Source organism: Haliotis cracherodii, unplaced genomic scaffold, assembly GCF_022045235.1.
Source record: "Haliotis cracherodii isolate W230 unplaced genomic scaffold, xgHalCrac1.p SCAF_2, whole genome shotgun sequence".
NCBI classification, from domain to species: domain Eukaryota; kingdom Metazoa; phylum Mollusca; class Gastropoda; order Lepetellida; family Haliotidae; genus Haliotis; species Haliotis cracherodii.
Genome location: NW_027266275.1, coordinates 4,692,537 through 4,759,529, shown reverse-complemented (window position 1 = coordinate 4,759,529; position 66,993 = coordinate 4,692,537). Strand labels below are relative to the sequence as shown.

Sequence of the window (66,993 nt, the reverse complement as noted above, 5' to 3'; positions counted from 1 at the left end):
ACTGACTGACTGAGACTGACTGACTGAATAGTTCCATCTCCTGACTGACTGACTGACTGACTGAATAGTTCCATCTCCTGACTGACTGAATAGTTCCATCTCCTGACTGACTGACTGACTGACTTAGTGAGTGAGTGACTGAGACTGACTGACTGACTGAATAATTCCATCAGTTGACTGACTGACTGACCCCAGTGCACCATTAGTGTAACTCTATCCAGGACGTGCCCGTGAGTAAAGCAATGATTCAGTAGAATAATCACCAGCTGTTCATGTAAACTTGAAACCTGCAGATAATGCATGTTGTCAGCTGTCCTAGGTCAGCTTGTGTGTGTATCTCGATGTACACCAGGAGATGGAACTATTCAGTCAGCCAGTCAGTCAGTCAGTCAGTCAGTCAGGAGATGGAACTATTCAGTCAGTCAGTCAGTCAGTCAGTCAGGAGATGGAACTATTCAGTCAGTCAGTCAGTCAGTCAGTCACTCAAGGACAGTGTTGGTGGGACACCTGTCTACGTATCACACGATGTTGTCACACAAGTACACCGAGGACAGTGTTGGTGGGACACCTGTCTACGTATCACACGGTGTTGTCACACAAGTAGACCAAGGACAGTGTTGGTGGGACACCTGTCTACGTATCACACGATGTTGTCACACATGTACACCGAGGACAGTGTTGGTGGGACACCTGTCTACGTATCACACGATGTTGTCACATAAGTAGACCAAGGACAGTGTTGGTGGGACACCTGTCTACGTATCACACGATGTTGTCACACAAGTACACCGAGGACAGTGTTGGTGGGACACCTGTCTACGTATCACACGATGTTGTCACACAAGTACACCGAGGACAGTGTTGGTGGGACACCTGTCTACGTATCACACGATGTTGTCACACAAGTACACCGAGGACAGTGTTGGTGGGACACCTGTCTACGTATCACACGATGTTGTCACACAAGTAGACCAAGGGCAGTGTTGGTGGGACACCTGTCTACGTATCACACGATGTTGTCACACAAGTAGACCATGGACAGTGTTGGTGGGACACCTGTCTACGTATCCCACGGTGCAATGAGACCAAGGACAGTGTTGGTGGGACACCTGTGTCTACGCATCCTACGGTGCAATGAGACCAAGGACAGTGTAGGCGGGACACCTGTCTACGCATCCCACGGTGTGATGAGACCAAGGACAGTGTTGGCGGGACACCTGTCTACGCATTCCACGGTGTGATTAGACCAAGGACAGTGTTGGTGGGACACCTGTGTCTACGCATCCCACGGTGCAATGAGACCAAGGACAGTGTAGGCGGGACACCTGTCTATGCATCCCACGGTGTGATGAGACCAAGGACAGTGTTGGCGGGACACCTGTCTACGCATCCCACGGTGTGATTAGACCAAGGTCAGTGTTGGTGGCCCACCTGTCAACGCATCCCACGGTGTGATGAGGCCAAGGACAGTGTTGGCGGGACACCTGTCTATGCATCTCACGGTACGATGAGACCAAGGACAGTGTTGGCGGGACACCTGTCTATACATCACACGTTACGATGAGACCAAGGACAGTGTAGGCGGGACACCTGTCAACGCGCACACGGTACGATGAGGCCAAGGACAGTGTTGGCGGGACACCTGTCTATGCATCACACGGTGCGATGAGACCAAGGACAGTGTTGGCGGGACACGTGTATATACATCACACGGTGCGATGAGACCAAGGACAGTGTTGGTGGGACACCTGTCTATACATCACACGGTGCGATGAGACCAAGGACAGTGTTGGCGGGACACCTGTCAACGCGACACACGGTGCGATGAGACCAAGGACAGTGTTGGCGGGACACGTGTATATACATCACACGGTGCGATGAGACCAAGGACAGTGTTGGTGGGACACCTGTCTATACATCACACGGTGCGAAGAGACCAAGGACAGTGTTGGCGGGACACCTGTCAACGCGACACACGGTGCGATGAGACCAAGGACAGTGTTGGCGGGACACCTGTCAACGCGACACACGCGACACACGATGGTTACCACTAACCCCGCACTTTAACTTGACGGCTTATTGACCATGGATTAATGAGGATCGGGGGGACACAATGTGGACAGGGATGCTTAGTGTCACCGTACCTCCACGTCGCTGATTGGTGCTCATGCTGTCATGCACCAATGTTTTCTCTTGCACATATGTGCGATTATCTACCGGTTACGTGATGTAGCTGCCATAAATAGCTAACAGCTGTAAAACATAAAACAGCATCAACGCACTCTTAACCGTGCATCATTACGTGTGTGTAATTAATAGGAATGTTTATGTAGTGCAAAATACATTCCGTACACCTGTGGAAATTATTTACTCAACCATAACGTTGTAATTACTATATATTGCAAAACGTGATTATTGAATTAATAACAGATCATTAACTTATGATTATTGATTATCTAATATCTATCTATCTATCTATCTTTCTATCTACGTCAAAAGTGATTATTGAATTAATAACAGTCGGCTAATGACAGCATACATATATTATTATATATTATTTCAAGCTTGTAATATACGTTTGGATGAGCCTGCCACTTAGCCCAGTCAGCAGAAATGAAATGATATTGTATATCAGAGACTCTGTACTGATGTCCCACTTTATTTAGCACAGTTGTTTTCGCTACAAAAGTGTACAAAAGCTTTTAGCACAGCACAGGCTTGAAGGGAAGTTGTTTTGAGCAGGAACTTGTAATTGGTCAGTAAAAAAATATATATACCCCCCTATATGTAAATTCGCTACTTAAATATAGGGGGTATATATTTTTATTTACTGACCAATAACAAGTTTCTGTGGTGCAGACATGACATCGAGCCAAATACAAAAGTTCCGACAACTTTCATATATATACATGTATTGTCATCAGACAGGTACAGTACTAGCAGAGAAACACTCCCCGTCGGCCGAGCATGCGTATAGAGCACACAGACAAAGGGTGCAAATGTTGGCCAGTAACAGCCCTTGCTCTGAGACCGCCTTCACCCTCGTACGCCTATATAGGTCAACCACCTGTTTGAGGTATAAGCTGTGAGCTCACCTACAAAGGTCACGCCTACAAAGACTTACCCACTAAGTATGCTGTTTTCTCGTGAGTGTTCTCACGCAATAAGTCTTCTCAGCCTCTTACGGTCATGTGTTCAGATATACTGCCGACAAAAAAATAAGGGAACTTATATACTCTGCAGTTTGGGAAGTTGAGAAACAATATAAGCACAACATACGTGATTCTATCACGTTTATCACAAACACATTTTCTTCAGGATACAAAACTGTACAACATTTTACATTTGTGCAATTTCCACTGCCTGTGTCCCTGAAATTTTTCATGGTAAATGTGGAATTAGACCTTATATTTACACACAAAAATAACGCCATTTTGCAAAAGGAGCCTCAGTGAACCTGAGGAAAATCTAGACTTGCTTCATTTTAGCTTTCGCGTTATAGAAAGTGCAGAAAAGAAAATAATATGGTTAAAGGACTGTAAAACAGACTACGATGCTAGCATCAATGCTTCAATCACGCATGGATTATCCGTTAGTGATGATAGGTTTCGGCTGTTTGGTGTAACATGGTAACAATGTGAGACCAACTGAGTCATCCTGGACGTCCCGACTATCGGACGATTGCTCATGCTATCAACCACTGGACAAATGGTTTGATTGGTCAGGATTTTTTATTATTTCCCAGCCTTTGTGGTATAGCTGTTATATTGCTGACTGCGACGGTGAACAATATTCGCTCACTCATCGACACAAGTTGTTTGTTAGCCAGCTCAGTTCTAAATGGGGCGGTGGGGTGGCCTAGTGGTTAAAGTGTTCCACGTCAAGCCGAAGGCCCGGGTTCTATTCCCCTCAAGGGAACAAAGAGTGAACGTATTTCTTGTATTCCCCACCGTGATGTTATAGTAGTATGGATAATAGCGGCATGAAATCACACTCACTCACTCACTCACTCACTCACTCACTCACCCCAGGGATATAAGACCTGGGTCCCGTTCCACAAAGCATTCTTGGCGCTACAACTATGGTAAGCCAATGTTAAGTTATGGGAGTTCCGTCATATTACGAGCTAAGATCGCTTTGTGGAGCGGTGCCTGGCTCCCACTGTAACCACAACTTTCACAGCCCAAGCTACATGACCGGCTTCACTTTAAGAAATTGTTTGTTTCTTTGTTGTTAAACGTCTCACTCTGCAATATTCTATAGCTATTTGACGACAGTATAAATAATCGAGTCTACATCAGACAAGCCAGTGGTTGACATCATAAGCATCGATCTACGCAATTGGGATACGATGACATGCATCGGCCAAGTTTGCGATACTGACCACCCGATCCCATTAGTCGCCCCATACGACAAGCATGGGTTGCTGCAGATCAATTCTAACCCGCATCTTCACAAGTACATACAACAATGCAAAATGACAAAACGAATTAGTGATTGTGGAATGTTTGTTGTTTAACGCCGCACTCAGCAATATTCCAGCTTATGGCGGCGGTCTGTAAATAATCGAGTCTGGACCAGAGAATCCAGGGATTGATATCATGAGTATTGATCCATGCAATTGGGATACGATGCCATGCATCAACCAAGCGAGTCTGGGTTGCTGAAGACCTATTCTGCCCCATATCTTCACGGGTTGACAAAACGAATTAAGGTACACTACAATACACAATTGGATTATGATAAAATGTCCATTAACAACAATGTAATCTTTAGAAATAAATGTTGGAATTATATGGTTCTCAACATCATAAAAATAGGCGCTATATAGGTCATAAACATACCAATTTTTACATACTGATACACTCTCGCGTCATGCCACACGATCCGGGAATAAAGGGTGAAATCGACCACAGGAATAACGGACGTATTCTCTCTTTATCGATGAACGAGAAGCCGGTTTTGTGTATAAGCTTCGTGCGTTGGCACAAGTCGGGAGTGAAGCTATTTATTCAAGTTGAGGTACAAGGCCAAGGCCCCAGTCGGAATGATAACCGATTCCACACATGCCGCACGTGCGCTGGGGTTACTGTTGAACGCCCTGTTGCACATACGAGCATCATCCACAAGCAGTAACTCACTGCTGTGGCTTTGTTTAGATGCATACATTATTAAATTAATATGCAAACTAAGTTGAGTCAGCCCACGTACAACCACCTGTGGGAAGTGTAAGCTGTGAGCTCACCTACATAAGTCGGACTAAACCACAAGCATACCTCGAAATGGGCTTTGAAGCTCTGGTACATGTATATAAAGAGGCGGTCAGTTTCTGTTTGGCTTGACTTTGCGTGAAAAATTTCACATGGCAGACTTTGTCGACTGTACTGTGATGTATAATGATAAACATCCACCTCCAACATCCACCAACAACGCCTGTCGTCAACGCCTGTCGTCTGTATCTACTGTACTGTGATATATAATGATTAACATCCAACTCAACACCCACCAAAACCGCCTGTCGTCTGTATCTACTGTACTGTGATATATAATGATTTACATCCACCTCCAACATCCACCAACGCCGCCTGTCGTCTGTATCTACTGCACTGTGATATATAATGATTAACATCCAACTCGAACATCCACCAACAACGCCTGTCGTCTGTATCTACTGTACTGTGATATATAATGATTAACATCCACCTCCTACATCCACCAACACCGCCTGTCGTCTGTATCTACTGTACTGTGATATATAATGATTAACATCCAACTCGAACATCCACCAACACCGCCTGTCGTCTGTATCTACTGTACTGTGATATATAATGATTAACATCCACCTCCAACATCCACCAACACCGCCTGTCGTCTGTATCTACTGTACTGTGATATATAATGATTAACATCCAACTCGAACACCCACCAAAACCGCCTGTCGTCTGTATCTACTGTACTGTGATATATAATGATTTACATCCACCTCCAACATCCACCAACGCCGCCTGTCGTCTGTATCTACTGTACTGTGATATATAAAGATTTACATCCAACTCGAACATCCACCAACACCGCCTGTCGTCTGTATCTACTGTACTGTGATATATAATGATTAACATCCACCTCCAACATCCACCAACAACGCCTGTCGTCTGTATCTACTGTACTGTGATATATAATGATTAACATCCAACTCGAACACCCACCAAAACCGCCTGTCGTCTGTATCTACTGTACTGTGATATATAATGATTTACATCCACCTCCAACATCCACCAACGCCGCCTGTCGTCTGTATCTACTGTACTGTGATATATAAAGATTTACATCCACCTCCAACATCCACCAACACCGCCTGTCGTCTGTATCTACTGTACTGTTATATATAATGATTTACATCCATCTCCAACATCCAGCAACACCGCCTGTCGTCTGTATCTACTGTACTGCTGTACTGTGATATGTAATGGTTAACATCCACCCCCAACATCCATGATATATATTCGTAGAATGTAAGCCCCAAGGTTATATAAACGAAATCATCTTAATAAATCTTTGCTTGACTCTGAGAATACAAAATGAGCCACCCAAAGCCTTGAAATTCGTCCTCGCTCTCATTAATATTTTACACATCGGAACGTAACCATTTCCAAGTGCTGTAACGAAAAAATAAAATTAGACCAGATGTGTCTGCCTAGTTTTAAACAGTTTTCTCATCTGGGGTCGGTCGGACGGCCAAGAGTACTCATCAACGCTTTGTCTTCTGTGGATGTGTAGACACCTTAACACTCAAATGAACAGTGTCTGAATGGTTTCACCGCCCCACCCCAACACCCAGTTGGGGGAATTCTCACTGTGTGACAGAACTCCGACAGAGATTGCAGACTGTGAGACACAATTCTGACAGAGATTGGAGACTGTGTGACAGAACTCTAACAGAGATTTGAGATTGTGTGGCAGAACTCCGACAGAGATTGGAGACTGTGTGACAGCAGTATAACAGAGATTGGGGATTGGGTGACAGAACTCTGACAGAGATTGGAGACTGGGTGACAGAACTCTGACAGAGATTGGAGACTGGATGACAGAGCTCTGACAGAGATTGGAGACTGTGTGACAATTTCTGACAGAGATTGGAGACTGTTTGAGAGAACGCTGACATAGATTGGAGACTGACAGATTTCTAACAGAAATGAGGGACTGTGTGACGGAATTCCGACCTGCAGAGATGTGACATTATATTATCTTTGCCATTGTTTATAATGCTATTTTGGTATTCACCATACAATGGCTCTTTCATTTGGTTTTCCCGATCCTGACCTAGATCCTGAATACCCAGTCACACGGCAAGTGCGGGTGTACGCAAACATCCTGCTCCTTCACATCCTGTTAGCCCTGTGTCTCCCCAGAAACACGGCAAGTGCGGTGTACACCAACATCCTGCTCCTTCACATCCTGTTAGCCCTGTGTCTCCCCAGAAACACGGCAAGTGCGGTGTACACAAACATCCTGCTCCTTCACATCCTGTTAGCCCTGTGTCTCCCCAGGTTGTGCTCCAGTGTCAATGGTGAGCTAACCATTGCATATCATGCCTTACAAATAAATCTATGCTGGTGCGTTTGTATGTGAACATACAATCTAAACAAAATGCTCATTTACAAAGTTACTTATACGTATATACACATCGAATAAGGTTAGGCACACCTTACGAACCCGAAATATTGTATACGTGACATTGATACACCGATACTTGATGGGATTCGGTATGGGAACAGTGTGTTTCTGTCCGAGTACCGAGTTATATCATGTAATGCAAATAGAAATACATAAAACGTCAAGGCCAGTCAGTAACCAGCCTCGATTACCAGCCGAAACAGATTCCACTGGGGCATAAGGGTGAAAATGGCGGTATAGGTATATGAATGGATCACTGTAAATCAGTGATGAAGAGGAGGAAGCAGATGGAAGGGAAGTCAAAGAACTGCTGCACTGGAACAATTACAAACCATAAAAGCGACAAAACAATTTCAATGATCATAAGGAGTCACTGATACCACAGCGTCCTTTGGACGATTTCGTTTTCACGGGTTTTATTAAAAGAATGTATATCAAGTTCATCTGACCTCTCATTTTCCCTTAGGGTATTCTTTTTGCTGGACCTTTTCCATTTTTGATAGAGGCGCCTGGAGTGTCTCTTTTCTGTTTTATAAGAGATGCGCAAATCTGAGTTTTCGTCCCTTGGTTTACCGTTTTTTAGCCATGCGGGTCGAGCAACCCTCATACGGTAATGTGCATCATTTAGTCCATTAGGTTTCCAAAATGGTTAAAGAAAAGGTTTATATTCACGTTTAGGGACCTACTGTACTGTGATATATCATGGTTAAAAGCCACCTACAACATCCACCAACACCGCCTGTCGTCTGAATCTACTGTACTGTGATATATAATGGTTAACATCCACCTCTAACACCCACCAACACCGACTGTCGTCTGTACCTACTGTACTGTGATATATAATGATTTACATCCACCTCCAACATCCAGCAACACCGCCTGTCGTCTGTATCTACTGTACTGTGATATATAATGATTTACATCCACCTCCAACATCCACCAATACCGCCTGTCGTCTGTATCTACTGTACTGTGATATATAATGATTAACATCCACCTCTAACACCCACCAAAACCGCCTGTCGTCTGTATCTACTGTACTGTGATATATAATGATTAACATCCACCTCCAACATCCACCTCCAACACCAACCAACACCGCCTGTCGTCTGTATCTACTGTACTGTGATATATAATGATTAACATCCACCTTCAACATCCACCAATACCGCCTGTCGTCTGTATCTACTGTACTGTGATATATAATGATTAACATCCACCTCCTACATCCACCTCCAACACCCACCAACACCGCCTGTCGTCTGTATCTACTGTACTGTGATATATAATGATTAACATCCACCTCCTACATCCACCAACACCGCCTGTCGTCTGTATCTACTGTACTGTGATATATAATGATTAACATCCACCTCCTACATCCACCAACACCGCCTGTCGTCTGTACCTACTGTACTGTGATATATAATGGTTAACATCCACCTCCAACATCCAGCAACACCGCCTGTCGTCTGTATCTACTGTACTGTGATATATAATGATTAACATCCACCTCCTACATCCACCAACACCGCCTGTCGTCTGTATCTACTGTACTGTGATATATAATGGCTAACATCCACCTCCAACACCCACCAACAACGCCTGTCGTCTGTATCTACTGTACTGTGATTATCTACTGTACTGTGATATATAATGATTAACATCCACCTCTAACGCCCACCAACACCGCCTGTCGTCTGTATCTACTGTACTGTGATATATAATGATTAACATCCACCTCCAACATCCACCAACAACGCCTGTCGTCTGTATCTACTGTACTGTGATATATAATGATTAACATCCACCTTCAACATCCACCTCCAACACCCACCAACACCGCCTGTCGTCTGTATCTACTGTACTGTGATATATAATGATTAACATCCACCTCCAACATCCACCAACAACGCCTGTCGTCTGTATCTACTGTACTGTGATATATAATGATTAACATCCACCTTCAACATCCACCTCCAACACCCACCAACACCGCCTGTCGTCTGTATCTACTGTACTGTGATATATAATGATTAACATCCAACTCCTACATCTACCTCCAACACCCACCAACAACGCCTGTCGTCTGTATCTACTGTACTGTGATTATCTACTGTACTGTGATATATAATGATTAACATCCACCTCTAACGCCCACCAACACCGCCTGTCGTCTGTATCTACTGTACTGTGATATATAATGATTAACATCCACCTCCAACATCCACCAACACCGCCTGTCGTCTGTATCTACTGTACTGTGATATATAATGATTAACATCCACCTCCAACATCCACCAACAACGCCTGTCGTCTGTATCTACTGTACTGTGATATATAATGATTAACATCCACCTTCAACATCCACCTCCAACACCCACCAACACCGCCTGTCGTCTGTATCTACTGTACTGTGATATATAATGATTAACATCCAACTCCTACATCTACCAACACCGCCTGTCGTCTGTATCTACTGTACTGTGATATATAATGATTTACATCCACCTCCAACATCCACCTCCAACACCCACCAACAACGCCTGTCGTCTGTATCTACTGTACTGTGATATATAATGATTAACATCCACCTTCAACATCCACCTCCAACACCCACCAACACCGCCTGTCGTCTGTATCTACTGTACTGTGATATATAATGATTAACATCCACCTCCAACATCCACCTCCAACATCCACCAACACCGCCTGTCGTCTGTATCTACTGTACTGTGATATATAATGATTAACATCCACCTCCAACATCCACCAACACCGCCTGTCGTCTGTATCTACTGTACTGTGATATATAATGATTAACATCCACCTCCAACATCCACCAACACCGCCTGTCGTCTGTATCTACTGTACTGTGATATATAATGATTAACATCCACCTCCAACATCCACCAACAACGCCTGTCGTCTGTATCTACTGTACTGTGATATATAATGATTAACATCCACCTTCAACATCCACCTCCAACACCCACCAACACCGCCTGTCGTCTGTATCTACTGTACTGTGATATATAATGATTAACATCCAACTCCTACATCTACCAACACCGCCTGTCGTCTGTATCTACTGTACTGTGATATATAATGATTTACATCCACCTCCAACATCCACCTCCAACACCCACCAACAACGCCTGTCGTCTGTATCTACTGTACTGTGATATATAATGATTAACATCCACCTTCAACATCCACCTCCAACACCCACCAACACCGCCTGTCGTCTGTATCTACTGTACTGTGATATATAATGATTAACATCCACCTCCTACATCCACCAACACCGCCTGTCGTCTGTATCTACTGTACTGTGATATATAATGATTAACATCCACCTCCTACATCCACCAACACCGCCTGTCGTCTGTACCTACTGTACTGTGATATATAATGGTTAACATCCACCTCCAACATCCAGCAACACCGCCTGTCGTCTGTATCTACTGTACTGTGATATATAATGATTAACATCCACCTCCTACATCCACCAACACCGCCTGTCGTCTGTATCTACTGTACTGTGATATATAATGGCTAACATCCACCTCCAACACCCACCAACAACGCCTGTCGTCTGTATCTACTGTACTGTGATTATCTACTGTACTGTGATATATAATGATTAACATCCACCTCTAACGCCCACCAACACCGCCTGTCGTCTGTATCTACTGTACTGTGATATATAATGATTAACATCCACCTCCAACATCCACCAACAACGCCTGTCGTCTGTATCTACTGTACTGTGATATATAATGATTAACATCCACCTTCAACATCCACCTCCAACACCCACCAACACCGCCTGTCGTCTGTATCTACTGTACTGTGATATATAATGATTAACATCCACCTCCAACATCCACCAACAACGCCTGTCGTCTGTATCTACTGTACTGTGATATATAATGATTAACATCCACCTTCAACATCCACCTCCAACACCCACCAACACCGCCTGTCGTCTGTATCTACTGTACTGTGATATATAATGATTAACATCCAACTCCTACATCTACCTCCAACACCCACCAACAACGCCTGTCGTCTGTATCTACTGTACTGTGATTATCTACTGTACTGTGATATATAATGATTAACATCCACCTCTAACGCCCACCAACACCGCCTGTCGTCTGTATCTACTGTACTGTGATATATAATGATTAACATCCACCTCCAACATCCACCAACACCGCCTGTCGTCTGTATCTACTGTACTGTGATATATAATGATTAACATCCACCTCCAACATCCACCAACAACGCCTGTCGTCTGTATCTACTGTACTGTGATATATAATGATTAACATCCACCTTCAACATCCACCTCCAACACCCACCAACACCGCCTGTCGTCTGTATCTACTGTACTGTGATATATAATGATTAACATCCAACTCCTACATCTACCAACACCGCCTGTCGTCTGTATCTACTGTACTGTGATATATAATGATTTACATCCACCTCCAACATCCACCTCCAACACCCACCAACAACGCCTGTCGTCTGTATCTACTGTACTGTGATATATAATGATTAACATCCACCTTCAACATCCACCTCCAACACCCACCAACACCGCCTGTCGTCTGTATCTACTGTACTGTGATATATAATGATTAACATCCACCTCCAACATCCACCTCCAACATCCACCAACACCGCCTGTCGTCTGTATCTACTGTACTGTGATATATAATGATTAACATCCACCTCCAACATCCACCAACACCGCCTGTCGTCTGTATCTACTGTACTGTGATATATAATGATTAACATCCACCTCCAACATCCACCAACACCGCCTGTCGTCTGTATCTACTGTACTGTGATATATAATGATTAACATCCACCTCCAACATCCACCAACAACGCCTGTCGTCTGTATCTACTGTACTGTGATATATAATGATTAACATCCACCTTCAACATCCACCTCCAACACCCACCAACACCGCCTGTCGTCTGTATCTACTGTACTGTGATATATAATGATTAACATCCAACTCCTACATCTACCAACACCGCCTGTCGTCTGTATCTACTGTACTGTGATATATAATGATTTACATCCACCTCCAACATCCACCTCCAACACCCACCAACAACGCCTGTCGTCTGTATCTACTGTACTGTGATATATAATGATTAACATCCACCTTCAACATCCACCTCCAACACCCACCAACACCGCCTGTCGTCTGTATCTACTGTACTGTGATATATAATGATTAACATCCACCTTCAACATCCACCTCCAACACCCACCAACAACGCCTGTCGTCTGTATCTACTGTACTGTGATATATAATGATTAACATCCACCTCCAACATCCACCTCCAACATCCACCAACACCGCCTGTTGTCTGTATCTACTGTACTGTGATATATAATGATTAACATCCATCTCCAACATCCACCAACACCGCCTGTCGTCTGTACCTACTGTACTGTGATATATTATGATTAACATGCACCTCCTACATCTACCAACGCCGCCTGTCGTCTGTATCTACTGTACTGTGATATATAATGATTAACATCCACCTCCTACATCCACCAACAACGCCTGTCGTCTGTATCTACTGTACTGTGATATATAATGATTAACATCCACCTCCTACATCTACCAACACCGCCTGTCGTCTGTACCTGCCGTACTGTGATATATAATGGTTAACATTCACCTCCTTTAGGGATACATTTGGAACTTGCAAGTAAAAGGCATTTACTTATATGGTCGCTGTATGTGTCAACATCTTCAGGCTGACAAGACAGATTTGCAGTCGTGATATGTAATTGTTAACATTCACCTCCTTTAGGGATACATTTGGAACTTGCAAGTAAAAGGCATTTACTTATATGGTCGCTGTATGTGTCAACATCTTCAGGCTGACAAGACAAATTACAGTCGTGAAAGAGTTAAGATATGCATGACATTCACATTGGTACATGAGTATATCATCTTGACTTGCTTTGTTCCGTTTTGGAATAGGGGAGTTAATATTGAGATTATTTCGACCAAAGGCTCTCAATGACATAGATAATAAACATGGGAGGTGATCTGACACCGCATAAGGGCATGTATCTACAACATGGTATTTGATATCTGAAGCTTAAGTTAAACATCTTGGCCAAATTACCTTTCTTTGACTTTACCAATCCCAGTAGAAATTCTGATTCATAAAGAACCAGATCAGCAGAAAGGGACACAATTGGTGCTCATGTGGACCCCTAAGTGTCCTATCCCCTAATTTCACATAGATGTTGTCCACGAGAAGTCGATATATTGTTTTCTCGTCAAACCTGTTTTGCTTCCAGTGTTGATACACTGCCCTGAACCTTTGAAGATTGGGATGTAAAGTTATCTGGGTTCACACCGTTTAGTGACCAATGACCCGTGGATCAAGGGATGAACATATCGTGTGAGTTAGTGTTCTTCAAAGGTTGTTATTGTCAACAATATAGAAAAAAATCAAATGTTTTGACAAAATTGAATTTTTGTTCTTCTGAGATTGCTAAAATAAATCACCAAGCATATCCTTTTATATTTTGAGAATCCACATTAATTTCACCATCTTCCCGCGCCAACGGCGGTAATTGACCAGTTGGGACTTTTATAGTCAGTTGACGTCCTTGCCTCGCGAAGATGTAATTTCACTTGACTCAGATGTGTTCTATGTTATATATAGAAAGCCCTTCCTTGATAATATCAAGAATAATCCGTGAGATAGGGATTTGGTGGTACATTTGCTGGACCCTACACTGTCTCTCTTTGTATGACTTTTATAGACCTTTGGAATCCAGTACAAAAGAGGAATGGACATGTCTTCCGGTTTTAGACACAAGTCAAACGTTGATTGTACTGATGCGTGGTTGGCAGATATTTTCCTTAAAACAGACTTTTTCCAGGCCTTAAATGTGTCATTTCATGTGTTAGTAATACCAAGTTCTTTGATCAAACAATTAATATGGTTATGCCTACATGGTTATGCTATTTGAGTCCTTGTCTGTAGGAACAACTGCACGTTTCATGCAGGCAGCAAGACTTTGGATAACAGCTGGCTGGAACAGAATAGTTTTTTTTCCAATTTCTTCGACAGTTTCTATAATGATTTTGAAGTTGTGATTCCAATTGGTCGCGATATTTTGGTCAACATCTGAATAACTGTCAAAGGTTGTTATTGTCAACAATATAGAGAAGCCACCTGTTATTATGTGAGCTACGGGGGGTAGGGGGTATGACAAGACACAAGTCGAAGACAAAACGTGTCATTATAATTGTCTTCGGTTTCTGTATTCCAGTAAGTGAGAATGTCACTTTATAAACTTTGTTTCGACAAAACATGAGAGAGAAAACGAAATATTGCATGTCCATCTTATGAGGAAATATATAGTAAGCTATGGCTGACAGTGTCCAGGTGTATACATAATTGCACCTAACCATGTCTATTGATTAATTGTAAGATATTGTAAGTGTTCAGGCCCCGCACGCTTGTCTCAATAAGTTCACTTCTTATAAAAATATGTTGACAGATCAAGCTGATCACGCTTTGACCCCAATAAGTCTCTGACATGTGAATACTTTATTATAGAAAGAGGCCCGTAGAATCTCTTCATCTTCTCCTGAAACAGAAGACATCTTGACTATAGGCATGCTTGTTTTTTCCAGGTATTTTTTTCCTGCAGGCGAGACTTACGTCTAGGCCCTAGCTTCCTTTATCGTGGAGATGTTTTCAAAAGTGGCATTATGAGAGGGCCGTTTTATTAATCAGATGGTAGAGGCTTCTCTTTACTTCCATTATTCATTCTTGAGGGGTGTGGCAGAACGTTAGTCGATTTCTACGACAAGCATGGTTTGCTAAAGACCCATTCTAACCCGGATCTTCACAGGTAGTACATCTTGAAGTTCGGATTATATATAAAGGAGTCTTGTTCAAACGCTTTTCCAGGTGTAGAAATAATCCGTAACCAACAAAATCTATAACTGATGCGACAACGTAGTCGTGATCCTCCAGTTTCATCACGAGCTCAGTAGCATTATCAATTATGCCGCGTCAATTATAAAAGAAATGTTTGGGCCAAGACATTGAAACTGCCTCCAACTTTGTTGCAAAAGTATATTTCATAACGTTTCTTTTTACTCTTACGGAGTAGATGTAATTCCAAATTTATATATCGTTTTGAGTTTTGACAAAATCAGTAAATGCGTTGTGGCGTCACTGGATTGTCTCGTCAGGACTCGATTGTTTACAGACCGTCGTATGGGTGGAAACCGGTGTGCGGCGCTTGCCAACAAACTCAGATCGCCCTCGTCTCAAGCTATAACCAGTCCTTAAAGTTGAAGTAAGAATAATGTAGATACAGATGACGTAGAGCAACTTGTGCGTTCCAAAGTTTGAGTGATTTGGATAGCTCTGCCCTGCTCTGCCCTGCCCTGCCCTTCCCTTCTATTACCCAAACTGTTGATGGTGTAGAACGCACAGTTTGCTCTGATTGGTCAACGGTATCGTTATTGCTTAATATTTAAGGCCAACTTCGAATTGGCATATACTTTCTTTTCATGTGTTGTTTCTGAATTAAACAATGCTCAAAGAGTTAATTTTATAAATCTATATTGGAAGGCGACTTGAATTCATTTAAACAATAAATTCATGAAGGCGGCCATACAGAATGACCACTCCAGCTGCATGATAGACTTGGCTTTTGTATTGAGTTCCCCCGAGGCGTTGTTATTTCAACAGTGATTCTGATTGTGAACTTAGGCAAAGCTGTGTAACAATTTGAAAAATAGAAAATAGAAATAGCCCAAAAACGTTTAGCATATTTACATATATTTTATAAATTATCAAAAATAAATTTTATGGAATACCAGAGCAAACGCCGCACAAAACAAACATTTTTTTATTGCAAATTGTGTGAGTTCCGGGTGCTAAAGGAAGGGCATAAATACTTACCCTTTCTGGGAACACATGGTGTCATCACCATTTCATTTATTTCATTGTCACCCCTATATGACCTTTTAAGCCCTGGCGTTGACGTTTTATACCATACCACCCTATGAATAACTGTGTACATATGGTACGTTTTGATCACTGTGGATTATTCCCTAGCGGTGACGTTTTATACCATACCACTATATGAATAACTGTGTACATATGGCACGTTTTGATAACTGTGGATTATTCCCTGGCGTTGACGTTTTATACCATACCACTATATGAATAACTGTGTACATATGGCACGTTTTGATAACTGTGGATTATTCCCTGGCGTTGACGTTGTATACCATACCACTATATGAATAACTGTGTACATATGGCACGTTTTGATAACTGTGGATTATTCCCTGGCGTTGACGTTGTATACCATACCACTATATGAATAACTGTGTACATATGGAACGTTTTGATCACTGTGGATGATTAAACATATGGTCAGTTTGGCAAGAAAATGGGTCGTTTTAACCAAATCAGCAGGAATACGTTTCGGTCACCGGATGACTTAAACAGGGACTGTTATGACCTGAAATTGACCTTGACCTACTCCTTCCTGGAACTGCTGTTGAACGCGCGTTTGATGAAGGGCCTTATGAACATCATTTCAAACCAATCGTTTCACAAACAATCGAACGCCTGGCTCCACATCTGGTGCTAATACTGCCCCAGTTGACACCACTGGACAGCCGACCTGGCTGTATGGGTCATGAACATTATTACTAAATATTAATGCATAACATGAAATAAAGATAATTCGACTTACATATATATTACACATTACATTACTATACATGCATATCACCATACCCATGGAGATTCGAGTGAGAATTGGTGCCCAGCAACCTATGTTTGTTGTAAGAGAAGACTATAACGGGATCGGGTGGACAGGCTCGGTTACTTGGTTGAATGCATGGGATTGGATCGATGCTCATGATGTTGTTCACTCCATTATTTACAGACCGTCGCCATACAGCTGGAATATTGCGGCGTAGCATTAAATAAAAAAAACCCATACATATATACTCAACAACAAAAGTTCCTGTGACACCAATATTTTAGTGTATATTTCAAACAAGTGAAGTTTGGTTTCCAATATTGTAGTACATGTATGGAATCAAGTCACAAAAACGCAACTGCAACAGAAAAGCATGCATTCCATGCAAAAGGTGATTTTTATGCAAGCCCAATGCATTTCACTACCGAAGAATGGGTATAAAAACATGTACGTTAACGGGATTCCATATGCATTGTTTAGCATCGTGCTGACAACAACCACTCAGAAAAACAACAAAATGACGTAATTATTCAACATTACGAAATGCCAGGCCTGTTCGAAAATGAGCATCTGCGAGCCATTGCTATGCTTGAAGCAGGATCGAGTCAACGTGATGTTGCAAGACAATTTAACGTCCACAGAAACACCATTCGGTATTTATGGCATGGTTTCGGTGTAGGTTCTGACACTTTTATCAAGCAAGTGAAGTACAGAGTATGGTTGACAAGAATATATAGTGTTTATACAGTTGAGCAGGTTTAAGATCAGTTACACTGTTGTATTTGTAATGAGTTGTGTTTCTGAAAGAAGTTAGTCAGTGAATGCAACAACTGTGTCGATAACCCTTTTGGAGGAACATACACACAAGCAATGCAGAACTTACCAACTCGAAAAATAGTTTAAAAATCCCAAACAATCACAAGGCACCAGTTCACCACTAGACCTATCTATGTGCGAAGTTTGATGAAGAAATATAAGTACGGTTTTCAAGATCTGCTCCGGAAACGAGGACTACCGCCATTTTCAGCCTAAATCAAAGTTGCTGCCATGGAAACTCGAAAAATATTTTTTTTTTAAATCCCAAACTATCAAAAGGCACCAGTTCACCACTAGATCTATCTATGTGCGAAGTTTGATGAAGAAATATGGTACGGTTTTCAAGATCTGCTCCGGAAACGAGGACTACCGCCATTTTCAGTCTAAATCAAAGTCGTTGCCATGGAAACTCAAAGATTAATTTTTTTAATCCCTAACTATCAAATGGCACCAGTTCACCACTAGACCTATCTATGTGCCAAGTTTGGTGAAGAAATGTGGTACGGTTTTCAAGATCTGCTCCGGAAACGAAATGTGACGGACGGACGGACGGCACCCATTCCATTATCCCCCTTCCACTTCGTTGCCGTGGATAATAATCGACAAGATACAAGAAGCATCCCTGGCCTTCGACGAATATCTTCACAAACCGTACGTCGTCGCCTCAGATGTGCAGGGATTAACGCCAGAAGACCCGCCAGACGTCCCATTTTGACAGGAAACCACCGTCAAGCACGTCTACAGTGGTGCAGACAGTACTGACGAGTCTCGTTTTCACCTCAGCCACTGAGACGGACGGATTCAAGTGTACCGGCGTCAAAGTGAACGTTACGTCGTTTCATGGAAGACGATCGGTCCGGGGGCGGCAGCGTTATGGTATGGGGTGGGATTACTGCAAAACAGAGGACCCGTCTGATAGTTGTAGAGGGAAATCTCAATGGACAGCGTTACCGCGACGAGATCATCGGCCCTGTTCTACCGTTTTTGCGTCGTCATGGCCCAGACATTACCTTTCAACATGACAACGCCCGGCCTAATATTGCTCGACTTGTTCAGGATTCTCTTCAACAAAACAACATGAATGTCATCCCCTGGCCGGCTCCAGGAACTTCGAAACATGCTCCAGCAGATATGGACAGATATCCCACAGGATTTTGTGCGACGCCTAGTCCATTCCATGAGACGAAAATGTGTTGCTTGCATCGCAACCAGAGGTGGACTCACACGTTCTTGATTTGTAAATTGACATTTAGGCATGTTCATGTGTTTTATGAAATCACGCATTTTGTGAAGTCAGTATGGCAAATTAAACCATTTGAACACTTACAGGAGTCTTCTATCTGTTGCAAACTGAAATTGTTTCAGATTTTGTAAAAAAAAACATAACTGCATTAAATCTTATTCAATGTCACAGGAACTTTTGCTGTTCAGTACTAGCTCTTATTAGGTCTGTTATTAAGTTTACGTGAACACATGCTTTTGTTTGTTTGTTTGTTGTTTAAGATCGCACTCGGCAATATTCCAGGCATATGACAGCGGTCTGTAAATAATCGAGTCTGGACCAGATATATCCAGTGATTGACATGAGCATCGATCTATGCAAGTTGGATACAATAACATGCATCAACCAAGTCAGCGAGCCTGACCACCCGATTCCATTTGTCCAGAAGACTGGGACACCTTAAAGGAGGAAGAAAGTAACTTTGGCTAAATCCAAGCATGGGTATGGTGCCAGCAAACCAAGTATCATCATCAGCAGTAGTCTTGGATTTGAGCCCTAAAGGACCCTCCACAGGGAATTGTTGCACACTGCCATCAATTAGAGTGAGTGAGTGAGTGAGTATGGTTTTACGCCGCTTTTAGCAATATTCCAGCAATATCACGGCGGGGGACACCAGAAATGGGCTTCACACATTGTACCCATGTCAGGAATCGAACCCAGGTCTTCAGCATGACGAGCGAAAGCTTTAACCACTAGGCTACCCGACCGCCCCTCCATCAATAAGAAGTTATGTTACTTCATGTCATATTTTCACACAAACCACATTATGATTTAGAACGTATGAATCTTCACAAAAATCACCACCCTTTCAAATTTCCATCAATGAAGAAGAGCAAGAAAATGTAGAAGAAAGTTTATTCAGCAGATCCTCTCTAGTAATGAACATCTAACAAACAATGTGTGATAAATTGAAGTGGAAAAAAATATTGCAGTAGTTGACACAACCAAATACAAGTAACAACCAATTGCAAACCAGGTTAGGAAAGAACTGAATCTATTTCTCCAGAGATTCAACTCTACATTGGGCTGCGATCTGCACAGAGGACAAAACAGAATACATGACACAGGCATCAGTAGCCTAGCTACATCATCGGATGAATGGTGACCCTAGGATTATCCTTTCAAACACCTTAGCAAGGCAAAGGATTATTATCACTGAATCATATTTTGGAGTTTTAATCCAGCTCTTTCATGCCAATGTATCAGTGGACTAAAGCTTCAGGTAAACAAAGGATGAACTGTTCAAAACATAATATAAGGGCATCACAAACAATTCCTCAAATCATATTGCAAGTTTTCAAGCAAATTATATCTCTGTTTGGGAAGCTAAAACTAATTGTGCGTTTTGTTCCCTTTGAGAGAAAAAGATACTAATATCAAATCCATTCCACCGATACTACTATATTTTATATGTGAGTAAATTTATAGTTTGAATACTTTAATTAATAGAAGCAGCATGAAGCTTAGCGACCAAACATTCAAGATTTTCTGCAAATATTTATTTTTTTCAATAATATCCCAGCTCCCAAAGTGGTCAGTCCCTTAACACAAAATATCAGCACCAAATTGCACTCAAAGAGCACTGTTCACCTTTGTCAAGCCATAAGAAGCCAAGTGGTTGAGTTTCACTTCAGCCCATGAGAAATCATTTTTTTTTTTATTAAATCATTTCCCTCTGAGTTCAATAATTTAGTTTTTTTGTGTTCCAGAGAGTTGGTGTAATTAAGAAAATGTTTCTTCTGTAAATAAACATGTTAATCCACAAACAAATAGGACAACGACTGCCCAAGTGTGCCTGTGTCACCTTCCTGATGCAAGGACTACCAACACAACACATGGTTACACAGCTCTGTATGGAAAGAAAACAAAACATCGAGACACATTACATGCAGCTATGTACACTTCATTCTCTATCATCATAATACTTTAGATATTTGTATGTGGGTTGTATTGTGAATGTAAAATATATAAAAAAGGACATTAAATTGATTTGATGCAAGTTTAAAGGGTTATATAACCTGCATATGATTTCTATCATACACACTGATAATTGTAGTGACAATATTCTGGGATGTAAACACTGATTAATAAAGGACTAATATTTCACCTTGGTGTAAGATATAGGGTACATCAAATGGTTAAAACTGACCTCTGATAACAGTTCTTATTGTCTTTTGTAAAAATCTATCATTGCCTTATCAACATAAACTGAATTTTCTTTGAAAACTTATTTTGCCACTGTAGCTTTTTTAGCTTCAGGAAAATACATAAGCTGACCTTTTCATTTGTCAATGTCAGAAAGTTGACAAACAACTTGGTATCTTTTGTGGATAAGAAATAAATAAATGACAACCATTACTCCTTAAAGAATCTAGCTATCAAATTGGTCAGTCACCGTCTTGTTCAGAACCATACACCATGGCTGGCCTGTCTGTACATATGTCCCAATGACATAATGTTACGTCCCTTGCTTGTCACAGTTGACCCTGTTAGTGCTTCGAGTCACCATGCCGAAAGTCTGAGGCTAAGATAGATATAATTATCACACACAAAGATTTTACCGAAAGAAAGTCTTGTAACTCGTGAATTCATAATGATAAATGTTATATGTCACAATCACTAGCGTGAAGTACAGGAGTTTTACAAGCCAAACAATCGTGTACATCCCTCAACCTATGGTTTTGTGGCGTGCAAGCTGAGTCAGCTCGTAAAGTCCTGTACACCCACAAGTGACACATGCACAACATAACACATGGTCTGTACATACATAGTTAAACATGCCAACATTCAAACCAAGGCTTTCATTTGAGCAAATCCCTCTGAAACCATCGCAAGTTGTTCAAGAAAACTACAACTTACAATTCAGCCATATGTAGCAGTGACTTTTGATTCTCTCATCGGAGCTGTAACAAACAAGACTCCAGCAATCAGTTGTGACCATAGCAACAAAAGTCTGCCCTAAACAACAGTAACAGGAGGTCATAGACTATCAACCAACAGTAAACAATTGTCTCTCTTGTGCCCTAAGCTAGTCACCAAACATAACATGAACCAGAAAGTAGGAACTCATGGTAACACAATGATACCTGTAGAAACAGTTGTGACGTTATTGTAAGAGTGGTGGTGGTAACGATGTTGACACACGCTTCCTCCAGTACAGTTGTGTTCTACACTGTCACTCCATGCTTCCACTGGCCTCAGGCTGCAATTTCATTAACATCAAATCCTAGTGCTTGCTAAGATCTGATGCCTTGAGCTGTGTCCAACCAGACACCTGCAGTTTGCATGTCATGCTGGGGACATAGATTTTCTTAAAAATGTAAAAAAAACACAAAATTCTCTATCTCTTGAATCAAAAATTGTTAAAAACATTAAGTAATATCATGATAGATTTCCACAAAAAGTGGATGTTTGCAAACTGCATTCTATGTGTATGACAAGAGCCTTTGCATAATAATGAGGAACACTGCACCCCTCGAAATGAGCTGTCAAAAACTTGGTTCACTTCTTGCGAAGTCTTGGTTGGAGCAGGTAGAGGACAAGACATGAAACTGAATGTTTGATTAAGGTTACAAGACACTTACTTACAGCTTGTATTTCCATTAATAGTAGGTAATGTTCAAATACAGCATTCAAAATCATTGCATACACGTTCTATACAAAAGAAAATATGATCTACATGTTCATCCTCATCTTTTAAGTCGATGCTGCACAAGTAAGTTACACTACATCAGGTCATAGGGCAACAGAGAAATACAAGGGTAATTAGCTGGAAAGATTGTGTTACCTCTACCCATGCCTAGTATAGATCAATGATTGTTAATGGTTATGCAATGATACAGGACGTATCATGATACCTGACCACAAGCAGCTTTGTACCTGGATACCAGCCCTACACCCTGAACAAACACCTTGCAAACAATGGCATAATCCATCAAACTGTGTGTCAACTAAAATAGAATTTAGGTTATCAGATGGTCTATATTTCAAAAGAATAACAGTGGGCCACAATAAATATTAGTTTATTAGATGTATTTTTTATAAACCCACTGTTTAGATCATCTGACACTAACTGTGGATGGATTTATTCACATGATTGTTGGCAAGACCAAATATGGTAAAGTAAACAAAGATGCGAACACAGTTATTTCTTTGTCTGTAAGTACTTGGGGAGTTTTGGAAGTGATGCAGACTGGGTTGAAAGTCTAACCGTTTATTAATTATGGCTTTTTACAGCTGCATTTTACTAGCACCCCTCATGGTTAACTCTCATGCAGTGTTTTATAGTACAATAAACAACTTCCACTCATCATTGACATATTTATGAGATATCAACATTATGAACAGCCTCATAAGGATGGTGATTAAATGTACAAGCTTTAGAAATATTTATCCAAATCATAATAATGACTCCCTGAATAGAATATGATCTTGGAAATATTGTACAAGTCCATTTTAAGAACAGGTGGGTTAAGTTTGGTATATCCTTTCCTGCATATTCTCACGTACCCTTTTTCCTTATACCGATTGTCATATCTCTCCCACATCTGGATGCGATTGTTTGGCCACTGTGTTTATCTGTGTAGCCGTGCTACATCTATGGGGAACAACTTACTAAACAGTTCCCTCGGGAAAATAACATCTTCCATTATATGACGTAATCAAATTGTGAGCAAATATTCGAATCCCTAGAAATCACATGAAGAAAGAATGTTCTGTGAAATTAACCACGCTTCGTTTTTCATTGTTCTTTGTGATTTATCCCGTAGCTATCTTATATATGTAGACTATACAAAGGTGTGTGAAAAGGTTGCTAGCTAGCTGTTTCAGAAATATTTATCATTACGTTTCACCATACGCACAACCTTGCATCGGCAGCTGAGTCAGGTATCATGATACATCACTGAGTCCATTCCAAGCTAGTAAACAGTAACACAAATAACTGCATAATAAACTGCATAATAAACAGATGTAGCACTATATAAGGGGCCCCTGAAGACAAATGTCAGGATGAATTGGTGTTGACACAGGGGAAACCACTCCTGAACCCTATCACAGACATTGAAGTAGTCACAAACCATCTCCACCACACTGCGACATCGTCAGTTCAAAATACTGAGCCAAATAACTGTAGCTCACCTGGATCTTTCATGGTTGGAGACCAGCCTTACCACTTCCTCATAGATACATGGCTTATAAAAAACAGCGAACAAGTTCTAAGTAACTGCACCAAAAGATGACTAAAAGAGAATCAAAAGCAGAAACATGTTTGATTCAGTGTTTGATGATTATTAGAATAGCTAAATAATACATTGATTTTTTCTTCATGTACAGCATACTCTAGCCCGAACCTAATCCGTAGCTTAATCATAAGAAGCTTCAAGGTAGGTTAAAATGGACGAGGGGTGACAGATAACAGACATGACATTACATCACTTTTACCATACCCTTTTGGGTCAGGCCAGCTAAAAAGGTCAGGACACATCACCAACCACTCAACTTTCCTGACATTATTGACAAGTGGACTGGTTGTGCCTGCTCACAACTGCGTACTGAGGTAAGTGGTTGGAGTTGAGAGTTTCTTTCAATTAAACAATGATTGGAGTTACTGCCCTTTACCTACAACTCTATTTAAATAACGTCTATACTAACTTGACATGGTTGTCATTGAATGAGATAATCATGGCTTAATTTAATGACAGATTATCACTGTGTTAAGTTGACAGATTTGTGATGATGATTTCTATCGTTTATGGCAATGTTACTTTTCAAAACATGAGTGCTAAAGGGGGGTAACTCTATGACAACAATGTACAATATTTTCCCTTATGAACAATATGAACATCAGTCTTGTATATCAGGGTGTGTGTTTGCAAGATAGACCAGAGATGCTGTCATGGACTGACACATGGTTTAGGAAGTTTGTGGTACAGTCTTCGGACCAAGTGACGAAGAGGTTTTGAAACTTTCCCAACAACCATAGTCACAACCTCCCGAGACTAGAGCACAGAGACTAGAGCACACTGACGGGTCTTCATTGTACACAATATTTAGGTAAATCCGGAAGTATTAAATACTCATATCAAAGTGTACCCATATTACATAACTCATTACCATCTTATTGGCAAACATTGGATTAATGACTGGAAATCAAAACAAGGAGTTCATTACTAATCTTGCAACTTCAGAGTAAAGTTCTTTCGTATCAGTCGGTGAGCACTGTTTTAGAATGTTGTTAGCAATGTTCCAGGCAATATCACGGCAGGGGAACCAGAAACGAGCTTCACACATTGTATCCATGTGGGGAATAGAACCCAGGCCTTGACTAGCAAACGTATAAACCACTAAGCTATGTCCTCTTGAAGACAGTTGGTCATGTGACAGGACATGACGTCATTCTCTGGTCAATGTGCAAACAACAAACCCAGGTGGACTACGATTACAGGTGGTTCAGGTGAAGAATATCTCTATCAGGAAATATTCAATATAAACAACATTTGGATACATAATCACAAAGTACTGATAACTATACAGCTGACTACATCGGAGTATATCAGAGATCAACATGGATCAACAACGGGGTGGTAAGGAATGCTTATACGCAACTACATGTACGTCATCATAAAAAAAACAGGCGCCATCGATCAAACACATCCTGCAGACTGTGTAGAAATTTACCTGATACATGTTAACTTATCTTCACTTTCACTTAGCTGTGGTAACCCTACTTCTGTCAATGACAAGTCAATATGAAAATCATTTATAAAGCGCAGCACAGAGATCAGGTTACCACAAATATGATAAATTAGATTGATGCATGTTCAACATACACAAAATCAATACAAAGAATAAATTAGGAAGAGAATTTATGGATGACAACTTCTTTATTATGAGGAACACACATTTCGGAGTACATACTTACTCCTTCATCGGGTGAATACGTGAATACGTGAATAAACGTTGTGTTCCTCATAATAAAGTGTATCACTTCTAAATGGCTTTCAGACTTGAAAGAATAAATAGTTGAACTTGACTATAACCATATCTAAATCACTGAAAAAGCAAATAATTACCTTCGACTACAGAGAGTATAAATATTGGACATTAGGTTATGTAATGTGTATATCACTTTGTTTAAATTAACAAGAAAATGAAAACAAAATCATGACAATACAGTGAACACACAAAATGCAGATTCCTCCTCCCTCGCAGCAAACAGTAAAGTGACATTTCTCCACAAAAAGCAGCAAGCATCATTTGAGCCATGAAAAAACAAAATCAGTATAAAAGAATATAAAGTGATGAGACATGAGGTTGAAACAATGATTTGTTGGACCACTAATCATCTAAAATATAACATCAGTACTGGTCTACACTGATCCAATTGAACACGGATTTCAGTAGGAAAATAAATCTCTGTCATTGGTTTCAGACTGGAGCAATCATGAATCATAAACATTAAACTGCATCCCTTGGCTCTGTCGAAAGCACCACTGTAAGAGCTTCCAAATATCTTCATCATGACATTCAACAGAATTACAACATGTTTAAAGACAGTTTTTATAAATCCAACAAAATGTATATATATTTCTAACAGGGTAATGACAATTTTTACAATTTAAATGAAGTAATATCAATGATAAATCACATCCCTTTGTCTTGAAATCACAAGTGACTTGAGCTTTCAATCATAGCCATCAATAAGGCTGAGAAAATAGGTTTGGTTCCCAGGCAAATCCACATCTGTAAAATTGCTCTTGTAAAAAAGCATTCTAATCTGACAAAGCGTGACAACTGCATGGGTAGATACCTTTTTCACACTTCAAAAAACAGTCTTCCTTCTGCATCAATCTTTCATTTCCTGAGAACCAATGGTTGAATTTTTTTAGCCAAACATTCCACAAATGTACAAAACTCATAAATCAATGATGATTTCTTTTATACAAGTAGAAATGTGGGGTGATCTTAAGAAATGAGTACTTAAATATTTTTCCAAATGACTTGGTAAAAAGACACAATCAGGATATGTGCTAAGACACAAGTAATGGTTTTGTTTTCTTCCTTAACTCAAGACACAGAAGTGTCTGACATATGCATATTTGAACTAAATAAATAAAATAATATGTATATCGTGTATATATAGATGTATGTATACAGATGTACACAATGGAAGGATGAAACGTGTTGGGGGTGGGGGACAGGATACCCAAACATGGCCGACATTCTCAGCTGACGATAATCCTATGTATAAAACTTTGTTTCAATTGATGATTAAAATTGGTTTATTAACACAACAATCCTATGTATAAAACTTTGATTGATAAATTTACTAAATTAAAACTTATTCTTGGAGAGAAAAACATTTTCTCTATGCAATATTAAATACTTTTTAGTCTGATATCTTAATATACCAGCTGCAGAAAACAGAGGATGACTAAATGATTGAGAATAGAGCAAAACACACAAAATTAGCATCATGATTAAAAATGCTCGGATTAAGATTTGATTAAAAATATTAAAAATATCTAAAATGTAAAAATATTAAATCTTCTCTCACAGCTAATCTGGATAAGAAGAACCTATGGCAGTAGCACTGCAGAAAAATTATCTGTACTCATTAAGCGAGTAGCGTTTGGTTGCCACGGTGATGGCGTGAATCGCGTGAGTTCTGAGCTCTGTGTCTGGGTAGTAGTTCATGTCCCCCGGCTTCATGTCATCCCCATTTCGCCCGCTGGGCCTGGATGTCGTTGCGTAAGTTTTGAGCAAAACAAATTGCAAATATCTGAAACAGAAAAAGGACCAAGTGAATGAAGAGTGCCTTATTAACGAGAACATGTACCTTAATCACAAAACTAACCTTTTGTTTCCTTTTAACATTTATTCTATGATGTTTGTTATTAAGGAAGAGAATATATGGATGTCAACTTCTATATTATGATGAACACAATGTTTCGGAGTATATGCTTACTCCTTCATCAGGTGAATGAATACCTTACCTTACCTTTGGAGATTTAACGTGCACTTTCCGACTGATGCGTATTTCGCACACGGGCCCGTCCAGGCCATTTAATGTGTTTCCAAAAGGGGCGAAAGTGGTGTGTGCAACCCAAGAGGGGGCTTTAGGGGTTGCTTATATAGAATTTGGGAATTTTGAGATTTGGAATAGATGCCGATGGGATTGGGGAGGAGAACTAAGGGAGCTGGGTATGATGGATGTTTGTTTGTTTATGTAATTTTGATTTGGTAGATTATAGTGTTTTTAGATGCGTTTTATTAGTTCCGTTTTGATTAAGAATACGCCTAAGGCCTTGAAGTTTTCTAGTTTATTTTGTGGGTTTAGTATTGCTTCTAGAGTGAGAGCCTTGTTTAGATTGAGGGTGGTTTGTAATGCGGTTCGATGTGTTAGGTAGTGTGTGCAGTGGATGAGTGCGTGTTCTGGGGTTTCTAGTTGTTTGCAGTGTGGGCAGTTACCTGTAGTATGCTTTTTAATTTTTTTTAGGTGGTTATTTAGGTTGGTGTGTCCTGTTTGGAGTTTAGTGAATACTCTGTCGATTTTTTTTGATGGATGGAGAATTTTTGGTTTGGTTAGTGGTTTGCTGAGTACTTTTTTGATTTGGCTATTTGAGTTTAGATATAGGTTATGCCATTTTTTGGTGATTTTTTGCTTGTTAACGCTTTTTTTTAAGATTTTGAGATGGGTAAGTTTAAGCTTATTTCTGGGATTTTGAGGGATAGTTTAGCTGCCTTATCAGCGTTTTCATTACCGTATATTCCTTCGTGGGTGGGTATCCACAAGAAGGTTATTTGTTTGCCTGCCTTAGTTAGGTCGTTGGAGCTTTTAAGTATTTGATTTATTAATTTAGGTTGGTTTTTGGTATTTTTGTTTTGGAGGGCTTGTAGTCCACTTAGGGAGTCGGTAAGTATTAGGATTTTTTTGTGGTTTTTGGATTCTTGATTATGGAGGGCTGAGGCCATGCCCATTAGTTCTGCCGTGAATATTGATTGGTTGTTTGGTAGTCGGAAAGATTGTGTGGTTTTAGTTGGTTGTGTGGTATGGACTCCGAAACCTGTGTGATTGGAGGTCGGATCTGAAGATCCATCCGTGTAAATGTGACACCAATTTGGCCAATTTTTGTGTATGTATGATAGTGTTGTGGTTTAAGTTATTTTGGGGTCGGTTTGTTTATTTATTTGGCTAGCTAGTGTTGTGTCTATTTTGGGTATTTTAAGTTTAGGGGTGAAGATATTTGATTGTTTGCAGTTTTGTTTAAGATATGAATGAATACCATGAGGCAGAGACCATATATGTACAGGTAAGGACAACAATATTAATAAGATAACAAAAGGTGGAAAATAACAAAGAGTACAAGCTAACAAAGGAGGCCAACAGATGATTGGCGCTGATAGGTGATTAGAAATAGACATTGGAAGCCAACACTTTAGTTATCATAGCTAAGTAATTGGTAAAGGACACTGGGCGGGGTAATTAGCACTGATAGGTGAAAGAATGGACATAGCAAGGGGCAAATTGAAGCAAGCTAGGCTCAACACAAGACTCAAAGAACATCGGACCTCTGCTAACTAACACGACCTGAAATCCGCTATTTCCGAACACATCCTGAAGAAGAACAACCATATCATCATGTGGGAAGCCACCAAAGTCCTGTCTACACGAAGCCACTGACATCAGGAGACACCAGCCAGCCATGAACCGTGACCAGGGAACCTGTCTGCCTTGTCCTTGGGGCTTATTGCTTTGATCTTTGTCTGGGCTAAATGCCTAGCTGGCTTAATTCAATTTGCCCCTTGCTATGTCCATTCTTTCAGAAGTTGACATCCATATATTCTCTTCCTTATGTGTATATCACTTCTAAATGTGTCTGTGAGACAATCTACATGTGGTTACCTGAAGGAGGCCGATGCTGACAGCTACTGATTGTGTGTGTCTGTGTGTCTTTGAGACAATCTACATCGGGTTACCTGAAGGAGGGCTACACAGACAGTGACTGATTGTGTGTGTCTGTGTGTCTTTGAGACAATCTACATCGGGTTACCTGAAGGAGGGCGATGCTTGCAGCTACTGATTGTGTGTGTCTGTGTGTCTTTGAGACAATCTACATGTGGTTACCTGAAGGAGGGCGACGCTGACAGCTACTTATTGTGTGTGTCTGTGAGACAATCTACATCGGGTTACCTGAAGGAGGGCAACGCTGACAGCGACTGCTGCTACTGGGATGAGGTTCGCCTCCAGCCACTTCTCCCCTGAAGGAAGACACCCTGTGGTGTAGATCTTGGTGCTGCGGTCAATATCCTGTACAGACAGGTCCAGTGTTAGTAATCAGAACATGGTTGTGTCAAGATTTACTACCAGGGATAAACACCATTACTAGTCTGTAAGTCAGAGAATAGTGAACATCTAGGCAGGTTAGTTTTTTTCTCCCTATTCAGATGAGCTGAGGACCAGTTGGATATGACCAATGGTGTCTACCCCTGACTACTGTGCAACTGTTACAACAGCAAGTAATCAATAATCAATTCAAACCAGTGACTGATATATTTTCAAAGGACATAAATTCTTGAAATATCTTTCAGGTACCTTTGACATGCTTAAAAGAACCAAACAAACTTCACTAGACTTAGGACAAGCCGAAAACGTCACTGACTGCTTCCAACATTAATTAAACATTGGTAACTTTTATCCAAATGTTGTCATACCTTATTGAGCATTTCCTATGCCATGGTGAATTATTTACCAAGCACAACCTTCTGACCAAAAATACTGAATCCTTTACATAAATCAATGGATCAAATAAAACCAGTAATTCTTACATGTGATGTTGACCTCATTCCATAGCCACAATGTCTGTTTTGTATAATATCCTGCAAAATCATTAAATGCACATCAATGATAGTACAACATGATACATTATCACATGTCAGCTACCCAACACCCCTACCCAGTCAGCCGTGTCAAGGCTGGGAGTGGGTCTTGTGCTGTCTCCAGCCTAGTATCGGCACAACTATTACTAACATCTAATCCCCATATTCCAGTTCTTTCTCCAAGCATGGGGTACCGTGAATCTGTTAATATTGGAACACCCATTGGGTCCAAATACAAAGATTTAGTGAGTAACACCTTACACCACTTTCAGCAATATTCCAGCAATATCACAGAAGGGGACATCAAAAATGGACTTCACATATATTACTAATATGGGGAATCGAACACATGACTTGGGCATGATGAGTGAACACTTTAACCACAAGGCTAGCCCACTGACCCCCAATACACCGAGACAACAGTTTATCATCACGATTTTTCAGTACGTTTTTGACAGAAACAGAAGAACAATAATTTAATGTCAGTTGTTTCATATCCTTACTACCAAGAATTCAAATTTATAATCTAGGCCACAACATATAAATCTTTGTTATTCAAAATGTCCTCATTTTTCTTTTTCAAAACATTTCTGGTTGCATTACTTTTGATTGTAATTTTCTGATCAGACAAAGGGGTGATGGGGGAAGCCAAGTTCTTAATGTGTTTGCTCGTCACGCTGAAGACCTGAGTTGGATTCCCCCACATTAGGTACAATGTGTGAAGCCCATTTCTGGTGTCTGTCGCCATGATATTGCTGGAATATTGCTAAAAGTGGCGTAAAACCATTCTTACTCACTCACTCTGATCAGACAAAGGTTACAATTCTAAATACCCCCAAACATAAAAACTAATCATATCTTATTGAAATCCAGTTCACGAGAGAAGAAACTATCAAAATTTTTCAGTCTTACAAATTAATGAATGTGATTAAAATGAGAGTGACATACATCCGTTGGTTTACAACAAGAGAAAGGCACCCCGCAGGCCTCCACACCAGGGGAAGAACAGTTGAAGTACATGTTGTTGCCCCAGTCCTGGAAGGTGTGCACGCCACAGCAGAACAACTGAAACACAAATCACATACTGTTAGTTGTAAGGGAAATATTATTTTGTTTTTAAGAGACAATCTTTATTCCCAGTAAATGAATTAAGTAAATTTCAATCCAAAACCCAAGATGAAAATGTGAGTTGAGATATAGATCTGTGTTCATGGTTACATGATAAGATCGTTGAGTTGCATGAGGCTTGAGAAGCAAGGTACTATTTCTAGCACAACTAGTTATATATAGTTGACAGCGAAGGGTACTTCTGTTGAAAATCTGAAGATTTTTTTATGGTTTTATCACACCCGAAACACTGGATTTCTGGCACTGGTGTAATATAGGCATTTATTTGTAGGAATTATATAGATCTGCATTGATGGTTACATGATGTGATCTCTGAGCAGCATTTAGAGGTGAGGTGAAATTGGGTTTAACGTCGCGTCCAAGATTATTGCACTTATATAGCGACGTGCATGCACGTGTGTGTGTGGTTGCTTGTACTAGTCCGGACTGATGCCGATTTATAGTGCTAGCTCACTGAGATACCATGCCGCAGTTTAACATGAATACACCACTCAGACACAGTATATTGACTCCAATCCGACCAGTCCTTGTTTTAGCCCCTTAATGCCGAGCGCCAGACAGGGTAACAACAAGTACCATCTTTTAACGTCTTTTGGTATGACGCAGCCGGGGATCGAACCCCGGACCTTCCGCTCTCCGGGCGGACACTCTACCACAAGACCACGGAGGAGCAGCATTTAGAAGTTGGACAGGTAACTAAAGATAATATCAAGAACATGAAATCACGGGCAAACAAGTAAGACATGTTGTACTACTAATAGTGGAAACAGCATTATACTTCTACTTAAATCAGGATGCTGTTATCATAGGTAAAGTGGACCAGTGGGTTTGTGCTGGGAAATGTGCATATAACACACGTTATCTTCATTAGCTGTGTATCTATGCTGAAAGTGATGCCAAAAGCTAATGTGTCCTACAGACTTATATAAAGACGAACAAGTATAATTTCCCAGTTTGAGGTGAAACTTTTCAGTCTACAAGCACCAACTTGTCTTTTGGCATCATTTTCAGTAGATTTTAGTATTAATATTTGAGCTATTAAAATTGATTGGAAAGACATTATTTTGATTAACATGAGAAACATAATAAAATGAGAAAGTGAGAAGCCATGGTCTCCCAAGTGACTGTCATGAAGTTACCCAGTCATGCTGCACCCAGTCCACCAGGTTCTGGAGGTCAACGTCCTCACGGTAGTTGACAATCATGTTCTTCACCTGTGTCTCTATCTGCTCCCTCACCTGTAAACACACAGCACCAGCTTTACTCACATACATCTCTCATATATCAGTAGCCATCTATCACAGGGAAGTCTTACACAAAGTCCAGAGTACAAAACAATTTTAAGGGACAACAGAAAAGATGCCAATCGTAAGATAAAGCAGTAGGGTATTTCTTGCACAACTTGGGTCTAAATATAATACTTTTAAAACAGTAATTAGCATGATTGACTGTGTGGTGTTCATGAAAAAAATCATCTTACGCATTGCATTTTATCACCAAAAGTCTTCCAAATCTCTTCTGAACCTTCTTTTAACAAGCTTAAACAGGTGATTATAATTGAAAATATATCAGTTACTATATATTTATGACAGAAACGCATACTTAGTGTTTTTAATACTAAATTATAAATTCAAATAGTACTATCAAACCTATTCAAAATTCAAAACACACCAAAATCGCCATGGACCTACTCCATTCAAAGTATTCACTGAAAGCACTTTTTTATCTAAGTGGGAATTGCAACACATATTTTTTTTCACATACATGTACCATCGTCTTAATGTACATGAAAAGATTTCTAAAAAAAAGAGTAAAACCCACAATAACAGGAGTTCATGAAATCCAGAAATAATTTCAATGAAGCTGACAATTATTTATATTTGTGTCTGGTGAGTTGTGAAACAATCCCTCATATTCGTTTCAGAAATCTTAGTTCAGGTGATAATAGAATATAATCCCACTACCCCGGTAGTAAGAATGATCAGTGAACTGCTCCCCAGGAATCTCCAGTACACTGTGGCCCTCAGTCTGCTGTACTGGCATGTGGAGGTGTGTACTTACCCACGGTTTATAGACGAAGGCAAGGATCCCCACCGTGATTTCACACACAAATATAAAGCCCAAGCACACCATGAACTGGAAACAAGATGACACATAGTGAGAACACAAGACACAATCCTAATGATTGTACTTACCACTGCCTACTAAAGTACACATTGTTTATTTTTAATATATAACACAATCATAATAATTGTACATACTGATCTACCGAAAGCGTTTATTCTTAACATATAACACAATCATAATAATTGTACATACTGATCTACCGAATGCGTTTATTCTTCACATATAACACAATCATAACAAGGGCAAAAGTGAGCGTGGCTCACTAATACCCCGACACGCCTAGTGTGTCAGTAGTTTCAAATTAAATAGCTAGGATAGGGTTAGGGTTTGAAAAATTCATAAAAAAATGGAGAATTAATAAAAACAATTTTTTTTCTTTTGACTGCACCCCTCCATATGACACAGATTATATGTACTAAGTTTGAGAGAATCCACTGAATAGTTTAAGAGAAATCGCACAGACAAAGTTTTCGGACGGACAGGCGGATGGATGGACAGAACCTTGGTATAATAATTGTACATACTGATCTACAGAATGCATTTATTCTTAACAAAAGATACAACAATAAAAATTGTACAAATTGATCTACAGATTTGTATTCTTGAAAACAATCATTCACGCAAAAAGCTTTTTCCAGATCAAGACAAATCCAATTGTGTGAAAACACAATAACCAGTGTTAAAAGGAATTATCTAAAATCTCCCGGGGATGAAGCTATCAATCAGAAATATATGACCTTTAAACATGTTAAACAACTTCTCAAATAAGCTCCACATAGTCCAGATGTCTCCTTGGACATTGGCTATAACACAAATGGACAAGGAGCAAACATCTCCCTCAGCTGTACAGAGTTCGCACAGATTTGCCAATCAAACATAGTAAGCCTGCTTGAGCCATTTTGGACAGTAGATTCTCCCTTGCTGTTTGTGTCCGGTATAGCAGTGGGGGTTTGACAAAGTAAAGCATGGAGTGTAAGCCAAAGGTCATATGAGGCAAAGCACACGAGCGGGAGACGTGAGGTGCTTACAACTGCCTACAATCTCGGGAAGTGCTAACATTCACTACAGGCACATCCATGCTTGTTTGTCTTGTAAATAACACCTTATGCCTTGATACTCTGCTTCATGAAAACGCCAATAGGAAGCAAAATTCTGTTTGGGAACATAACATATTCTCAATAAAGGAACCTATTGGGTCTTGAACTATGAGGTTGTCGTCTACCTCAGTATATTTTCTGCTGTCCTAGTTTACCAATTAAACTATAACAGCTATTGATGATGACGAAGTATGTTGCACGATCAGATTGTTGAATGAAAACTTGCTGGCACAGACTGATTTGATTTATGAGCCATGTGGAGTTGGCATGTTAAACAGGTTCAAATGTTAAATATGTACAAGGAAAAACACAACCACAGTTGTAAAGCTGGTAGAGATCCGTGCCCTCAAGTACAGCCCAATATTTTACTGTATACACAATACTATCATGAAACGATACATATTACTTTGAAAACTTAATCAATATCTGATTTAGAACCAAAGATACTGAAGTTAAACATTTTAATTTATTTTCCTGAAATTGAGCAAGCTCATTAAGGTGTAGTGGTATCAGCTATCAGACAAAATGTGAGAATTGCACAAATATTGACACATTCCACAAAATCGTCAATATTTGGGCAAGTTTGGTCAAAAACTCAACTCCAGCCTTGATTTCAATGAAGCCCACAATTCCAGCTTGACCAGTATCTCTATCTCCCTTGCGCCCTGGATGCATGGGTGGCCAAGTCTTGTGGGTTCGAATCCCGGTTGGCCCCGATTATTTTTCTGGGTTTGTCAGCACTATACCCATGCTTGTTGGTTTCACCAAGTGGTATACGCCTGAGACCTACATCACTTGAAGCTTTGCTCCCACATTACGTCATCATGCCGTGATACGACTGTAATACTGTTAAAAGCAGCCTTAAACCCAATTCCCTCACTCCCTGGTGTACTCACAGTGCAGAGTAGGCAGGTATTCTCCCTGAGAGCGCCGATACAACCACAGAAACTGATGGAGGTCATGATGAGGCCCACGATGATGAAGATCAACGCTGGCTCCACCGTCAGGTTCGTCAGCTTCCCGATGTTCTGGAACATGTCCTTCTCGGCCCATGCCCATATTCCAATTCCACAGACTGCACCACCGATAAGCTGCAATGGAGAAAGTTGTCAGTACATACAGTTGACTTATACAGTTTTACCTTGGCCCTCAATATTTAAGTACAAGGGTTTCATACAGCGAATATGAGGCTCCTGTAAAAGTAATGAAATATTGTTGTGTACTGTACTGTAAGATCCTTTTTTTTTAATCACCGGACCTTTATATAAATTGTCAAGAATAAGTTACAAAGAATAATATTGTGCCTCCCTTGTGATCAGCACTAGATCCTCAGATCATTCAGGTAGTCATGATTCCACAGTACTTGATTGCATATCTCCCTATATGACATTGTCCTGGGCATGGCATATCTACATGACATTGTCCTGGACATGACAATTCTACATGACATTGACCTTGGCATGGTATATCTGTAACATTGACCTGGGCATGACATATATACATGACATTGACCGGGGCATGGTATATCTATATGATATTGACCTGGGCATAGTATATCTATATGACATTGACCTGGGTATGGCATATCTGTAACATTGACCTGGGCATGGCATATCTGTTTGACATTGACCTGGGCATGGTATATCTTTCTGACACTGACCTGGGCATGGTATATCTATATGACATTGACTTGGGCATGACATGTCTACATGACATTGACCTGGGTATGGCATATGTGTAACATTGATCTGGGCATGGTATATCTGTAACATTGACCTGGGCATGACATATCTACATGACATTGACCTGGGCATGGTATATCTATATGATATTGACCTGGGCATAGTATATCTATATGACATTGACCTGGGTTATAACCTAGATTTTAGTATTATTTCTCAAAAAGCCTACTGACACTTAAGTACTAGAAACTACTAGTTCTTTTATACAGATGTCAAATCAGCTGTTTCAGTCACAGGTGGTTACTGAGATTTGAAACCTGAGATTGACAATACGAAATGAGTATTTTCCATTGTTCTGAGTTCACATTGAATTTTGCATCACTGTGTTACTATCAAGACCGGCAGACAACATTAAAGGATTACATAAATTCAAGAATCTCTGTGTCAATCTGCCCTCACAGACAGGATCATAACATATCACGACAAGACCAGAAGCTTAACAATGCTGTGTTATTGCTTCAATAAGCTGACTATTGTTGTCCCTGCCATGGTAACCAGTGACCTAGTCAGTACTGACTTCCTTCACTGATCACATCAACAATCCATTACTATTCTCTGGACCAATCAATCCAACATGACACAGGAACATCCATCTGTCATAGGTACAAGTGTCCATAACAATGTTGGGAATCGCTGTGGCAATAACTGTTCTCTCCCTCTCAGTCTCTAAAAAACAAATGTATCTTCTTGTGTATGGTTTTAATAAGCAACCATTGACCAGATACAGAAATACTGTCAGCTGACCATCTTGACAAACCTTGGTGACAGCGGGTGCTAACTGCCTTCACATCATATCACAACAACATATCTCCTTGAACCGAATGAAATGTTGAATAAAATAAGTTTGGGAATCAGTTGATCAATGAATAAATTGGCATTAATGGTTTTACTTCATTTGAACAATTGTTAATTAAAACTTTTTACTTGCATGGTGTGAATTAACCAGTCATAATCTGTACCAGCTTTTATCACTGTTTCACAAACTGAGATCCTATTCTTTAAATTGTGTTGCTGGTTCACATATTAATTAACCTGAGGAACTTACAACCCAGTAAGAAAAAGAGGTCAAAATAACTTTTCTTATTTATTCCAAAAGGATTTTTTTTTTTTCCCAATCATGTTTATATTATTTGCAAAATCTGCCTGAAAATAAGACCATGTGCTGTAATTTTGCATCTGGCATATCCAACCTTTTCCAAGTACACGAAATAATCCAAAACAACTTGAATGTGGTTCTCTGTTTATATAAATCGTATGTTCCCTAAGGGCTATGCAATACGAACAACAAGACTAGCTGTTACATAACGTTTGCTTCAAGATGAAATATTTCACACCCTCAAGGTCAATTTGTTTAGCAAATGCCTGTGTTTGGCTCATCCTCAAATGTTCTCAAAGTGCAAATCCCACGACTATTATTTTCTTCTTACATGTCAACCAAATTCATAAACAACTGTGAAATTTGAAGAACAGAAGGAACAACCATAATCAAGAACTTCTAAACTTATAGTATTATGTGAAGAACAATATCTTCAGTGGAGTGTGATTGGACAATACAAGGACCAGGGTTCATCTTGGACAATAGTCTGTGAGCACAAATCGTCTTTGTGCCAGTATACATGGGGTTCTGATCAGGGCAAGGTGATTTCTATAAACAGTTATAAGATTTTATTTATTTTTTACTTTGTGAGATACAATTTTACATACAAACCACCATCATCATTCATCTATTAACATCAGTGATCAGGGTGTGGAAGATTTGTATGAAAATAATTAGGGCTGACCAAAAGATCGATAATCGGAATTAACATTAGAAACATTAACAATTATCAATATGAAAATCTTGTCATCGATAAACATGTTACACAAACAAATGTGATGAAATAAAATTTTAATTTACCCAAACAGTCTTGTTATTGTCAATCATGACAATTGCCCATGACGGACAGCAACTGTTTTTATTATAAATTAAATGTTCACAAAGTAATCCATGCATAAATGTGTCACCACTCTCCAGTGGCATAAAGTGTATTGATTTCTTTCGGACTTGTTTGTATATTTGCTCAAAGTTACTACTCCGATATTTATCGATAATTGATCGATACTTAGTTACCGATTATCGACCTCTATGATCAGTATCAAAAGTCAGCCCTTGAAATAACAACCATGATAACCATCATGTACAATGTTTTCAAGCTGGTAAATCAATTAGAATCACAAACTCCAATATAATACTATAAGTGTCTGGTAGATGTAAGAAAGATTGACAGTGCTTCGATACTATGTTCGTGATTGACACCACAAGACCATGAAGTCTTAGTTATACTGAAAGAGAGCTCACTATAAGTATAATAAGCAATTGAAACTATCTCTGATATTTGAAGGTTATGTGTTGATTCATAACTGTCGAAGTATACAAAGCACAGAATAACAGACTTTGTATGTAGTCTAGGAGCCCGGGCATGCTTTTTGTTGTGCTGACTTTCTCATTGCTATTGAGCTGCTAAAAAAGTTCATTCTTACTCTTACCAGGGGTATCAGAAATTAACTGAAAAAGATTTTTATCAGCGAGAGTGAGTGAATGAGTGAGTTGGGTTTAACGCTGCTTTTAACAGTATTCCAGTTATATCACGTGGTGTCAGCTTAATGTGGGAGGAAAGCCTGAAGTGATGCAAGTCTCAGACGTTTACCACTTCGGTGAAACCCACGGGCACGGGTTTGGTGATAGCAAACCTAGAAACATAATCAGGGCGAACCGGGATTCGAACCCACAACCATAGATTTCTGGCGTGCCCAAGGAATGCAACTCTGCACAGCGAATTGCGGCGCCTTAGGCAACTGGGCCACCCGTGCCCCTTTATCAGCGAGATCAGCAAATATATCCCCACGCCACATGCTCTCAAACCTCACCTATTTTCAAGCCCCTAAACAATATGCAACCACATTCTTAATGAAGTCATCACGGTAGACGGTTCAAAGCCCACTGAAGACATGCTGCTGAAGTCATGTCACAAATTAAGCTACATGAGCTAAGATATTCAATAAGTAATGAAAACATACCTCAAAACTTACTTTTTCACTCATTCACATTCTAATAAAATTTTATCAAATGATATATTTGCTTGAGAACAATCATATGCACTCATAACGTATCGACTGCTGTTTGCAAACTTCCTGTGTTTAATATCATGTGACTGATCATGATGTGCATCTGTTTTCAACTGGACAGTAATGGAGGGGTTTCAAGTTATGGGACCTTAACACATGACTTGTCTCACTTATTGTGGCATTATCACTATAAAAATAACAAGAAATGGTTCTTTGACCATCTCAGTGCAAACAGAAATAAGTGTTCTCAAACGTAAGACCTTATTTTAGTGTACTGGGACTGTTATAAGGCACATAATCAGGAATACTTCTTCGAAAAAACCCATAACATGAGGATAATGCAATATCATGTAATTGCACTCCAAAGTGATTCCTGATGAACTAACTGCCTGGGTACCGATGTACACAATCTTAGCACTACGACTGTTGTAAGTCTCTGTTAAGGTATGGGAGTTATGACAAACAACCTTAGCGCTAAAATCGCTTTATACAACGGCACCCTGTTGGACATCAATGGGATTATACCACAGCGGGATGTCAGCTAAAGGGTCATGTTCCACATCTAGATGCCCAGTATCTGTATAGTTCCAGACAGTGTAATTCATGTTATGGGAGTCATCATCTCCGTGTAGTTAGGATATTAATTAACTTTGTTTGCTTGTTTGTTGTTTAACACCGCAGTCAGGAATATTCCAGTTATATGACGAAGGTCTATAAATAATAGAGTCTGGACCAGACAATCCAGTGATTGACATCATGAGCATCGATCCACACAATTGTGATAAGATGACATGCATCAACAAAGCCAGCGAACCTGACCACCCAATCCCATTAGTTGCCTCTAACGACAACCATCGTTGTCTCTTACGGCAAGAATGTGTTGCTGAAGACCTATTCTCTACCTGGATCTTCATGGGGAATTAATTAACTGCTGAATTTATATACATCATAGGTGTGTGAACTAGAAGGCAAAAGTGGTGAAGGACAAAAATCAAACTGACTGCGAATTTTCCCAAGCATATGCCTCCTTTAAGATACTCCAAAATAGTTTGGCCGATACAGTATTTTGACATACACATTCCTCAGCTCACAAAATATGTGTGTCAAATTTTTTGCGCAACACAACCCAATAGTTCAAGCAGTAGTTACAAACACAAATCTGATCATCTAATGTGGATGTAACGTCTGAGGGTTCAACATGAAAATGTTTCTATGGTAACAATCAGAAAGGTCTATAATCACATTGTTAGTCATCTACTACATAATCTGACACATGACATTTTCAAACTGTACATGGATAAGCAAGACAGACTGTAATTTTACCAATATTGATCATATTATGAAGAAACCAAAATGAGCTCTCAGCCACTGATCAAGTTTCACATACATCACTCTCACCGAAACTCATGAAGAGATCACATGATTACCTGATTCCTCTAAAAGTAAAAACAAGTGTAGTATTAGCACTTGAATCTGACGTCAATTCAAATAAAATTTGGCCTATTCAACATATAAAACAAGACAGGATTGATTACATCACACCAGATATTTTCAAGACAGTTCTGCCTGTCTTTGTTTTCTTCATCCATGTCTTAACAGTTATAATCCTCATCATGAGCCCTGCATCAGCATATGTACAGGTAGCCTTGTCCCAGTGGGGAGACATCAGAGAGGCTGGGGATAGACCTATTTTGCAGGGTTGGGGTGGTACCGTAGTTTACAGATTTTTCGCCCCAAAAGTCAAGTCGGTAGGTTGAATGTTTGGGGTTTTTTAATCCAAATTCAAATAAATATTGGTTTATTTTTTCTTACAAAGTTTCTAGGATACATATAAAACAGGTTTTAAGTACAGTATTTTAAAAAAAATATTTATAGTGATAGTGACAGAAAATGAGGTGTTTTATTAACATTCTACTTATTTATGATCGGAGGAATAAAAAAAACCCACTGCTTTTCATTTTATAATGTATTTTCACATTTCAATTTTGGGGTAAGTTTTAGCAAGTTTTAAAAAGTCAAGAGACAATGGGCTTCTCTTCCTAGTTTTCAAGAGGATCCATGAGCTACTGTGTATGTTATCAGCTTCCTTCACTTGTCAACAGGAATTTTATCACATTACCCAGATTATCCGTCTTCCAAACTGAATCCAGGATATCACACATAGTGTGGTGTAATTGCACGCCATAGAAACAGACAATCAGTGTCCAACATTAAGATCCTGGGACCCTCAAGGGCATAACTTAAGTAGATGAACAGTCTTTTTGTATCTACAGTGATCTACCACCCCCTAGATATCGCACCTTAATCCCCTGTATTCCAACACTGTTGGTCCCCCAAACTTGATATGTCTTATCAAGAAACAATAACAAGACAAAAAGTGAGCAGGGCTCACTAAAACCCATGACTTTGACTCAAAACATGAAAAAAGCAATATTTTCTAAGAAAATCCCCTCATCGAAATAAAACTTTGCACTGCACCTCTCCTATTGGTATAAAAACTGTACCCCCAATTGGAAAAGAATCTATGAAGTAGTTTTCAAGTCATAGGTCACAGAAAAGTTTTAAGTAAAAACATTCTGAGTAAAAAAATTATAAAAAACTGTATTTTTTCAGAAAATCCAATTTTTCATATCAAACTTTGCACTGTACTTATCCTACAGGTAGAAAAAAGGGTTCACCAAGTTTGAAAAGAATCTTTGAAGTAGTTTTCAAGTAATAGATCACACAAAGAAAATTCCTCAGAAGGACGGACAGATTTTCTTGGTATTACTATATACCCTCGCCCTTTTAGCTCGGGGCTATTTAGGTGTACTGAGTAAAATACATCCTTAACAACAGACAAACATTATACACACAACCATATAAACAAGATTAGTGTAATTTCCCTTCCTGATGGAGCATAATATAATCATGATAATCTAGACTGGTCGTAGTAAACAATCCTGGTTGATGTTCAATGGAGGATAAAGTTATGTACAATAAACATGCCAGGTACTTTTATGTTTGGCGATGGTCCAACTCAGTAACATGGGCTGATTGTCTCAGCAAGGACATCACAATAGTATCGTGATCTATAGCTGTTTACCCAGTATGGACTATTTCGTGACTGTTAGTTGATTTTCTTCCTTGCAAATAAACCTGGAAACCATAATCACACAGGTCTCAATAAATTGATTTTTAGTTCTTTACAATCGCCTACTTATTTCTAATTTCGTATTATTGAGTTTTTGAAATTCAAATGTCATTATTTAGCCCAACAATTACCTCCTGAGAGAAGTGAAAACAGGTGGGCAGTCATCTGAGGCAACACAATTTGTTGTGACATGACACGTACGATTGTTGGTTCAAATCCTGGTTCTCCCAGATATGTTTCTAGGTTTGTCAGCATCATACCCGTGCTCGTGGGTTTCAGCAAAGTGGTAAACATTTGAGACCTGCATCAATTCAGGTTTCCTCCCACATCAAACTGACACGCTGCGATTTTACTGGAATACTGTTAAAAGCGGCGTTAAACCCAACACACTCACTCACTCACCAGTGACCAATGTTTTTGTGTCATAATAGGCTTTCCTCATACTTTGAAACCTGTGATAATAAAAAACACTGTTATGTTACGATACGTATCACAAAATACATAGGTAATGATACGATACATATCGCGATGTACATATTTATGTCAAATTGTGTGGAAACTTCTTGACCACAAATATTTCATAGCATGTTCTAAAGGAAAAGCTAGCTGTAGACGTGTGTTCCTAACTGCTATTTTTAGTAGTGAACTTGGAACGCTAATTACAACACATTTTGACAAATTTGACTGACAAAATTGCTGGGGGTCATTAAATGACTAGTAAGTAATATATTTTAGCAAGTGTATGGTCATGTATCAATGGGTTCGAATCCCGTTTCACCCCGATTATGTTTCTAGGTTTGTCAGCACCATACCCGTGCTCGTAGGTTTCACCAAAGTGGTAAACGTCCGAGACCTGCATCACTTCAGGCTTTCCTCCCTTATTAACCTGACACGCCGTGATATAACTGGAATACTGTTAAAATCAGCGTTAAACAAAACTCACTCACTCATGTATCGATACAGAAGAAAATGTATCATGTATTGATCGATGCATGAAAACTTATGATGTACCGATGTATCTTTTCAGCCCTAATGCTGTCAGGATGTCGTGCACTCAACCAAGTTACAAGTCTGACCACAATCCATCATAGTGCCTCTCACAGAGCTCCATCTAGGCTGAGTATTTTGTGTAAATTATGCAAAATAAAGTGCGATTCCCCAATTAATACTGCGTTGCTTTTAAACAAATATGCATGAAAATATTCAAAATCTCAATAGTAAAACAACACTGTGCGTAATTACCCAATGTATCCTTTTCTATTTGTATACATGAATTTCTTTTCAGATCTTTATTTACTGATATAGTGCAGGTGTCACATGTACATGAACTCTGCTGCAGTGAAATGCATGAAAAAAAAGAAGTACATCTCGCTTATTGTTAATTTGAAGTGAACAAGTTGTGAGATTTCATGATATTTCAAGCAGAATTCTTCTTCAATGGTGTAAAATGCCCAATAGGCTGGACCAAAGGGAGTAAAAATTCATTCAATACTGACAGAAAACTATCAATATCCAGTGTGAATGATGACAGGTGAGTAAAAACAAAATGGCTACAAACAAGTATATGGGAACCCCGCCTCTTAGCAGAAGAAAGAGGGTACTGAGGACCTATTCTAATGTAAACGAACAAGTGATACTGTTATCCTTTTTAAGTGTTTTTTTTCATTTTGTTTGTTGTTTAATGCTGCACTCAATCAAGTGTGGACCTGACAATCCATCATGAGCATCGATCCACGCAATTGAGATATGATGACATGCATCAACCAAGTCAGCGAGCCTGACCACCCGATCCCATTAGTCTCCTCTTACGACAAACATAGTCGCCCTTACGGTAAGCATGGGTTGCTGAAGACCTATTCTAACCCAGATTTTCACGAGTCTCTTTCTAACAACTTCAATCAAAACAGTACAGCTAATACATGTCCATGTTTTGAATGCAGTAAATTATTGAGGATTCGTTTTACAGATTGCAAACACACACTAATTTCCGATTTACCTATCTTACTTCAAAGTAAGTGTATCTTTCCATAGTTTGTGTAATACGCTGACCCTTGAACAACAATGTGCTGTATCTGGGCCTTAGATAGCAAATTATAGTCACATTGTTACACCACTATTCAAGTTCAATACATTTTACTGTCTATTAACTACCTACTACCACTACCCTTAAACTAGGCGCAATAATCAATCTCAGTCCTTTTGTTCTCAAGACAAAAATCTTAAGTCTTTTTTATAAAACAAACAAATTGAGTTTTGTATCAAATACATAAAGAACAAGATCAATGGCAGTCATTTGTCATTATCTTCATTATATTTTAGTCTTAATATACTCACCACCAAAAGAAAGAGAACCATAGAAACATATAGAGACGTATGTACGTTAAGAAGATAACTTTCCAATGTGTACTACGTCTTAAAGACAAAACTAACAATTAGTCAAGTGTTCCTACAGAGTGTCTTTATTCTTATCACGATATGCTGCATGTGATTTCCAAACTTTACACATTAATCCTGCACGAGACAAATGGTGCATCTAGAGTCATGGATCTATGACATCACATGTAATGTGGCCAATTGTGCATCCAACCAATCTAATATCTCCTGAAAATGAGTAATTATTAACCAACATGTATGGTATTCACGTTTCTTTTGTCGGTGAGTATTATTTGACTAGAATTAACTGATCATACTACTTATAGGCAAAATATTTGTCATATTGGTGGTTGATCACAATATGCATAATATCTAAATAACTTTTCAAAAGATGGTTTTCCACAGTCTGACCCTGATGTGTTAGTGATTCAAAACAACCGCAACATTTTTATTTCAGAAACATATTTGTGCAGTGTATTTTCCTCCATTTTCATGCTTTCCATGCAACTCTTCATGCTATTCTGAAACACACTGAATACATCGGCATACAAATTATGTTTGTCAGCTGACCAAATTGACACATGACAAACACTTCAAACAGTCTACTTTTACAAGCACAAAAATAATCAGGACAAGAAATACAGTCCTTCGTTTTCATGGAATCCCCTTTGGTTAGGGGTAAGGCTTGTGTCAAGCTCCGGGATCTTAAACACGAGACAGGAGAGTAAGGTGACCTCTAATTTGTATTCAGCTAGACAAACCGACTTGCAATTGAACATATTTGACACCATCTGTTTCAGAATATAAGCCTGATTAAGTATACTTATGCATATGATGCTCCATACAAAAACACAATAAAACAGATGACATATACATAATTCTTAGTTGTGTCAATACATATAACAAAGACACATAACAGAGTGGAGTATTCATTTCTATAGAAACTTTGAAAAATGGAGGAAATGTTAAGTATTTCAACATTTTGAGATGGTGTAATTTATGTTGTCACAGGGTTTTACTGCAATTTGACAAACAAAGCCACTCCCATCCATAAATTAATGATGGTAATTCACATCTCATTATATGCATATGATTTATTAATAACACACTCTTGGCGACTTATTATTCCACAGCAATCCACAACTGTCATGTCCAGCATCTATAACACACATTAAAGATGAACGTGGCCCATTGATATATGAGGTCTTTATCTCATTACTTTGCAAACTAAAGTCTGATTTTCCTGGAACATGCTAAGTCCTATTGATGTTCCATAGATCATACAGTCATTACACACAGACTTTGCTCTACTGGGCATGCCAAGGTTTCAGACAGAAGTGTGTAGGTTCTCCTCATGCTATAGTCTATGAAATATTTTGATGTGGAATAGAGCAGACTTTATTTGCATTTTAATCATTTAGATCGGTTTTGTTTTCCTAAAATAAATATATTCCACAATGATGATGCAGGACTTAATCATTGTGTACCTAAAGGGGGTAAGTTTGATGACATCACAGTGTCTCAAGGCCCAGTGCCCAATTATTCACAGACTGCATATTTTCCTTGCTAACATGACTTTGAATATATTTTAAGCAATGGCTGATTTATTTAACTAACTTGCTAGTTAAACACCACTTGGTAATGACGGAAAAAAAATAAATTTCCCCTTTCACCAAAAAATGTGTGCCGTCACCAGGATTCGAACCCACAAAGTCTGCACCGAAGGCTAACGAATGTCGTCTTCTGCCACGGCAACATGGAAGAACTTTTATGAAATTAACAACTGACAACAACTGCTCAGGGAACAAACTTCACGTTCATCACGCGGGGAGACTCACACAAGTGTTCTCACAGTTAAGAAAAGGGTTCTTGAACATCTTTTATAATCATGATAATATGGTTATCAAAACAAAGTTGTTTGAACATTATATGAACATGGTTTAAGCACTTGGACCCATTGCAACGATAAGACAGCAGGTATGAGTGCTCTAACCTATACATCACATCATTTCTTATGATTTCAATGTTAATTTGTTTCTTACATGATGAAAGATATCAGCAGAATTGTAGAATTGTAGTCCTATTCCTACTTTATCATATAACATTTTAAAACCAGTTATCACCATTATCACTCATTACATTCTGTCAACTCCCAACATCAACGTCTACTGTAACCAGACTCACCACGATGCAGTACAACCTCCATTCAAAGTTTTGTGAAGATAATAATGAATGATTTTGAGAAAAATACCCCTAAAAAAGATTCAGCCTTCTATTGATTTAAAGTCCTATTTCATGTCAATGATTTTTTAGTTCTGCTTTGGCAGCAAACCTCACTATCAGTTCAAAAATCACAAATCATTAATTTCAAAAATCTATAAACAGTGAAAGGCATCGCTCTTGATGAATATGATTAGCCTGCATGCCATGTTACACTTTCAGTGAAGCCCTATTATTTAATTCAGAATATTTCTGAGATTTCTTAATTATTTTCATGAATATGTAACATATTGCCTAAAAGTAATTTTAGACCATAGAAACTAATATCATGCATGATTGATGGAAATATTGATTTGCAAAATACTGAGTGATAAGAAAAATTCAATAGGGAGAAGAACAAAATGTAGGTTTGATTTTGTGTCATTCTCCAGGAATAAATTATAACAGATGAAGGAAACAAAAGATGTGCCCACCCACATCAGGTTCTGCCCGGGATGGTAAAACTTTTGGTTAGGACCACACTAGTCGGGATACTCTGCATTTTGAGGCCAGTTTTGGAAGGAAATTCAACATTTTATATTTTGGATATATAATTAACTATGATTCAGTATTAATTTTCAACCCAAAGAATGATACCATGGCACTGAAATGGAAGTGAAGTGATGTGGAATGAATTCATTATTTGGGTCATCCATACATTGCCATGTATTGCACAGGGTACATTTGATTTGTTGGAATTTGGTCAGGATACATTTTATCAGTCTTCAGAATTAGGGGGGTCCTTGCGAGTTGTTGCCAAAGTATTTGAATATCGGTACCCACTAAATCTTTAACTTTTAACATTGGAGTTAATAAGTTTCAACTCTCTTTTTTTCAGTACACAGAAAGGCTTAATGACAACAACCCATTCAGTGACAAGGGTACCATCTGGTGGGTCCAGTTCCACAAAGGGATCTTAGCACTACGACTGTCATAAGCCTATGTTGAAGAAGGGGAGTTACATCTGATGACATACTGTACAGGGCTGGACTTCCAAGGAAGGGTTAATTTTCCTAGCAGTAGCTATATAATATCAGCGTTAGAAAGTGGCACTAGTCCTATAGTCCTTGCCAAATTGCCCAATAGTGAAGGTATCTTAAGGACTACCATATTTTCTTGAGTACAGTGCGCACCTATGTATAATGCCCACCCCCCTCTAGCAGATTCAATATTTTGGAGAAAAAAAAATTTGAATACCAAGGGCAGAATTTTTTTTACACTGTACCCCTTTAGCGAAGTCCGGCAAACGTATGATGAGAAACTTGGTCAGTACTAATTCGAAATTTGCGATAAAAAATCACCAGACATGTTGATTTACCGTTTAAATTGTATTTTCTGTTCTTCTGGGCATTGTTTTATATCCAGGGATTAAGATTACCTTGTGTATTTTCTCGTAAACTAAGCCGGACACAGCAATCAGCTGTACACACGTTTTCTTGGAATCTACCGGTGATTCAGTCAAGACACACCCAATAATATAACTTAACAGGATTTTAATGCAAGGATCGGCAAAAATTGTATCTGAAACTATTTTTTTTATCAGGAATAATATATTCCAATATCTTGTTAATTTAGATGCAGCTTTTACTAAACATATTTAAAATAATAATAACCCTTAGCGAAGCAGCTGTTCGCTATTGCCGGGTATTATTTTTTACATGGAACCAGTCTGACCAGTCACCGTCAAGGCTCCCGTGCACGTGATCGCGAGAATTACGCGTTGACATAGAATCGTCAAACAAAATCAAATATGACGAGGCACAGTATGGTATTTATGATACATGTATCCATTCTCTGTGAACTAAAGTTCGTTTCAAGGCGTCAATAGCGGTAATCTGACCGTTGTTGCTGTTAATAACGGTGAGTTCCGATCGCTTCACACACGATTTCGCCGAAATTAATTAAAACAATATTAAAAGGAATTTTGAATACACTTTTTATAGCCAGACAGTGTAATTACATGATTAATTTGTGTACTTCAGCATGGATTTGTTGACATGGTATTTCCTGTGTTATGTGCTTACAGTAATGTCTTTCCATGGGGGAAAAACATCAAAACTCATTAATTTGTGTATAATGCGCACCCCTTCTACACAGCTGTGTTTTTTGGAAACAAAGTGCGCACTATACTCAAGAAAATACTGTAGTATTTGCCATTTTTATGGGTTTTACTATACGTTATCATTATAAGGACTAGTGGACTAAAACTGTTAGTCTCTACCGCTGAATATGTTCCATATCTGTTTCATCCTGCTGTGGTAACCGGGTGATAAACATTAATGTCTTAGAGATATAAAGGTAAACGGTAAGAAAGTAAGCTATGCATCAAGGTATCACGATAGTGGGTTCATTTAGGATGACAACTAATCTACACATAACATCTTGGCAACTGGCATGTATCATTGCATTGAGAACAGTTCAACTGAAAACTCTAGATCTAGACTCATCTCAGATTGGAACATACCTGTTCTGAGTTCATAAACCCTCTTGGCGCCACAGGACCATATATGGTCCTGAGAAAATGTCCTTTTTCAACAGTACATACAGACGTCAAAAACTTAGTGTGCAAAATCAAACTTATAACCATTTTCATCCCAAACTTCTCTGCTTTAACTTTGTGTAACTCATATCTTATATGTGCTACAGATTGCAAAATATGGTGAGATTAGTGGTTACTGTGCTTCTCGACCTTTTTCTGCCATGTTTGAACTTAAAACAAATGACAGTGAATTTTGATTAAGCACCCATGTCACATACACGTAACTATTATAAAATCAGAAAACCAATTTGAAAAAGAACTTTCTCAGACTGGTCAGAAAGATTTACTTTTCCCCACTATACAGTTATTGGTGTAAGACTAGTGACATTTAGTCCACAACGGAAGTTTTTTGCTCAAGTATTGCATATTTGTATCCACCATTGTCCACTGTGTGTCATGGCCATTTAGCATGGTGCTAGATTGTCATTCTGTTTATGATGTTGATTTACAGAAAATATTGAAAACTAAGGTATGGAAAGATAGCTATGATTGTTAATTTTAAGGTGGTATAGTGAATAGGCAGGAAGTTCATGATCAAAGTGATCAACAGGGTATATTTGTATCATAGCTGTGCCGCGATTTCTTGCCTACCAGTTGTCCTGCATGCTTGCCCGTTTTGACAAATATCTGCTGATTTTTTCAAAGGAAATGATTAAGAGTCACAAGTGATTGATCAAACTACCTGACCATGTAAACTGTTTCATATTTTGACGCAAAAGGAGATTTCAAAAGTGTGGCCACAACATCTAACGTGAGTCAACGCCATATTGTAAACAAATTGTGTCAAGGTCGGTTTCTGTCGAAACGAACATAATACAACTACTGAAAACATCAACACAACTTCTAAACTGAAGACAGCAATGCCCTTTTGCATTTTGGTAAACCGCATATGGATATGATGTGCTGTAAAGTCAGATTGTGATTTGTTTTTCCTTTCATTGAAACTGTTCCTTATGTGATCCTTTGTTTTGTTTGCTGAAATAGTAGTCTCCATGAGTTTAATGTACCTTGTTACATGGCACATGCTGTGATTGTACAAGATAGTTGATAATTAACTTTGTATGTATATATATAATCAAATACACATTATAAATCTCCTCGGAAAATGGAATACACACAGTTCGAATTTCCAACATTCTGCCATGGAGATCAGATCTGATTTAAATTAGATTTACAAATTATTGATGTAGACTGTACTCTAGACTACTGCATGATAATCTATTGCAAGTTTACAACTCTTATTTGATTTGTCATGTGAAATGTCAGCAATGGGTAAATGCCTTATTTTTTCTTTCAATGATGGTACAATCTGCAATTTTATTTGTTTAGGCTAATAGAGGTCTATGAATTTGTTGTCTGGGCAGGTGCATGTTGATTGACCTCACGTATTGCGATGTGGATGACGTCAGGTCAAACAGCTGATCTAATGTTGTGGTCGTTTAATGGATACACATGGTTTCAGTTTCCAAATAATAATATTCTCTTTTACTGAACTTGAAAGTAGATCTAGTACATCAATATTGAGAAGACTTTCGCAGCTAACAAGTCAAGGAGACCATTTATCACTTGACTAACACGGTTGAAATAGTTGGCGCAGTTTTCTAATTTTTGGATGTTGACATGTGCTTTTCATATCTGTTTGAAGACTTGATATGCCAAGGAGTAATGCATATGTAGTTGAGTAAGGGAATGGAATGTTTTACAGTGGAAAACTGTTAAAATGGATCCAATATTAAACAGCTTTTCAATATATTAGCCTCACCTATTAGAATCTTAAATGGTTCAATTAATAACATAAATCGTAAAAGTAATTAGATCTACACACAATATATAGATAATTGATTTCTGAATGACAAAATGTTTTCAGTGTAAATGTGATTTTGTTTTGATGTTTTAGATAGTTTTCATTATGTTTTTTTCTTCTGCATTATCACATACTTCGACCAGTGACATGTGATTTACAGACATATTTAGTGAGTTTTATGCCGCTTTAAGCAATATTCCAGCAATATCACGGCGGGGGACACCAGAAATGGGCTTCACACATTGTACCCATGTCGGGAATCGAACCCGGGTCTTCAGCGTGACGAGCAAATGCTTTAACCACTAGGAAACCCGACCGCCCCAGACATATTTAAAAATAATTACTTTGTTTCGTATCCTAAGTTAGAAATCGAATTTGCAAAATAATTCTTGTCTTAGAGCCAAATGAATGCATTCTTGTGGTTCTTTTTTCACAATCATAACTTGTATGTTCCCTCCAAGCTAGGCCAAAAGAGAAAAGGAAAGACATGATAACTGGAAACCATTTATATTAAAGATTTCACTCATCATATTTTTGAAGTTCAATACCAAGATTCTATTTTTCCTTTTTTTGACAAATAATTCATTACTTTCATTGATCTACAATCATAATCTGTTTCAAACTCTTCCTTTTGTAGAGATGGGATGAAATGGGAGACTGTACTGGAAATAAACTATCATGTATGTCCTTGAATGTACATGTATATACACTTCTAAACTCACATTCATAAAATAATATGAAAGAAAAGTTATAGTTCATGGACTAGCCATACAAGTCTATTTGGAGCAAAGGTCTAAGTAAGGCAGCCAAGTGTAAAATATAACTTGAGATGAGGATGTATGTTTTCTAGTGTTCATAGTGAAACAATTGTGTTCAAAGTTTTGAGCAAATGAACAGTACATACATTGGACAATACTTTAATCAAAGTAATTCATATTTTCATAATGTTCTCTTTTACTTAATTTAGATATTACTCATAGTTGTACCATAAAAACAATAATATTTCCTTCTTTCACCTGTGCAAGTTATCGTTTCCTTAATTAAACATAGTCTACTCTACTTTTCTTGAGCTTCCAAATTCAGGTATAAATTTGTCCAATTACATCTTATTTCAAGTTTTTTATAAGTTATATTTAAACCATTAACAACACAGCATAACACCAGAAGTATAAATAAGTGGGCTGTGTGATTGCAAAATGAAGCAATTCTTGTATGACATATGTCACCCGAGTTACAAGTGATCGAAAATAGGTTTGTTGATTAGATTTGCTGCTAATGAAATGTTTCAACGACATTGATTGAATCTACGTGTACTTACTCTTGGTTGGTAGTATGTTAGTATAACCTTCTGAATTATTAAGAAATAATAATGATGTCAGATATTGAGCAATGTCAATTTGAGTATTGTTAGGGCTGTTTAGCAATCATTCATATATTTTCCTTTGAAAATCGCGATGTCAATTACCCAGAAGTTGTATTTATCACTAATGTAAGAGCACGGACACTGAAACCTATATGGACATAACCAGGCTTTCATCAAGATATAGTCATTCGTACTGTAACATAATCTTTGAAACAGTCTGCATAGGAATTAATCAAGAAAATCATTTTTGTTTTCATGCCCAAAACTATCAATGAATGTGTACTTTGACATGAGATGAATGTCGTATATCTATCACTGTTAGGATATGCACTTTTTAATGATATGAATTATTGGAAATTTAGACTTCTAACAAGGGCGCTTTCTTGTCTGTACTTGCCACATTCAGGAACTTCAACATTACAATAAATGTAGAAAGTAGGGAACTTACAGCACTTTTATTGATGACATGGCAGTGCATAGATTTTGGGGATTTGTTGACTTCAGCATGTTGGAAAGACATATCAACTCCAGTTGAATGTTATACGATTTGGTTACACTGTGTGGTGAGTGAGTGAGTTTGGTTTTACGCCGCTTTTAGCAATATTCCAGCAATATCACGGCGGGGGACACCAGAAATGGGCTTCACACATTGTACCCATGTCGGGAATCGAACCCAGGTGTTCGGCGTGACGAGCGAACGCTTTAACCACTAGGCTACCCGACCGCCCTGGTTACACTGTGTGAAGAAATTAGAATGTTGTGACACTTTTTATACAATGTATACATACGTTTTTAAAACCACAACGTCATCACAGTGCAGCACTGAGCAGTATGCAAAGCCAGGTTTTGTTTGTTTGTTTTGTTTGTTTATTGTTTAACGCCGCACACAGTAATACTCAAGCTATATGATGGCGGTCTGTAAATAATTGAGTCTTGACCAGACAATCCAGTGATTGACATCATGTGCTTCGATTCATGCAATTGGGATCAATGACATGCATCAACCAAGTCAGCGAGCCTGACCACCCAATCCTGTTAGTCGCCTCTTACGACAAGCGTAGTCACTTTTGCAAAGCCAGTGATGGCAGGCACCATGAGGGTTAACCCTCTTGGTGCCACGGGACCATATATGGTCCCTCACTTTTCACACCCGCATAGTGCCAGGGGACCATATATGGTCCCGAGAAAATGCCCTTTTTAAACTGTGAATTTTGATATTTAACACTAAGTGCGCAAAGTCAAAACTGTAGCCATCATCACCCCAATCATCTTAGCTTTAATATCGTGTAACTCATACTTTATACAATGCTACGGATTGCGAAATATGGCGAGATTAGTAAAGTGGCTACCGCTCTTCTCGGCCTTTTTCTGCCATGTTTGAACACCAAGCGAATGACGGCGAATTTTGATTATGCACCAATGTCACATACACGTAAATATTTTCAGACAAAATCCGTGTTCATAAGAAAAAATATGACCTGAGTGGTCAGAGAGACATATTTTTCCCAACTGTAATACTTATTCACGTAAATACAATTCTGTTCACTCCTTTATGAACACGTTTATTTACACGTTTTGTATATTTTTATCGACTATCGGTAATGGCGGAATGGTCGGTACGCATGAGAAAACGACAGTGTATATTTCCAGTACATTTATGCCGTTCATTGAATGAATTTATAACCATCATCACCCTAATCATATCAACGTTAATATCGTGTAACTCATATTTTATGCAGTGCTACGGATTGCGAAATATGGCGAGATTAGTAATGTGGTTACCGCGCTTCTCGATCTTTTTCTGCCATGTTGAACTTCATGCGAATGAAGGCAATTTTTTATTATGCACCGTTGTCACATACACGTAACTATTATTATATCAGACAGCCAATTTGAAAAAGAAATCTGATCGGACTGGTCAGAAATATTCACTAGTCCCCACTGTTTAGTTATTGGCGTAAGAGTACTAACGTTTAGTCGGCCAGGGAAGTTTTTTGTTCAAGTATTACATATGTTTATCGACTGTGTCATGGCGATTTAGCACGGCGCTACATACAAACAGACAGTGCAGATTGTCTTTTTGTTTATGATGCTGATTTACAGAAAATATTCAAATCAAAGATACGGAAAGATAGCTATAATCGTTAATATTAAGTTGGTATAGTGTATATTTATGGGCAGGAGGTTCATGATCAAAACCTAAACGTTGAATGGCCAAGCCCGAAGTGATCGACAGGGCACGTTCGCATCATAGCAGTGCCGTGATTTTTTTGTCTACCGGTTGCCCTACATACTCGCCCGTTCAGACAAATAACTGCTACTTTTTTCATATGAAATGACTAAGAGTCATGTGTGATTGCTCAAACTAGCTGACCGTGTGAGTGACTTGCCCTAACTGTTTCACATTTTGTCGCAAATGGAGATTTTAAAAGTGTGGCCACGACATCTAACGTGAGTCGACGCCATATTGTAAACAAATATTGTGTCAAGGTCGGTTCCACATGTGGTAGCTCGGGCCCCGTTTCTGTCGATGGTACAAGCGAAACAAACATAATGGAACTACTGAAAACATCAACATAACTTCTACAATGATGCCAGCAATACCTCTTTGCATTTGGATTAACTGCTTATGGATACGATGTGTTGTAAAGTTCGATTGCGATTTATTTTTCCTTTCATTGAAACTGTGATAATGGCGCTGTGATTGGTGTGCTGAAATAGTATTTTCCATGAGTCTAATGTACATGGTACATGCTGTGATTGTAGAAGATAATTGATAATCAATTGTGTATGCATATATATCATCAAATCCACATTACTAATCTCTTCAGAAAATGGAATATATTATAGCTCGTTTTCAAACATTCTGCTATGGATATTAGATAAAAAAATAATATTAGATTTACAAATTATTTATGTACACTGTACTCTCGATTAACGTATGATAATCTATTGCAAGTCTTCAACTCTTATTTGATATGTCATCGGAAATGTCAGCAATGAGTACAATTAATTTTATTTCGTTACAATCTGCAATTTTATTCAAATAGGCTAATAGACGGTCGATGATTTCCCGCCGCTGTGAATTTGTCGTCTGGACAGGTGCGCGTGATTTGACCTCGCATGTTGTGACGTGGATGACGTCACTTGAAACAGCTGATCTAATGTTGTGGTAGTATAATGGATACACGTGGTTTCCTTTTCCAAATAACAATATTCTCTTTGACTGAACTAGAAAGCATATCTAGTACATCACGATTGGAAAATGTCTACGGCGACCGACGAGTGAATGAGATCGCTTATCATTTGACTAACGGTGTTAGTATATTTGGCGCAGTTTTCTAATTTTGGTATGTTGACATGTGCTTTTCATATCTGTTTGAATGCTTGATATTCCAAAAAAATAATATGCATTTAGTTGAGTACAGTGAGAAAGCTGTCAAAATGGATCCAATATTAAACCATCTAGATTTTTAATATTTTAGCTTCATCTATTAGAATCTCGAATGGTTCAATTTATAACATAAACAGTAAAAGTAATCATAGATCTTCTCACAATAAATAGATAATCAATTTCTGAAAGACAAAGAGTTTTTAGTGTAAATGTGAATTCGTTTTGTATGTCTTTTTTCACTCTGCATTATCTAAATTACCAAATACTTCGACCAGTGACATATAGTAGTAACTAGATTCTACTTAGTTTTTTATCCTTGGTATGAAATAGATTTTTCTTTGTATTGATTTGTCCAAGAGTAAAATCAATACATTCTTGTGTTTTTTTTCCACCATTTTATTTTGTATATCTTCCCTCCAAGCTGTTGTTTATCTAGGCCAAAATTAAGAAAAAAAGGAAAGACATAATAAACCATTTTTATGTAAGATTTTGCTGGTTCAATTTTCGAAGTTCAATACCAAGAATATATTTTTCCTTTTATGACAAATAATTCCATTACTTTCATTGACAAACGATCATTATCTTTTTCAAACTTTTCCTTCAGTAGAATGGGATGGAATGGGAAACTAGTGGAAATAAACTATCACGTATGCCCTTTAATGTACATGTACATACCTAGCTAGGTGTAAATACACTTCTAAAGTCGTATTTATAAAACAAATGAATAAATGAAAGAAAAAGTGGTATTTTATGGACTGGCCATACAAGTATATTTTGAGCAAAGGTCTCAGTTAGGCAGCCAAGTGTGAAATACGAGCTGATACGAGGATGTGTTTTCTGGTGGTCATAGTGAAACAATGACATACGGCGCCCGAGTTGCGAGTGATCGAAAATAGGTTTGTTGAATATATTTGCTGCCCATGAAAACGTTTCAACAATTTTGATTGAATCTACATGTACTTACTCTTGGGTGGTATTACGTTAGTATAATCTTGTTAATTATTATGAAATAACAATGATGCCTGATATTGAGCGATGTCAATTTGAGTATTGTTAGGGCTGTTTAGCGATCTTTCACATTTTGTCCTTTGAAAATGTACGATGTCAATTACCCCGAAGTTGTTTTTATCACTAATAAAAGAGCACGGTCATTGAAACATACATGGACGTAACCGGGATTTCTTCACGATATACATTCCAAACTGTCATTCGTTTTGTGACATAATCTTTGAAACAGTCTGTGTATGAATTAATCACGACCACTTCCGTCAATTTTGTTTTGACGTCAAAAACACGCACAATTTCATCGGTTTTTTTATCGGTAAATATAACTCACGGAAAATTCTCAGTGAATGTGTACTACAACATAAATATTATATGTCTATCACTATTAGGACATGTACTTGCCAATGATATGAATTATTGGTCATTTAGATTTCAAACAAGGGCGCTTACTTGACTTTGCTTGCCATATTCGGGTGCGTCCATATTACGATTAATGTGGAAAAGTAGGAAACTTTTAATACTAGCACATTTATCCATGGCTGGGCAGTGCATAGATCTTTTGGATTTGGTGACTTTAGATACTGTTGGAAAGACAATCAACCCGAGTTGCATGTTATACAATTTGGTTACACTGTGTGAAGAAATAAAGACGTTGCAACACTTTTGATACAATGTATACGTTTTTGTAACCGCGACGTCAGCACAGTGCGGCACTGGGCGGTTTGCAGGCTGACTGACGTCCAGGCACCATGAGGGTTAATGTTATGAGTGAATGGGTAAGAAATTAACTTGCCACCAGAGTGACCAGACAGTAAGAAATGTGATAATTCCATCACGTCAGCCTTCAAAAACTGTTTTCTTATGGTTAATTATACACAACAATTTTTATATCATCATCTGGATTTGAGTTTTAAAAAAAACGAATTAATCACCGGACATGTTGACCAAGAGTAAATGCAGGAGGTGAAATTTGTCATAGTTCAGAGACAATTTGGTCTAAAAATGTCTATGACTCAATATAACTTCTTTACCACATGGACCTTACGAGTAGTGCATGCATCTTGAAGTGCGGCCCTTTGAAGGATAAATAACAAAGAGTGACAAACATAATCAAATAAACAATCTTACCCAAAATACGACATTGAAAGTAAACATCAAATACTTGATGCATCTGCTGACTTCAGTTTTGTCTCTCCGCCTGCTCCGTCCTGATGTTTTTCGTGGCATTTTGCACCTTTTCCTACTGGAGACCACGCTCAGAATACATCCATGTTATACTATATACATCCTACACTCAAACCAACACGCTGGTGTGGCATGATCTGTCACATTTTCATATATACTGGCCTTATATGAAACGACAAGTCCTGTCACCAACCTTTCACCTCCCTGCTTTTTGTTGTCTTTTAATCATCAGTCTATTTACCTGACAACTAATGTTAGTTAAATGTTAATGGAGAAAGGGCTTCTGTCGACCAATATACACATGAATGGAGGCAAGCGTGATGGAAATACATGTGTATAACTTTCAGCATTCATATATGGTAATTAAAGAAATTTAACTTATTTCTTTACTAGTAATTTCTGTTGAGGTATGTATTTTTTTTGTTTTCATTGTTGCACGTTAAATCATTTGAGTTCTTTATTATATTGTGTTTCCGAAAAATATGAAAATTCTTGTGCATTGCAATCTATATCAATTACTAAAGGTAGGATTGACAGACTCATCACATGAGCTCACGCCAATAAACATCTGCAGACCAAAGTGTCCATACCCAATTAATTGCTCACCGATGATCAATTTTCTTTTGTTGTGAGGATCGGCTGTTGCGTCATCGTTGCAAATTGCATGTTGGCTTTCAGGCTGATATCCCTTGAACCAATGACGAACCATTTAAGAATGAATGACTCCACGTAGTTCCTTTTTACTGTCTAACTTGCAAAGTAATCAAGGCGCAAACCTATATCTCCACCCGTAGGCGTTACTTGATGTGATATTGTCGGAATTGTAAAATCGACTTGGTTTAGGGCAGAAATTTCTTATGAACATGGAAAGGGTATTTCTCACTTTTATTTATTCAAGTGTTAGCCCATGCCGTTCACCGTGTATATATAGAGAGAGTCTTATTTCATTTTTTCTTACCGTCGATTGCTTGTTAAGTTGATTTAAACATATTTCATTGCAAATAAACAAAATGATTAAACAGACGTTTACAACTTACAAGACCTCCGTATATACATATTTTAAAGAAGTGACACATTTACTAAACATGTGAAAATTGTATATATTAAACAGAATACATGTGCAAATATGAACCATATTGTGATACCTTCAAGTTAGCATCATATTTTTTTACTTGAAATCTCTTTGTACTGGTTATAAAATTATGTACACAATTGGATATTAATATGTTATATTTTTTCCGGATGATCTTCATCACTAAATAAAATCGTAGATAAATAAAACTTTCCTCCCAAAGTCGTGCTACTTTTATTCATAGAAACAAAACCTCAACATGCTCAATGCTCAAATCAACGTCTGATTCATTCCAGCAGTTTCTGAATAGGGAATAAACGGTCTTAGAAAAGTTGCCATTACAAATGATGGGGCCATAGAATATCCTTGTCTGGTTGTCTACACGCACTGAAGTTAAGAATACAAAACGTGGAAAGGGTCAAATCTATGAAAAAACTTTTGAATGTATGAACCCCCGCATAGTCGATAATGACTTGATGCTATCAAAATAGTGTGTATTTAAAAAAACACACCCACTGACTTAATTGGTACTTCTGAAAGTATATAAATCTGTTTTATTTGTTACAAACCTGATACTGTTCAATATGACTGAAAGCACTGTTATTTTTATTCAATTGTTTAAAACCTCTCGCATGCAGCCTTAAAGGGGCACTGATCTAACGCAATTCCCCGGGACTGGTTGTTGCCTTTGTTATTGTTTTTTCCCAGTGAGTACCCGGATGTATAGCAGAAATCTAGACTAGTTCGCGACCTCTGCTGCGCCATTCGTAAGCGCATTAGTCACTTTTATGGGTAGTAATAAGGGTGTATGGTCACATTGATCAACAAAATGAAATACAGTTTTCGAGATAATAAGGAAATGTAGGTATATTTGTGGGTAGCATCGGTAATGGTGACGAAATTTTGATAAGTCACTTGCTTGGTAATTTTGCGATTTTTGTTTACACTATTTTGACTTGCAACACAAAGTAAATATTTCACCCAAGCATTGCTTTTTTATAGTGTGTATATTTTTTTCGGGTCAAAATGTGTAACATTTTCAAATTTATTAAACGCCTAAATATTCAGTTATTTTACAATGTGACTGAAAAACATTCCATCTGTATTATTATGATAACGAATTCCAAACCTTTTGATGTTCAATGTTATCACCAAGAGACTGAAAATGTTACGTTGTAAAGTACATTTCTATGTTGTTTGGCTTCTAATCCTACATAATAATCTGTTGTGATGTTTTTAGGCCCTTTTGATCGTCTTAATCAATTTTAGTCAATCTGAAGAATGTCCCAACCAAGACGTAAAGGAACAAGAACGAATCGGTTCAATGCTACAGCGAATGAAGGAAAACAAAATGCAAATACCATAATTACAACCTACCAAATTTATGTGTATAAATTTTAGGCAGCTTCCTTGTTCGAGGAATGTATCCGTGAATATCCACACAAAGGAACAATATCCCACTCGTCTGCAGCTGTACAAAGAAACTTATTCGATGTCACGTGTCTCTATAACAATCAATTTTTTTAAAACATATATATCGTTTCGGGATATTATAACCCGTGTTCGTTTCTCAACTGATCACTTAGATTGTTTCAGGTGTTTCATATAGGTGTCAAGTCTCAAGGGTCGGCTGAGAAAGCCCACGTGACAACTATTCCTAAATATTCCCACGGTTCCTAAAAAATCCATTGAGTGATAGATAACAATGATCAATCAATCACCATATTATTAGGTAACCCTTTGAACAAAGTATGTTGTTTTTACATAGACACTTCACGCCATGATATGAGTGTATTCCCTTTGTTTTAGTAAACTTGGACGTGTAAACACTCCCTTTTGACATATCCACTGTGCAAGATAACAGTGATTAATCAATCAACGTATTTTCTGTTAATCCTTTGATGACTAGGAACGATCTGTTGATATACAAAAAAAGTAAATCAACTGATCATTCACCTCATCCTGGGCTGCCACGTGCATATTACATAACACACATTTCACCTCACTTCAAACCTGGATTTAGATTGAATAATTACCCCAGACACAATAAATGCCTAAATGGGAACCTTTGTCAGGTAATCTAAGTGGTGCTACCACTAATTGTACCTGTAATAAATTCATTAACTGAGCATCAAGTGAATGACGACAAATACACAAGTAAACGTGGATGACAACAAGGGAGTAGTAATCGTATTATCGACGCAAGCCGAAATCCGAAAATGCTTTCACTGCATGGATACTTTTTTAGTATTAAACTATAACCATCTGGGGTATTTCCAAATGACGACATCCGATGAGCTCCGCTGTTCTTTTTTCCTGTTTGTTTAGGCTGAAGAAATGAATTAACATGCGCCCTTTGTCGAAATCTTTATAGATCACAGTTAACCAATCAGTGTTTATGCAAAAATGCGTAAAACAAATATTGCCTCTAACCTCCAAGTTTATTTAGCTGTCCTTGCAGACGGTACCCCAGTCTCTGGTCACGCTCAGTTGCGTTGCGTATCATCCGGGTACTCACGGGGGAAAAAACAATAACAAAGGCAACAACCAGTCCGGGGAATTGCGTTAGATCAGTGCCCCTTTAAATGTCCAGTACTCAAGGCATATGTATCTCCACCATGTATGATTTGAAGTAATAAATACGATTTAGGAAAATAGTATTTCATTGAAATTGTTGTACTCTCAGAATAACGATTTATTTTAAAGAGAAATAGATAGTGACAATAAATTTCCACGCATTTTAATCACAGATCTGAGGCACCTGAAAATATAAATCTATACTTTTACACCCACAAATATATTTGTCTACATATATGACGTCACAAAACAAAATGGCAGCCTCCGAGAAAACATCAACAAGTGGCACGACCGCAACTGGACCTCTCGACAGACTACGTAGCGTGTCAAAGGATGATGTATGTTTTAAAATATTGCCAGCACTCGGAGGCGTCAGCTACCAACTATTTTCAGCGCACATCATGAATCCTAACTGTTTCCGGGAGTAAGTGTTTCTGTGACATTGGATCACTATTCAGGGGAGATAACTTCCCCTTTTTATGACCTTCTGTCTCTTGCCGTTATTATCATTAGGGAAACAATACACGATAAGCTTCCATTCATATGGAAAATATCACATTTGCTCTTTACCAGTAGTTTTTCTATGTAATCATTGCATGTCACGATGTAATTTATTGGAAAGGGCAAGGCTGTCACAATTTGCAGCTTATATATATATATATATAAACCTACCATAAATCTCACTGTTTGTCAGCCGTGTGCAGATCTTGCATGAATACAAGTAACAATTATCTGTAATTCAAAATGATAAATGAATTTAGGTCTTGATTTTCAGTCAACCTTTCATGTCCTCTTACAGCTTTGTCAAGCAAACTAATATCGTATTAGAATCTACATGAAAATGAACCGCGCCAATGACACATATATGCGCTTCTATTTGTAGTCCAAGCATCTAAAAGGATGCAAAAAGAGTTATAATTAATAGATTGTACATTTTGTTTTCAGTCTCTTTGATGATCGCCATATTGTTATAGCCAACAGCTTGTGGTTCCAAGCCCACATTGGCGTGGGTCTGTACATGTTTGGAAGCAAGCACCTACAACAGGTGTCTGTCCAAAGAAGAATACTCTACAGTGTGTTTGGTTCATTCCTCTTCAACTTCGGATCTGTTTTGTTTTGGGCAACATGTAAAAGTCTGCTGTTCCCACAACCTGTCGTAAGGACAGTATTCGGCCTTGGGTCTGGATTTGTTCTGTTATTTATTGGCAGAGAATATGTTGAATACATTGATGCCAGATTAGCCAAATCTTCTTGACTTAGTTCTTGAAATACCTCTGTGCTCTAGTCAGAGTTATGAGTGCCAGTTGAGTGTTGTGTTGATAGTTAGACGTGATTGCTGATTGAGGAGGAGGGATTGTGTGGATTGCATGTCTTACATGTCTAATGTTATTTGTTTTACAACAGCAACTTTTGATATTTGCAATTTGCAATAACCATATTGTTAGTGTTTCAAATGTTTTTCATTTTAACATAGAACCCATTATTTACAAGGGTATGCTGAAGGTGTATTGTTTGGTTGAAATGTGCTGTACTTATGTTTTAGACTGCCAACTCACTTATTTATTTCTTAGGTTATTGTTAAGTTTCTTGACAGAACCCTCTGAATGTGCCTTCATATTCTATTTAAGAAATGCACTGAGCTTGATGCATGTGATAGATCAGAGGCTTTTGTTTCCATCAAGTGTCTTTATGTATAATGTAACTTAGAGTGTATGTTCAAATTTGCAAGTAACCACACTATTTATATGTGGACTGTGAAAAGCATTAAGGATGCATGTTTAAGGTTGCATGCTTGTTATGTTGCCTTCAGAACAATTCACCTAGGAAATAATCATGCACTGTTAACCATATCATGTATCTCTTTCCAGAAAGTAACAATTTTAAAAAATTGTATCCTGCATTTATTTTCTGATGGAATACACTGTTTACAAGTGATCTCTTCATATGCAAATACAAAATACAAAAACTGAAACTGATGACTAGTATGTAAGGACATGTTTTTTTCCATGGCAATAGATATTTGACTACTCTTGTACTGTTTCCTCTGTTTTATGCATGTGATACGCCCCGGCTGTACTCGTGACCATCAGGAGGAACTCACCGCTGTGTTCTCAAACCAACGTGCCGACATTTATCATTATCAGAATGAGGTCAATGTCATCTGTGGATATTTGCAAGAGATACATGGAAATTCAGAAAATATTAAACTGAAAAAGGAATTTTGCTTTGCGTTTTTCCAGGTTGTAATTGTTGTAGATGATATGAATTTGACATGTTCATAACGTCTCATAGGAATGAGAAATGACAGCATCAGAAATTGACGTTATTTACTGAGTCCTGGTTCAGAGGAATTGTTTGTAGTTGTGTTAATGATATCAAGGGCACAAGTCCTGATGGCTAGATCAGTCCCACAGAAGTTTATGTTCTCTGGGATAAGAATTTCTGGACTGAATTTCTTCAGTTATTATGTGTGGTTCGTCCCATACAGTTTGAAGTGATCATATGCAGAAAATGAGAGAATACCCAGATGCACTTTTGCATGTCTTCCTGTTTCTTCTATTAAAACATAAAATAAGTGTTAGTTCAAATTCATTACAGGTAACACTTTCAGTTATCCAGTATATGGTATCTGATATTATATTATGGTATATATACTCAAGAACTATTGGTTACCATGTGTACAATTAAGACATGATGTCACCAGATCCATCTCTCTTTCACAAACTTTTGACAGAATCTTTCTTGCTCATGTGCTTGAAATAAACAACTAATCAAAATGTCTCTCCTGACAATGTCTGAAGAAGAGTTCAGCGTAAATCTACATTTAAGCTCTTGACTTCATTTGAGCAACCCATCAAAATACTTAAATGAATCAGAAGACAATGTTAAAGCTGGACAATGTGACTTCCTGAGTACCAAGACAGGGGAAGGAAGCCATTTTGTTTCAAGATGCTCAGACTCTATTTGAGACAGCATGGAAATTTCGAGTCAAGCGCTGGAGTAATCACAGCTTGTTCCCATCATGAAATTCAGTGTAATTTGATTGGATGTCTATTTTTAGTGCAGTGTCATTTGAAGAGGATTCAAAACATTTAAAAAAAAAAAAAAATCTTTATTCACATTTCAAATAAAATACAATGTGTAGCATTTCAGTTTCAAAACAATGGTCTGGTGGTGATTGAGTCCAGGGTTTTTATCATAACAGAATGGAGAGACACTTTAGGATGAACTGGGAATTTGAGTCCTTGAGTCTAGCAGAGCTATTGTGTTAGTTTCAGATGCTGATTACCTCTGCATAATATGTAGCTTGGAACAATAATGCTTTAAAGATTTACCTTATTAAGTTTGAATGTATACATTTGTTGATTATGCACTGTTTATGATCGATCAATTCCTATTGTGGAGGTATTTTCCTACCACGACCTTGTGGTAGGAAGAAGGGATGGTTTATAGACAAGACATTCATCACGATTTTGTCAGTATTGCCCATCCATATTCAAATACTTCACTGCGGAGAACACTACACTGGCATTGACAACCAAGATATGCACCTTACCAACAGTTTAGTCTGGTTATCATTCCTGTTGTCTGTCCTGCTTCCACAGCCATTGTATTTGAGGAATGCTGGAA

At 38.5% G+C, this 66,993-nt stretch overlaps 2 protein-coding genes across 2 annotated transcripts; one reads left to right on the top strand and one right to left on the bottom strand.

Annotated features, from left to right (window-relative positions):
* Window positions 1–26,154: 26,154 nt before the first annotated feature.
* On the bottom strand, window positions 26,155–59,923 carry LOC139469555 (tetraspanin-5-like). The gene is made up of 8 exons (XM_071251747.1): window positions 59,658–59,923; window positions 36,709–36,903; window positions 34,650–34,724; window positions 33,728–33,826; window positions 32,409–32,525; window positions 31,410–31,460; window positions 30,775–30,891; window positions 26,155–28,362 (listed from the first exon to the last, which is right to left on the bottom strand). The coding sequence occupies exons 1-8, from the start codon at window positions 59,754–59,756 to the stop codon at window positions 28,294–28,296; spliced, it is 822 nt and encodes a 273-aa protein (XP_071107848.1). The 5' UTR covers window positions 59,757–59,923; the 3' UTR covers window positions 26,155–28,293.
* Window positions 59,924–63,617: 3,694 nt separating this feature from the next.
* LOC139469550 (uncharacterized) lies at window positions 63,618–65,315 on the top strand. The gene is made up of 2 exons (XM_071251741.1): window positions 63,618–63,787; window positions 64,309–65,315. The coding sequence occupies exons 1-2, from the start codon at window positions 63,618–63,620 to the stop codon at window positions 64,616–64,618; spliced, it is 480 nt and encodes a 159-aa protein (XP_071107842.1). The 3' UTR covers window positions 64,619–65,315.
* Window positions 65,316–66,993: the final 1,678 nt, after the last annotated feature.

What these genes read in the sequence shown, in the direction of transcription:
- LOC139469555 (XM_071251747.1), bottom strand. Translation starts at nt 59,756, where the DNA reads ATGCCACGAAAAACATCAGGACGGAGCAGGCGGAGAGACAAAACTGAA. An exon ending in CTTTCAATGTCGTATTTTGG is followed by an intron (nt 36,904 to 59,657) that starts GTAAGATTGTTT and finishes TCTCCATTGCAG; the next exon opens with CTTATCGGTGGTGCAGTCTG. An exon ending in ATACCTGCCTACTCTGCACT is followed by an intron (nt 34,725 to 36,708) that starts GTGAGTACACCA and finishes TCTTGTTTCCAG; the next exon opens with TTCATGGTGTGCTTGGGCTT.
- LOC139469550 (XM_071251741.1), top strand. Translation starts at nt 63,618, where the DNA reads ATGGCAGCCTCCGAGAAAACATCAACAAGTGGCACGACCGCAACTGGA. An exon ending in AATCCTAACTGTTTCCGGGA is followed by an intron (nt 63,788 to 64,308) that starts GTAAGTGTTTCT and finishes TTTTGTTTTCAG; the next exon opens with TCTCTTTGATGATCGCCATA.